Here is a 72,089-nt window from a genome sequence, read left to right on the forward strand (position 1 = left end):
CCATAAGTGATTTCTGCCCGGTTAGACTTACGTCCCTGGATTCTGTTGGTTGAATTACTGCATTCTTCTGGTTAGGTATGGTATGATCCACTGGATGGCTATACCATCAATCCTATAAAACTTCAATTTTTCTAGGTGTATACTAAGATTCACACAATCAAATGCCTTGCATAGGACACTAAAAATACCTACCACTGCTATTTTGTTGTTTAATGCTTTTAATATCTGGTGTGTGAACATGTAAATGGTATTCTCAGTAGAGCAACACTTCTGAAACGCAAACTATGATTTGCTGAGGACATTATTGTTGCCAAGCTGAGATACTATTCTAGAATACATAATCTTCTCAAAAATTTAGTGTGTGGACATTGAGGTGAGAATGTGGGTCTCGCGGGAGGCGTGCGTGATATAGTCCCTGCAGTCGCACTATGCTGTGTGCCCTAGATGGCTCAGATGGATAGAGCGTCTGCCATGTAATTAGGAGATCCCGGGTTCGAGCCCGGTCGGGGCACACATTTTCACCTGTACCCGTTGATATATATCAACCCCCATCAGCAGCGGAGAGTATTAATATATAATTCTAATTTCGTTCTAGACGGCTGCAGGTCACACCCTATCCATATAAGTATACCATTATTTAGAGGTTTCTTATAGTTGTCTCTGTTCCCACTGTTTTATAGACAATATTTTAATTGAACAGTAATGAGTCACTTAAGACTATTTCTGCGCAGTACGTTTTCTTTTTCTATTGAGAGAGTCAAGTGGTACTCCCTGCACCAGTCATAGAACCTCTACAGGTCTTCCTGCACTTCGATACTCTTCTGGTATTACTATCTTCCTATAGACAATAGCTTCGTCTACGAAGAGCATCACGGTACTATCGATGTTGCTCATTAATTCATTTATGTCTGTTGTAAACAATAATGGCCTTGTAACACCCTGTTTGATACTCTCGAAATTACTGTCAGATCGGACGACTTCGTGTCGTTACGAACACCGTATTTACTCAGATCTGCTAGGAAGTCCTGAATCCAGTCGCAGATCTGGCCCGATACGCGGCAGGATCTTGTTTTTCCCACTAAAGACCGTGAAGAACTCCATCGAATGCCTTCCGGAATCCAGGGAAAAGGGCATTACTTTGGGTGCCTTTGTCCGCGGTGCTCTGGATTTCGTGGACAAAGAGAGCCAGCTCTGTTATGCATGATCTCTCCTTACAAAAATCACGTCGATTTACGTAGGAAAGTTTTACGTTAAGGAAAAATATCATATTGCATGACTGTAAGGCATGTTTCATAGTTCTGCTACTCAGCAGTGCAGGACTGCAGTTAACGTGCATCTATCAAACGATCCGTCATGGAAACGGGAAGGACCTGCACTTTCTTCCACTCACTTGCACCCGTCGTTGCGCCAGCGCCCTACCATAAACAGATGCTAGAAAGGGAACCAGTTCTCTAGTAAGGTAAGAATAGTTGCTTCTAAATTCGTCTGTGAGAGGACGACAGAGAAAGTGCGAGCTACGCACTGACATCGTGAATGCAATTCTTCTTCTCACGATCACAGCTCTCCTGCAGGCGTTGTGAGGCAAAGCCAGCGAGGTGTTGCAAGCAGCTACTGAGAAACAATCGCATCCGCTTGTGATTCACACAGGAGACGAAAGATCCGCAACATGCGGCAGCATTAAGTGAGGCTCTGAGTCATACAGTCTGTCGCCCGTCGCAACCACCACAACAAAAACACCGGCCATACACATCGTCTAAAAAAGAAACTACATTATTAATTGGCCAGTGAGGAGGCCACACAACATTTTCTTTTGAAGTTGTGATTGTATAGGTGTAATGGCGTTTGGTTTCAGTGTGGCGGAAAGACCAAAGTGTACACTGCTTACAGTAAATTAATTCATTACTATATGTAATTTTAGATTTCATTTCGTTTTTTGTGTTCACTTGTGTTTAATACATATGATTACCTTTTGAGTAGTCTGCTAAGCAGAAAGCTTTTGTGATACTTCATGAACAGATGCTTTTGAGTTATCCTTTACGGTGCACTACCGTTTCATGGGCTGGTTAATGTCCTTGTGTGTTGTTGTTTCTTGGCAATATATGATATATGGATACATTCGCAGATGAATGTTGTTCACCGTGAATAGTTTCTTGTGGGAGTTTTTCATATGTTCTGCATATGTTATGATTATAGGTGGTGTCCTATATTTGATCCTCTGACACGTCTTGCACATTTGTTTTACGTACATGACATAATTATGCCCCTCAACGGTTTACTCCTCAGAATTTTATACTTTGGCAAGAGACAGATGTACACTCCTGGAAATTGAAATAAGAACACCGTGAATTCATTGTCCCAGGAAGGGGAAACTTTATTGACACATTCCTGGGGTCAGATACATCACATGATCACACTGACAGAACCACAGGCACATAGACACAGGCAACAGAGCATGCACAATGTCGGCACTAGTACAGTGTATATCCACCTTTCGCAGCAATGCAGGCTGCTATTCTCCCATGGAGACGATCGTAGAGATGCTGGATGTAGTCCTGTGGAACGGCTTGCCATGCCATTTCCACCTGGCGCCTCAGTTGGACCAGCGTTCGTGCTGGACGTGCAGACCGCGTGAGACGACGCTTCATCCAGTCCCAAACATGCTCAATGGGGGACAGATCCGGAGATCTTGCTGGCCAGGGTAGTTGACTTACACCTTCTAGAGCACGTTGGGTGGCACGGGATACATGCGGACGTGCATTGTCCTGTTGGAACAGCAAGTTCCCTTGCCGGTCTAGGAATGGTAGAACGATGGGTTCGATGACGGTTTGGATGTACCGTGCACTATTCAGTGTCCCCTCGACGATCACCAGTGGTGTACGGCCAGTGTAGGAGATCGCTCCCCACACCATGATGCCGGGTGTTGGCCCTGTGTGCCTCGGTCGTATGCAGTCCTGATTGTGGCGCTCACCTGCACGGCGCCAAACACGCATACGACCATCATTGGCACCAAGGCAGAAGCGACTCTCATCGCTGAAGACGACACGTCTCCATTCGTCCCTCCATTCACGCCTGTCGCGACACCACTGGAGGCGGGCTGCACGATGTTGGGGCGTGAGCGGAAGACGGCCTAACGGTGTGCGGGACCGTAGCCCAGCTTCATGGAGACGGTTGCGAATGGTCCTCGCCGATACCCCAGGAGCAACAGTGTCCCTAATTTGCTGGGAAGTGGCGGTGCGGTCCCCTACGGCACTGCGTAGGATCCTACGGTCTTGGCGTGCATCCGTGCGTCGCTGCGGTCCGGTCCCAGGTCGACGGGCACGTGCACCTTCCGCCGACCACTGGCGACAACATCGATGTACTGTGGAGACCTCACGCCCCACGTGTTGAGCAATTCGGCGGTACGTCCACCCGGCCTCCCGCATGCCCACTACACGCCCTCGCTCAAAATCCGTCAACTGCACATACGGTTCACGTCCACGCTGTCGCGGCATGCTACCAGTGTTAAAGACTGCGATGGAGCTCCGTATGCCACGGCAAACTGGCTGACACTGACGGCGGCGGTGCACAAATGCTGCGCAGCTAGCGCCATTCGACGGCAAACACCGCGGTTCCTGGTGTGTCCGCTGTGCCGTGCGTGTGATCATTGCTTGTACAGCCCTCTCGCAGTGTCCGGAGCAAGTATGGTGGGTCTGACACACCGGTGTCAATGTGTTCTTTTTTCCATTTCCAGGAGTGTATTTATGTCAGTTTGACAGCTAACAATACTGACATTTAGATTTTGTTGACGTTGTATTTCAGAAAGGGCCACCTTCTCACAAATATGTAGATGTTGTTCATCTTGAGCGTCATATTGAGTTCTATATATTCAGTGTATGGTATTTCATAGCCGACCTTAGTGGCCGAGCGGTTGTAGGCGCTTCAGTCTGGAACCGCGTGACCACTACGGTCGCAGGTTCGAAACCTGCCTCGGGCATGGATATGTGTGACGTCCTTAGGTTAGTTAGGTTTAAGTAGTTCTAAGTTCTAGAGGACTGATGGCCTCAGATGTTAAGTCCCATAGTGCTCAGAGCCATTTGAATCATTTGGTATGTCATAGATGATTCTCTACATTTGGCCTCTTGACACGTTTCTGACCATTCATATGACATAAAATGCCTATATTCAGTTTTCAGTTCAGCATTTGTGTCTTTGATGTGATACTGTCCTTGCACAATGGCTACTTGCGCACAAATGCATGTTTCTTCGCTTTACTTATTTCTGAGGTTGTAGTCTCTTTGATACAGTTATACGAGGGTGAGTCAAATGAAAACCTGAAACATTTTTTAAAATATTATTTATTGTGAAGAAGTGGTACAAAGTTGTATCACTTTTCAATATAATCTCCCCTACGCTCAATGAAAGTCCTCCAGCGCTTACAAAGTGCATAAATTTCTTTACCATAACATTCTTTTGGTAGTCCGCGCAACCACTCATGCACCGCGTGGTGTTCCTCTTCATCAGAACGGAACGTCTTTCCTCCCATTGCGTCTTTGAGTGGTCCAAACATATGGAAATCACTTGGGGCAAGGTCTGGTGAGTATGGTGAATGAGGAAGACACTCAAAATGCAGGTTTGTGATTGTTGTAACTGTTGTACGGGCAGTGTGGGGCCTTTGCATTGTCATGTTGCAAATGGACACTTGCTGACAACAATCCACTTCGCTTTGATTTGATTGCAGGCCGCAGATGATTTTTTAGGAGATCTGTTTATGATGGACTGGTGACAGTGGTCCCTACAGGCATGTAATGCTCCAAAATGACGCCTTTTTCGTCCCAAAAGAGAATTAGCATAACCCTCCCTGCTGCTGGTTCTGTTCAAAACTTCTTTGGTTTTGGTGATGAGGAATGGCGTCATTCCTTGCTCGCTCTCTTCGTTTCAGGTTGGTGGATGTGAACCCAGATTTCCTCCCCAGTAACGATTCTTGCAAGGAAGCCATCACCTTTTCGTTCAAAGCGCCGAAGAAGTTCTTCACAAGCATCAACACGTCGTTCTCTCATTTCAGGAGGCAGCTGCCGCGGCACCAAACTTGCAGACACTTTGTGAAACTGGAGCACATCATGCACAATGTGGTGTGCTGACCCATGATTAATCTGTAAACATGCTGCAATGTCATTCAGTGTCACTCGGCGGTTTTCATTCACTGTGGCTTCAACTGCTGCCTGACCTGGACGAGGAGCATCTTCCTACTCCATTCGTAGACTTGCTGCTGTGACAAACATGCATCACCGCACTGAACCTTCATTCTTCGATGAATTTCAATAGGTTTCACACCTTCATTACGAAAAACCGAATAACAGAACGCTGTTCTTCCCTGGTGCAAGTCGCAAGTGGGACGGCCATCTTTATACTGATACTGCACCGGTATGTGTGAATCTGCACTATGTTGCCACCTACAGACCATTCTGCACGCTGTTTGTAGCACGCTTACCAACTTACAGGATAACGGCGCGAAATTTCGATTTGTTATGACAAATTTAAGGTTTTCATTTGACTCACCCTCGGAATTATTTGTAGTTATTTTGTCGTTCAGTAAGTTATTTCAGGTTAGTGTAGATAATGTGTCGTCCTAGTGGACAATAAAAATCATGCAATATTTAATTAATGCAATTATTAATAAACAGTACATTTGTTCCATGTATGATGTGGAAAATCGTTATGGTATACTTCAGGTGTGTGACAATGCGTCTATCTGCTTGTTTTATCAAATGATTACTGGAAATTCACTGGAAAAGTCTTGTCCTTGACTCTCATTCTGTTTTTAATGTGTATTTACATTCCATGGTTGATAAGTTGATAATGCTATCGTTACTGTTTATGCATACAGGTCTGAAGATGGTGGTCTGCAGCACGCAAAACTAGTAGCCATACAATACATAACATCATAAGGGCGGCTGTAGGTGTTTCATTTTCTTACCAAGGATTTGTCGAAACCATGCCACGCTTACCGAGTTATATTCCAAAGATGGACAAACACTTTATTAAGCAGGTTATAATGTTTTGAGTTAACAGAGTATAGTTTTTGTGAAATACGATGAATCTTAATGAGAATCCCTGGGTAATGTACGACTTTTTTTTAAGTAAGTACCGTTAAACAAAATAAAACAAATACATTTTTCTTAGCAATTTATTTTTTACATGGAACTTTGTACTTTAATCTGTTTTCTACACAGTTCCCACCAATTTTCGGTATGTTTACGCTTGTTTGTATCTGAAATGTCTCCTCCGAATGAGAATCCCGCCCACTGCGAAACACTTGATGTGGTTCGTTTGCCCAGTGCTAAAGGCTGATAGCGGCTGAAATTCATCGTCAGATTAGTGAAGTGTGTGGAGAAAACATTCTGAGCAATGGCTAGAGCCTGCCGTATGAATGTGCATGGTAAGGAACGAAGTGGGCAATCCTCAGTCATTACTGACGATTTGGCGCAGTAAGCTGATGAAAAATTGTCAGAGAGAACAGACGCTTCACGATTTCAACGTTATGTGATGAGTTTCTTCAAGTTCCAAGTGTGTAATTGTTGCCTCATCAGGCGGCAGATTTCTACGAGGATGGTATTCTAAAGCTGGTTGCACGGTACGATAAGTGCTTTAGTATTTGCGGGTATCATCTAGAAAAGTAGATTAATGCACAGATGCTTACGAAAATAAAAAGAAATACAGTATCGTCTGCGGTATGTACACGCTGGTATTACGTGAGGTCTGTAGATTATGAATCTCTAATATATTGCGATTTTTTTGATTTCGTTATTTGTTGGTTACATAACGAAAGCGATGAAGGCTTTATGACACCATTTGTCACTACCTACTACGCCGGTTATCATAATGATGAAGTAAGATGTCGAATTGATTGCAATCCTCTAATACCAGGATTTCAGCCTAAATTTAACAGGCTGGTTAATGTCTTTCAGTGTCAAGGCCCTGTTTATTAATTTAGTTTTGCAATAATTTGATTTCTACTGTCACATTTTGTTTTTTATTAACGTCAATTATATAAAAGCAATAAATTTATTGTTATTTTTTCATAAAATGCAGAATAATAGAGATACTGGCGTTATTGTCTCATCTCACTAAACTGTCTATAACATAACATCGCTATGATTACATTAGCCATTTATTATATTTGGACGCTAGGGCAGTAACGAATGTTTTTAAAAGTTTATTTTTTATATTCTGATATTTCAAAACTCAATAGAAAGGAGTGCGCCACGTTTTTGTTAGCAAAAGCAAACACGTGCCTTATTAATATCATATCAAGTTACGTTTGAAATTTCACAATCACGCTGAATACTTTCAAATTACCGTAGCGACTGTTTCGTTACAGTGTATTTTTCTTCGAACATTCTTTGAGAACATAATATATACTGCCTCAAACTTGCAAGGCAGAGGAAATAGGCTACGGTATTAATTTCTGAGGAAGGACGATTTAATCATACACTTTTGCGGATAGTACTTTCTACGCGTACCAGTGGACGCCCTTATAATTACGATATTTTATAACGTGCGTGTTACATAAAATTCTCAGATTTTCTGTTCTATTCGATAAATGCGTTCAGATAATTACAATAGAGAACAAATGTTGCAGCTGACAATAAAACATGGAATTGAAATTTAATATTAAATGTCAGAAGACATATTAAATTAAATAGAGATGAACTAAAATGTTGCACCAATTTTCTTTGATGAAGCGGAGGTTGAAATTGAGCTGTAAAACTAAACATGCATACACGTTTCGCAGAGCACTGCGTTGAGAAATAATAGTTACAAACGATATCTAGTATTTTTCACGAAGATTTTGCGAGCTTTTAGAGAAAGTATCTATAGCTAAGTCAATCAAACTCAGCCCTTTTATTCTCTCTCTTTGAGAGAGCGTAATGAACAGAACCCTGACTAATTGTTCTCTTCAGCCATCGTTTCAATTTCTTGATGGTGATCGGCCGTACACCCGTCAACTATTTATTCAGTTTTATTTATATTTCTCATAATCTGAGACGAATTTAAAAAGTTCCTTAGCTGCTATACAGTCACTGTTATTTGTATCACAGCATCAGTAGATAATGTTACATATATAAATGACAGCTACACAGAGTGACAGTGTATAATTACGACGATACAATTAGTACTTCTAAATGACAGAACGCAAAAATCAACAGATCTTATGCTAGAAATGACAGTGATTGTATGACGGCCAAGATAGAAAATGGAACTGTCTTTTAATGAATTTGTGGCTGTGATAATCGTAGCGTTATTTCCTGTAAGACTTGATTCAGGCAATATATTCAGAGAGTCTGTTTTAGCCATAAAAAGTGTTACTCTGCAGGAATTAAGTGTATAGGCCAGAAGATATTCAAAAGATGAGGTTTTTTTTTTTTTTTTTTTTTTTTTTTTTTTTTTTTTTTTTTTTTAGAAGAAGTTGTAGGCACATTTGTTCTTGTAGTGCACTGGATGGTGCATCATTTGGAAATTATGCTTTTCTCAGTGGTGAAGCAGCTAGTTATCTGTCGTGCATTGCACTTTGGTGGATCTGAATGAAGTGCAGTATCAATATAAACAATTAGTTTTATTTTAGTCTCGTAGATCTTCTTCTTGCGTTCAAAAGCCTCACACTCCTAATGTCAGCCTTATGGGCGCCTCTATGCACTGAATTCCATATAACTAAGTAAAATTAGAATGCAAGACGAATAATGAAGTAACAAAAGAACGTCTTTGGTGACAGTAGTTTAGCACGAACGTATAGGATGGAGTGTCCATTCCGCATGCGTTATTTCGCTTAAGTCAAACGAGCTCTTACCATCGTAACATTATTCAGCACCATGACGATGGTGACGTACCTGAAACAAGAACAGAAGTTTTGATAAGGATTCGATCCACAGCCTTCATAAAGTTACTGAAATCGTTACGCTTAGGATGCATCAAAAATCTTTATTGTTTATATATCGCGATTGCAATTTCGACATTTTGTCATCATCAGGTGGTGTGAAACAATTGTACCCACCTAACAGCATGACGTTGTCATGTACTGCAACATGACACCGAACTTTATAAAATCAACATCATATGGCGGTATAAAACCGTCCATTCTTCTGAACACAACGCAAGAACACAAACTACCACAAGTTAAAAACTAACAAGCAGTAGACATACGTTGCTGTACATGTCAACATCATGTTGTGAAGTGGATACCATTAATCCCTCACCATCGGATGAAGACAAAATGTTGAAACCTCGATCTTGATAATAGATTTTTGGTGTAGCCTAAGTGGAATAGAAGTGCGTAATCAATACGTAAAAAATGTAACCATATTTCGAGACAAAGACATTAACTAAATTCTAATACTTGTTGATTCACAGCTGTTAAATATTATCTAAATGAGATGACTATGCCACTCTTTTGGTAAGACGAAATAAACTTCCTTAGACATTCGGTGTCAGCCTGAAATCGAAGATCATCAAGTTGCATTAAGTTCGATACACGTAACTAAGCTCTGAAACTTCAATGTTATTCCTAGTAAGAGTGGAAATGTCCAGCTAGACAGTTATTCTATTCAGATAAGTTGTCAGTATCATATCTGAGGACATGGTGTCTCGTGGAATCTTGGAATCGTTACTTCAGTAATTACAATGAAAAAAAAAAAAACTGTATCACTTACGGGACCAAACTGCTGAGGTCATCGGTCTCTAATCCTACACACTACTTAATCTAACTTAAACTAACTTACGATAAGGACAACACACACACACCCATGCCCGAGGGAGGACTCGAACCTCCGACGGGGGGAGCCGCACGGACCGTGACAAGACGCCCATGACCGCTGGGCTACCCCGCGCGGTTTATTTGGGTTACCGGATTCGAACGATAGGGGAGAATCTTGCAGTATCGGCCGGATTACAGTGCTGTGAATTCCCTTTCCGTCCCCAAATGACAGAAACGTACAGCAAGAAGAAGCAATCTTACGTATCGATGTGCACTGGAGTCAAATATCTTGTTATTCTATTCAGTGCTTTGTATACTCTGAGTTCTTGATGGAGTTGCTGTAGCTCTCAGCGCACGGAAGATATTTTGTGGCCTGAGGTACACATTTTTAAAGTAAGCGATAAATTTCGTCGCCATATTTCTGTTATCTGTGTTACGAAGGAATGACTTCTAACGAACGTTTTATGACAACTTTTATAAGAGCACCATATGACTAGGTCCTACTGCGTGTTTGTCGTGCGGTACTGTCCACCCGATTGTCTTTCAGTGTCGGTCAGTAGTAAGTTCAATTTTTAAATTGTTTTCTTCTTCTTGTGAGTTCTTTTCGGATTGAAATGGCGAATACCGAGGAAAATTAAGAGGAAAATGGAATGAAGGGTACGTGAAAATGACTATGAGCAAGGTTATGTCAACAAAATGACAGCGAGGGAGGCAGTTGTAGCATTTTCAACTAGTAGGAAAGAAACAAATCGCCATCGAAGACAAGAGAATGAAAACAGAAAACACGAAGTCTGGTACAGAGCTGAAGAAAGATGAACTTAAGTCGGGTGTTCCAAAATAAAAGAAACGCCAGAAGGGTGGTCGTGGAAAGCCAGTTACAAAGAGATGAAGGAAACTGGAATTTACTGGAAATAATGCGTCAGAAGAAGAGACTGGAAAATGAGTTATGTGTCTGTAGTTATTTGAAGAAGTCTGGGTGCAGTGTACAAGTGTTGAGGCTGGGTATGTGCTCTATGCCTAATTGTTCTCTTATTATTCAATAAGTATCAGTGCGGTGTATCATTAACAACCGACATTATCACAGAAAAGACGTTGGTCAATACTGCAAGACACTGTCTGCAGGCCTTATAATTGTGGCTATTTTACTTCCGATGTAACTAAGCACTACAAATAACACACAAAAAGAATTACACTGTTCTCTTGAGATAAGAGAATACCATATTAATATTGTGATTAACCTCCAGAGATACACGGTAAAGACAAAAAATGTAAGCCGGCCGATACTGCACGACTCTTCGCTAATAGACGTCATTCTGAAATGCACATAAATGGCAAAGGAAGGAAAAGCGCTGTGATAGTAAAAAAACTGATAATGATGTTAGTTTAAAAACGTGCAAACAGCAGCAGTATTAAAATAAAATATCGAGAAGTAGTAGGTAAAAGAGAGTACTGAAATATGCAGATACTGCCCCGTGGCTGGCAACATTACTTTCCTCGTAGACTCATCTGTACAGCTTCCGTAGTGCTCTGTGATTTCTTGCCCTGCTGATAGGCTGCGCTTCACAGCAGTAGGTATTAATTACTTCATGGTATTTTATCTTTTTGCTGCTAGTGTTCGTATCTTATTAATTGCTTTTAGTTTATTGTTATCTGATACCTTTCTTCTCTTTTCTTCACTACGACCACCAGTAGTTTAAAGTGGATAATGGCCTCTGTCACGAACGTAGGCTGTATACGATAATTAATATTATAGGGGACCTCGTAAACTTATGTTACAGATATGCTACATGATAAGAAAGCACACCGGCTTATAGAGAATGCCGAACGACAATTACTGATGATAACGCCTTCTCGACCTGACAATTGTATCAAAAGAAATTGTCAATGCAATACATGAACGGTCGCTAGCGTTCGCAAAACTAACAAACAAAAAGTACTTATCAGATTTTAACAGTCGGGGCATTAATGGCTCGCCGTTGATAAAAACTATCAATTCACCTGCTCCGAATCGCAATTCGACCTACTAGTCTGGCGCAAAATGGCAAAGTATTGTAATTTGGTGATTAAATAATTTCTAACCAAGTCGCAGTAAGAGACATATTGACGTCGAACAGCATGTCAAACTATAATCCGTTCATCATAAGAATAAACCTGGAGTAAACAAACACAAACGCGATGATTGGTCAGATACCGTAGCACACGCACACTGATGTTGTTACGCTCTTGGAAGTAGGTCCTACGTATGTATTACATATCTTATTGCTAAGTTACGTTAAATGAAACTTTAATATATTCAAATGTATTAACAGCCATCAACGTTTTTCTTAATCACACTTTAGCTGTGTAGTTTTTATTTCAAAAATCGGGTACAGTCACAGCCTCTGCAGGGCTGTGTTCTGACTGTCGCGCTGTGAATGCGCAGTATAAAAATGGCTGAGGCTGCTCTCTGTTCCGTAGTGAAACACGCGTGTGGAAAATGGTTAAAAAGTACCGGGAAGTAGTCTGTTCTTAATGTTTATCGTAAATTTACGGAGATAATCGTCTTTGAAATTTTATCAGCGTTATATACAATACAGTTCATATGTACAGTACATTTAACGTGTAGCACAGTCGACAGTGTAATTCAAATGGAAATACGCGTACGTTCGTTCGAACCTCACCACTGTCATTTCCTTTCTCATTCAATTTGAAATACCTACATCTCATAATTATAAAACTCATCATTTTTTATGAATATTCACGTCTTCTAGTTTCTAATTACATATTGGACACAACTCCTGTTTCCATTTCAAATATAAATACTTAGTTATCGATTTTTTTTTTATGAAAGACTGTTCATGAACTTCGTTTAAATTAACAAAACAAAAAAATTTGATTTTTAAGCAAAAATGAATAACCAAATCCTCTTTATTTGGACTCTGTACATCGTTTTATGCCACAGAGGTAGATAAGTATTGTAGAAACATGAAAAACATTTTCACAGCATCGAGCACATCATACAAATGCTGCATTTTTACATGTGATTCTGTACCGTTACAATATGAACCCAACAGAACTGATCTGGAGCTAAGCCGCGGGATTAGGTCCGAGAAGTGACAAGACTTAAGCTGCCAGACGTACTGGAACTAACGCACGCAGCTTTTTCACACGCCTCTGTCGAACACCGGCGGGATACAGAATGGCGCGTCATAACAGAAGAAGAGAAAATGCTGCCCCTGGTTCGCTTCCTGGATTCTGTTGTTGACAGGCTCGTTATGAATGTAGCAGGTGACACTTCCAGAACTGAGATGTATTTCTGGGATTCGGATAAGGAAGAAGCTAAGAGATTACCAGACGACTGAATGTAAGTAATACCTTCAGTGGCTTCACTATTTAACTATACGGTGAAACCCTTCAATACTCTCTTACGTTACACACAGTTTATGGTTAAGTCAGGAATTTTCATCCTTCTTGTTTTTCATTACAATAGTACGTTAGCTAAAAACGATAACATGTTGCGGTTTTCGTCTAGTCGTCTAAGGAACGTGTTGCGGGAGATTTGCACTGTATTATTTCATTTTGCTTAAAAATTATATGACATTCAAACCTGTATTGCTCCTCTGCCCGTCTGTTATTGTGTGAACTGCAGCAGGCCACGTCACTGCAGGTTAGCTGTACCAGCTGACCGGAGAGTGCTGTTCAATTTAAATGCGCCGGTAAAGCTGTTGTACCGTACTATCGTGAAGTCGATGTGCGCGTAAGGCACAGCACAAAACGTACACTTATTGTCGTACTTGACAGTACTCGAGACAGCTTGGCTGCAGTCCCCCGTGAAACGGAAATCCAATGAGGTTCCAGCAAACGCGGAAAAATACATAGTGCAATGTTTGCATTAGGTTTATTCTTATGATGAACGGTTATAGCAGTACTATAGTTTCGTAATATTCTTTCAGAAGACAATTACGTGAAAAAAGAGATATTATGTAAATTACGAGAGAACGTTGAAAGGCATCAGCAGTAGGATTGGTTGGATACAAAGAGGAGACAGTTTAATAGAAGAAAGACACTACACATACACACCCAAATGATTTACGTATGTTTCTTTTACACTATAAATCTGTACAGTTATAAATAACATTAATAACAATCCATCTCATGTATCATCTAATCCGGAATTTACCAATTAGTCTTGTTTTTCTTGTATCTTCTGGAATTTTTGAAGACTGATTTGCAGGCACATTATGTTGCCCAACACGGAGCCACATAACGTCAAGGAAGCAAGTTCCTTTTCCTGCTGCTCTTCGGTGGTCTCATTGTGATTCCTGCTTGAATTCACTTCATTTATTTGATGAATGTTATAGTTGTTGTTCCTGGAGACCTTGCGTAGACGCTTCAGCTCATGGGACAGGTTATTACCGTTTGATATCATTATTGCACGATGCCCCAATGCGCTTGTATGCCGGGTGATGATGGCTGATGGTGGGCAAGTACGTATGGATGTAGATGGTTTTCTATAAATGCTGTGGCCAAGGCATCCTTTTCGTTTGCGGTGGACGAGGACGTCGAGGAAGGAAATTGCATTGTCTATTTCTTCCCCCATGGTGAACTGGATGTTACTGTTAATGCCGTTGACGTGTTCCAAGATGTCGTCAAGTTCCCGCGCTATGAGGCCAAGTGACGAACGTGTCGTCAACGTATCCAAAGACGCAATTAAATTTTAATAGCGCCTGTCTAAGGCTATGTCTTCAAAATTTCGCATAGCTATTTGCAGCAGCTGGAGCTAACGGGCTATCCATTGCAACGCTGTCCGTCTGATAGTAATACTGGCCGTTGTACAGAAAACAAGAAGACTTAAGACAGGTCCTAAATAGCTCGACCACGTTACTTGCAAAGAATTGGGATGCAAGATTCAAGGAGTCTTTGACAGGCACATACAGCTTCCCCAGACGCCAAGAACCGTAATTTATTGATTTCGCTTGACTTCCTACTGCGCTGCCGTGAAGAGAAGACCGTTCCACGATTTGCTGTGATATCCCGTTACATCAACACCGCCGTCTTCAGGAGGATATTTTGTCGTGCCAGCTTCGCTCTACTACGAGAAAGGATACACAGCACCAAGCAACAGCTGGGTGCAATTGGGCGTGCTCTTATGGCCTTGGTTCTGCAACTATCAAGGACACGCATAGTTGGCTGGAACTGGATCGACGCAACTGCGAGTTCCCAACAAACGTCAACACAGAAACGAACTATAGAGAGGCAGAAGAGAAAGTTCAGTCGTCTTTCGCAACAACAGCAAGGTGCGAGCCATAGATCCTCAGACTGTACCGTCATGAATTTGACGGCGGGAGATTTGGACACGGGTGCAGTGTCGGTACTTAAGATAGGACTTAATCTCGCACCTTCGCTGCGGGACATTCCTGCCAGTGAGACAATAAGTGGCTCCAAAGAGGCAGTCCACGAGCTCCCAAAAGAAAAAGCGGATGAAATCCTGCGCGAAACAAGCTGTATTCTCACGAAAGCAAAGTTACCAGCAGCCAGCATGAGCGGGGCTGAGCACAGTGGCCTGCTAGCACTACTCGACGATGAAAACATTGTGGCCCTTCCTGCTAAAAAGGGAAATGCAACCGTAATTATGTAATACATGGATTATGGTACGAAGGTATGTACGTTACTGGGTGAAGATTCTTACCGAAAACTCCCACGCGACCCTGCATCGAAAATAATAAGAAAGACCCCTGAACTTTTCAAGCGATCTTTGTTGGAAGACAGCGTGTTCAAGAATATTATGCCACGGGCACCTAGACCACCTACTGCTTATGCTTTGTCAAATATCTACAAGGATAGGACGACATTCAGCCCTATCGTATCCACTACTGGTTCATCAACATACAAGCTCGCTAAGTACTAGGCCAGTCCTCTCGCTCCATATGTGGGACACGGCGAACATCGTAACTGCCCAGGAGTGGCGGCATAGGTGTCTTGCTCGTAAGTTGAACAGCTTGCAGATGGGCCGATAGTTTCTTCATTCATTGAAGATCCACCCAGCCCTCATCTTTAGTCAGTCTCTGTTATGAGTGGCAGGAGCTCAGCCCGCGAAGTCGAAGTTCCCTCCACAGCCAGATAACTGTGGACTCGTAGCAGTGCATTTCAAGGAGGCGGTGGTTGTAGACATTTCTTTGTATTCACGAGGGCATTCTGCAACTTGTGAGGAAGACCTTTCTTCGGTATCCGTGATGCATACGGAATGGTCAAACTCTGAGTATGAGTGGAAGAAAGGCGACGGTTTTATAGCAATCGGAGACGTGATTACCCCCCACCCCAGACAGGTAACCGAACGTGCTTCCATTTTCTGAGCCTCTCAGTGTTCTTGGTTCGCCTAATGTTTAACTTCAGGACCTCTGGGTGTTCCTTAATGCGAAGTATGAAGCCTGAAAGGCGTTCTTGTGTCATTCCTAGGTAGAACTATTACATATAGCCTCGTTAGAGAAGTACATTGTGTCTGCTTTGCACTGTTGTCTAAGTGCTGCATCATGGGTTCCTGGCTCCCTCTCACATACTATGAAGCAAAAAGCTCCCTGTTTGTTTGTACTTCTGTTCTTCCGAGCCGGCCGATGTGGTCGAGCGGTTCCAGGCGCTACAGTCTGGAACCGCGCAACCGCTACGGTCGCAGGTTCGAATCCTGCCTCGGGCATGGATGTGTGTGATGTCCTTAGGTTAGTTAGGTGTAAGTAGTTCTAAGTTCTAGGGGACTGATGAAGTTAAGTCCCATAGTGCTCAGAACCATTTGAACCATTTTTTTTGTTCTTCCGATGTTGAGATAGGTTAGGCCACTGTTGTGTACTTGGTGGTGGACGTGTTCTACTTAGCGTCATACCAGCCGCTTGTAAAAATTTTTATACCTGCACATAACTACTATTCTGCTGCGCAAAAATACAAACTAAAAAAAAAAAAAAAAAAGATACTGGTAGTGAAATGGCTATAAAACGCGCAAGAATACATCTGAACACTCTTATTTTCCGGCCAATTACGGTAAAGAAATAATTTAGGAAACAGCGGTGATTTATTATTAAAATTTGGCCCCTAATCCGGTTTGTGAAGTGTTAAATTTTCAGACAGAGAAAAAAATTAAAGATATGTGCGATATAATTTTTTTACAGTATGTTCAATTGAGAAAGTCAAAAACGATCTTAGTAAAAATAAATTATAAAGCAATGTAAAACAATTTTCTATATCTACGTTACATCGACGCCTGTGCTGAACGTCTCGTTTCATTGTATATACCAACCAATGTTCACAGTTCCAAAGCTCGTCAATATTAATCAGGTAACCGTTTGTTACCGTAATTCGAGTCGTTGATGGGTGAATCTCCGGAGCCAGAATCCGCCAAATAAATGTCGCACTGTTGTATAGTAATCGCTCATTTCACCGCTGTATTTCTACTGCATAATCGCTTGTCCTGCGATATAACAAACTGTCACGTGATTACGGGTTTAATTTAAATCTGTCTCACGCACAGCGCCTGCGTGCGCGTGACGTGACATGCGAGTACTAAACACGAAATGTAATCCGTTGACAACACATGTCAAAATGGTGCGCGTGCGATAGGAATTTAATCTTTGAGGGCAATTTATCTATGTTCGAGACCAACGGTGGCCATTATTATACAATGACGCCGGTACCCAATACATCAGGTCGCATTTCACGACTAATCGGGGAGGAAAAAAAAATCACCATCATGTAACTGATGTGGGATTTTCTGGTAATATGTTTTTATTCCTCTTAAAGGCTACAGACTCTCGGTAATTTCGTCGAAAGAGAGAACGGCAATCTTTCATTGCTGGGAATAGTATCGACATGTCTTCCCTTGTGCTGGAATCAAATTCACGTAATATATATATATATATATTTTTTGAAGACAGTATTTTCATCTTTGACGGTCGACTCCATTTGTCCTTCAAAAAATGCTCCCACGTTTTGCATTATAAAACGAGGCAAATGTGGCATTATTGGGTGGGGACCTCGAGCAGTACATTCAGTAGCCTAAACTAAATGGTTTTATTTCCTCGTGGTGTGTGGGAATGTTGTGTTAAGTGTGTCTGTTGAGTGTATATGATTGCAAAGGATGTGTGGTGACACGTTAGTGTCGTATGAAGATGAGAGAAGTCTTCTTATTCCTGGAGGGCTGCCCTCTCGTTCCCCAGTGGCCATCTTCTGTCTTCACTCTTCTCAACGTTCATATTCCTTGCTTCCATAGCCTCCTCCATATCATCTTGCAGTTGCGACGAGAGCGACTGCTTTTCTTCCGCTGGAATGGTATCCACCTTAGTATCCTATCTGGCATCCTGTCTTCATTCAGCCTGTTCACATGGCCAAACCACATCAACTGTTTTTGTTGGACGTCGCCATAGATTTCCCTATCCATTTCATTCTCTTCCGGATTACATCATTTTTATCGCATTCATAAAGATGCAGCGTTAGCTTCGTCTTAAGATAAGTAATCCGTCTCATTGACAAGCGATTTATTCTTATTCTTCTTCTTATTTTTTTTGGTAACGTTCTACGCTCCTTACAAAACTACAATCTGGACTATAGTCTTATTCTACTCTTCTTTGATCCGTTGTTATATTTTTGTTTCCCACAACAGAGTTCATTGCCACTGTTACAACGTGTCCCTTATTAATCGTACTGGTGATGCGAAGGCCATTTGTGCCCCGTTTATTGAATAGTACCCCATGGTATCTTGCCTTTTACACAGCTACAATTACGTATCCACATACATGCAAACTGTTTACTTTTCCTGTTCCAGGGACCAATTACTCGTACTTCATTATACCTTTGAGTTTTCTTGTAATATAGCTCCAGTCATTTTCACCTTCTGCTAATACTGTCGTATTATGTCCAAAATGTCTTTCTGTCGTCTGTTGCCACTTCCACAACGTGATATTTTCTATGTCAAGTCTGTAGAGTTGCTCCTAGGTACTGCTTAGAGAGGGTCGGTGGCAGTCCACATCCATAGCGTATCGAATTTTTCTCTCCAACTATTCCTAATCCTTACTCTCAGTGTGTTATTTTCATATAAGCAGTGTTTAGTCTGAAGCTCGTGTTCTCGCGGTAGCGTTCTTGCTTCCCGATCCCCGAGCACGGGGTCCCGGGTTCGATTTCCGGCGCGGTCAGGGATTTTCACCTGCCCCGAGATGACTGGGTGTTGTAGTGTCGTCTTCGTCATCGTCATTCATCCCTATTACGGTCGGAGGAAGGTAACGGCAAACCACCTCCATTAGAACCTTGCCTAGTTCGGCGGTGCGGAGCTCCCGCATCGTTCCCCTACGCTCCGTCAAGAATTATGGGACTTCACTTCCAAACAGTGTTTAGCGGTCTCCGATCCTACTCTACCTGTACCAACTTTTCCCACAGTTTGTTGATGAGTGCATTACTATACGAGAGAAGTGACAGATTGATATCTGGTCCCGGGTCGGCACGCAGCATATTCCTCCGAACAGCATCGCCGAGCTTAACGTCCACATCCGACGGAAGGATCGTCATACATAAAAAATGTCACATGTCCTCACTCTATGAGATACTGGGGGCATGGGGGGGGGGGGGGACTGGAATTAAACCGAGGACATTGGTACAAAGTTTTAAAACTCTGTTACGTTATCACCTCTCATACCCTAGCGGTGAATGTTTCCTACACCAACATGGTTCGAATCGACTACCAACACAGACATGCTCCTGTGATCTTGGCGGCCGGAGTGGGGTATGTATTGGTTAGTACGGACTGGACTGGACTGTTTTAATCCGTCATTCCGGATTGGTATGAGAGACAAACTCCTAATATTTACTCTATCTGATCACAAGTATCCGGGGTACCCTATGCAATGCGGAATTGACTACTATGTGTCACGTGAGACGGACCCGCCAGAGTAAAGGCAGGCGGGAAGTATTTCGTTCCAGTAACAGCAGAATACGTCGATAAGGAGAGCTCAATGACTTCGAACGTAGACTGGTCATTCGATCTTATCGGAGGAATCAATCCATCAGCGTCATTTCAGCACCTCTAAAGATGTCCTAGTCGACTATTGACATGCGAAAGGACAACTACAGCTAAATCAAGACCAGGAAGACCTCTCGTACTGACAGAAAATGACTGTAGATGTTAATCTCTCATGAAAAAAGCTGTTTACTATACACAATGGGTGCAGAAACTTTACAGCTCTACTGCGTTATATTGCCATGTTTAAAAAGTCAGAAATTGTTGCTCCAAGTTCGATATAAACCACTTGGTTTTTGGAACACGACAAGAAGTTAAATCGTTTTTCTGGTGCTGCATTACCTTCGCATTTTACATCCACGGCAACGACTACTGTTCAATTCAAACTCATGACATTCCAATCTGTATATTTTGACTGCAAACATTCCAAAACTATGTTTAAGTTCACCTGATATTCAGTCATAGTTATTGCTTGAACGGTACTACACTGTCACTATTCCAAAAAGGGTGTGTGACACGTGAGAAAATCCAATACAATACACCAAACGGGTTTTGCTGTATACACGGGAGAACAAGCTACAAGTATCACAATAGTCAGCAATTGGCCAAAAAACATAACTAAGCTGTTAAATCCACAGTGCCACAGATATATATGCGATGTTCTATATTCGATGTTCTATACACAAGGCATACTGGTACATTTTTTAGAGCACTAAATGGCACATCTTTTCTACGTGAAAGCAACCGTGGCTCGCCCTCCAGAACCGTATCCTGCCCAAGCTTTCTAAGCTGCCAGAACATGGACCCGATCTCGTTTCTGGTTGGCTAGTAACAGCACGTGTCTGACTGATGAATCAGGATTCTACCTGTTCTCATAAGATCAGTTTCTTAATGTGCTCAGCCAAGCAGAGGCCTTGTTACGCAGACTTATCTAACTCCGAAATGGAATAGAAGAAAAAATAAAATAATATCCAGATATCCCTATCTGCTATTTTCTGAAGTGAAAGGGTCAAAATCCTTATCAGAGTTGATTGTCTTACAATCAGAGTTTGCACCATTCCAGACAGCAGGGCTGGATTTATTCCCACGTTTTCACATAAATAGATAACAATAATAAACTAACATTCACATACCCTAACCATGCATCCTCTCACGCATTCTGATGTCTTAAATATTACATAGCAGTAACAAAAATCACAACAGTAAATATATCTGTGTTGTAAAGCCACTTTATTGCTTTTGTGTTTGAAATACTTGTGGGTTATTAACAGAAATATTTCATAAGTAAATTACTTTGAAGGATAGCAATAAAAGCTGTAATGCGTCAAAATTTCATTATAACTCCAAAACTTAAAAATTTCATGTTTTAGGCAAATTTCCATATCTGAAAACTGTTGAACTGCCAGTGCTCAGAGTTTGTATTCCGAAAGTCCTAAATTTCATCTTCATCTGACGATTAGAAAAGGACATATAAAAAATCAAAGGTCGATGTTTTTCTAGCATTTACCGCTGTAAAGGGTCTAGCTGTCTAGAACAGGCCAAGTGATAAATGTTTCCGGCCATGGAAACCTCACTCCACAGCGCCTCTACACACAACGTTGACAGATAGGCGGCCAAAATGCTGCGTCTTGGGTACTGTTTCCAGTATTGCAATGCCACACTATGAATTCTCCTCCCATACAGCGCTGTTTTGTTTCATAATCGTTTTATCGATTTTTGGACATCTAGCCCCATCATCAAATTCGCCTGAAAACTGAAGGGCTTCACAGCTAACAGACTTATCTGTTGGTGCACCTGTGGAGAGATGGTGGAGTGTTGACGGTGTCGGGTGCTGCAGAGGTTTGCAGTTTGTCTGATGGGATATGTGAAAGGTGGCAAGATGTATAGACCCAGCGAAAATAACTTCGATCACATGCACTTGACTTTCCAGGCAAATCTGATGGTGCATTATGGCGTACCGAAATCGATAATCTAAAACAAAATAATAAAATTATTCATTTCGGCCACAAAAGTCAGTTACGACAGACAACTTTGGAATTGTTAGACGACGAACACAGCGGCGCCTCTTCCACGAATATGAGCCTCCGACAGTGTCTTTCCAGAAGGTACCGAAACGAGTAAGTACATACGGTGCCTGATGCATACCTTGAAGGTAATATGATGACACTGTCTTTAACTTATGATAGTGTTCCTCAAGTCACTTATAAGTGACATTACGTTACAAGTGTCACCGTACTGTGCATTAAGGAACCTTCACAGTCCATGAGGAACGACGAGGACGTGTGCGATACAAGATGGCACAACAACATTGCGGCACGTGGGTTGACTACAAGGTGTATTGTAAAACCGGTTATGTGTAGTAGGTGGCGTCCTTCTACCAGTGGCACATATAACTGGTCTTATGGCCTCGCACGGAAAAACCGGATGTACTACAGCTGCGGGCCCTGCGACATACGGTTGACCAATCCTCGTGTTGAACAATCGTCATCTGGAGGTCAGTGATGGTCTGTGGTGGTGATTTTAGTGTTCCACTCCTCCTGCTTAGATAGTCCTATGTATATTCGATCGAATTTAATTCCTGGAGGTAACTTCACGCTTTAATTGCGTAATGTTCTCTTCTACATGTGCTCGTCCATCTATACGGTCATATCAAATGCGGTCGCAGTCTGATTAAGGCACTGGACTCGCATTTGAGAGGACTATGAATTCAAATCCCAGTGGCTAACCAGATATTCCTAAATCAATGATGGCGAATGAAAGGATGATTCCTATACAAATAAAGCCGATTTCTTCCCGTACCCTAAACTTATCTAAGTTTAGGTTATCGAGGTTTCATTCCGAGCTTCCCTTCCGCATATGGCATCGGTAAAAGGAAATAAAAGTGTTATGCACACAAACGTACAGAACACATAAAACATGGAAAATTACGTCTACATAAAGTAACACATATAGTGCAATGGATATGCCTTACGTAAGAATTTAAAAGATGTAATAAGTTGTACTAGTTCTGAGACAGTATATATAAATACACACACAGTCACGCATGATGTATTTCATTTAGTAATATAAGAAGACAAAATTTTGTACGCTACTTCAGGTGGCACAGGCTCGATGTTTCTGTCGAGGCCCTTCTACCTGGAATAGCAACAACACGAACCATAATTTCTGTGTTATATTTTATCTTAACGGCAAAAGAAAATTCGCAGATCGTCCATTTCCTATATTTCTATTATCTTCTTCTAAATTATTAAAATTTATTGTTTTAACACTCCGTTTCCTACAACTAATTTAACTTTCTTTGCAACTCATTGTTATTACCCTAGTTTTACTGCTCAAAACGAATTTTGCAAGTAATGTGGAACAATGTGCTGTTATATGTAAAATTGTTTAATGTACGACCTGCTTTTTAAAATATCGGACAGCAGGTCTTTAAATAGGCAGGAAATGAAATATAGAAGTTTTATATTTCATCTCTTCTGATCTCGACACGTTAAACCTTAATCTTACTTTCTTCCTTCTGAGGGATTGGACAGATTGTTCCATCAGAACCTAGGTCCGTACGCACCGCAAAAAAAGGCTTACTAACCGTTGCAGTACGTCGTTCCTCGCAATGGAAGGAAGAAACGTTCGTATGCTGTAACTGGGTGGTAGACCCTAAGGAGTTGCTTAATTATTTTATACGAAAGGGCTTTGTTTCTCCACCGACGTTGGCCCTTTTCCACTCGATGTATGAGAGTTGTATCTTCAATATATCTCTTGGGTGCACGTAACTGTAATGGGTGTCTATATAGCGTGTTAAAAAACTTAGGATCTTTTAGATGAGGGTTAGTTTGGCTTTAGGAAACGTAAAGGCACCAGAGCAGCAGTTGTAACGTTGGGCTTTATAACAGAGTTAAAGGAAAGAACAATCAAGATATGTTCACAGGAACTGTCGACCTAGAAAAAGGATTCGACAATGTAAAATGCGACAAAATGTTCAAAATTCTCGGGGAAATATGTATACGTTCTAGAGAACACCTGGTAGTATACAATATGTGCCCGCCCAGTTGGCAGTGCGGTCTAACGCACGGGTTTCCGAGCGGGAAGGAGCACCTGGTCCACGGCACGAATCCGCCCGGCGGATTTGTGTCGAAGTCCAGTGAACCGGCCAGTCTGTGGATTGTTTTTAGGCGGTTTTCCATCAGCCTCGGCGAATGCGGGCTGGTTCCCGTTATTCCGCCTCAGCTACACTATGTCGGCGATTGCTGCGGAAAAAAGTTCTCCACGTACGCGTACACCACCATTACTCTACCACGCAAACATAGGGGTTACACTCGTCTGGTGTGAGACGTTCCTTGGGGGGTCCACCGGGGGCCGAACCGCACAATAACCCTGGGTTCAGTGTGGGGCGTGGGACGGGTGAAGTGGACTGCGGTAGTCGACGTGGGGTTGTGGACTACTGCAGTTGCGGCGGGGACGGAGCCTCTCCGTCGTTTCGAAGTCCCCGGTTAACATGTAGTACAATACAGTACAATACATACAATACAATATGTACAAAAACCAAGAGAGAAAAATTACATTGGAAGACCAAGAAGGAGGTATTCGTATTAGAAAGTTTATAAGACGGAAATTTAGCTTTTCACCCTTACTGTTCGATCTACCCATCGAAGGAACAATGACAGGAGTAATAGGTAGGTTCGCCGGCCGAAGTGACCGAGCGGTTCTAGGCGCTACAGTCTGGCACCGCGCGACAGCTACGGTCGCAGGTTCGAATCCTGCCTCGGGCATGGATGTGTGTGATGTCCTTAGGTTAGTTAGGTTTAAGTAGTTCTAAGTTCTAGGGGACTGATTACCTCAGATGTTGAGTCCCATAGTGCGCAGAGCCATTTAAACCATTTGAACTCTTCCGTGAGTACTCCACTATTCCACTGTTCCTGGGTCAATCCACCGGAGGTCAAACTGTACATTTGTATGAGCAGAGACCCTTCTTTTGCCACGCTGATCCTCCGGTACACGATTTGAGTTATTAGATGACGTCGTGGCATCAGTTATCATGAGCAGCGGCTCTGTTTTGTTGAATGTCTTCGGAAACATTACAGTCCTGCTGCTGGATTGGGCGAAGGAATTTATCATGTGAGCATAGGGGGTGTACCTTGATCTACTGGTAAAATGCCCCGCAGATACGAAGCGGAAGATCATCTATGAAAAAACACCGGTAGCGACCGCAATTATCTCCGCATTATCCTGAAGCTGTCAAAGGAAACGAAGGAAAACATAGATTAGTAATGCCGGATGGCGACTTTAATTATACTTCTCTCGGGTACGCCATCTTGTCCGGTCTCAATAAAGCGACAATATCTTTATTGTTAGACTGCAATATCTGTGAGAACATCACAAACAGATAGGGCGAACTAAATAATTTTTAAAACTATACTAGTGAACAGTCACTGTAAGTAGTGTCTTCACTAATATTCACTGCAACAGCGGAAATTTGAAATATTTATCGTGGAGCAAATTACTTAACTGTGTTACTGTTTACCCATTAGCGTGGCTCACACGCAAATTGGAAATCGTTCAAAAGACATAACGTACGTTGTTCCTGCACAGTCTTCCGCTGGCAGCGGACTGGCCACAGGAATTTATACCCACGGCGCCGTACAGATAACTGATAGCGTGTCAGCTCGAGTGTACTTAATTAACGAAACGCGTGGCGTGGCGTCATTCCGTTGCCAGAGCTGTCTCGTAACGCAACGGAGCGACTGGAAAAACGTATCGCATAAAGCTCCATTACGCTCTGCCCATTCCGTATGCTGTGTGCTCCAACTGAAATGTACGTACGTAATTCTGTTTGCACAGCTGTGCAAATTACTTGTGATTATGTTATCCTGTCCACCGAGGCCCCATGATGCCATTTTTAAAACAGTTATGGTCGAAAGAATGTGTGTTCAGTTAATTCACAGTAAAATGGTTTTCAAGCGACAATATTACTCTTACAAAAAAAAAAAAAATACTCCGAGTTAGCTGAAATTATGGCAAATGTCGCACGCGACAAGTATACCCTATTAGGGTACTTTTGTCTTTGTGTGTACGAAACATTATTCGCTTAAGGCTGCGTTTATACTGGCAATAGTAACGGTCACCAGACGTCGTCGCCATAGATCGCTCGATGAGGTTCGTCAAATCGCATCTGATCTCCATCGTCAACTTTTGGCGGGATCAAGGAAGTTTGAATCTGTTCTGTCACGGAGATGAGAATTATTAAAAGCTATATTTTTCTCGAAACGAATGGTGCGAGTACGGTACAAACTTCCCTCAGCTGCTAGAATAACCAGACAATATTTAAGGGTATATGAGATGAAGAGAGAAACGTTCGGTCAAATACTAGAGATGATTCGTGGCGACGCTGTTTGGCAAAATTACAAAATAATAATCTGCACAGCTTCAAATAAATTCAGCAAAACAGATTCATATCAATTAATTTTAAATGACGGACTTTCTGCATAAGTGTGAAAAACAAATATAAATATCAGAATAAGATTCTCTGAACATCTAAAGCACTGCACAGTGAAAACACATACATCACGTTTGTAAACCTCCTCATATGACAGAGTCACAACCCTATTAACATAGAAATACCAGTTAGCAGTAACAATAATTCGTAGTCCTCAACAGAAACTTTAAGCCTGAAAATTAACATAAGCCATCTTTCTCAGCTGAACATACAATGTATTGAGATTACAATCTACGCCTAAGATCTCCGATTTCTATTTTGCCTGCGTTGGAGATCACATGCAGTATGAAGTTTAAGCATGAGGCTGAAATCACTAGACTGCTAAAAGACGTATATGATGTAACATAAGGGAAAGTTCATTTTACTGTTATTAAATTTTTAAATTGTTCGAGATTTGTAGTTCCCGAAAAACAAGGGATTTCAGATGATAGTTTCCGAGACACTTCCCTGTTATATACTTCAAGAAATAAAAGAAAAAAAGAAAATAAAAACGACGCACCACGAAGGAATTATCCGTATGGAACGGAAACTGGTAGATGTGATGTACACGTAGAGACAGACGAGTCGTTGCAGGATTTATTGAAGAGAACGAGCTTCACTCATTGAGCAATAATGCGTTGGTCCACTTCTATCCCTTGAGCCAGCAGCTATTCAGCTTGACATTGAATGACGGAGTTGTTGAATGTCCTCCTGAGGGATATTATGACAAATTTTGTCAAACTGGCACGTTAGATCGTCAAAATACCGAGATGTTTAGAAGGTCCTGGCCATAATGCTCCAACGGTCTCAACTGGGGACAGATCCGGCGACGTTGGTGGCCAAGGTAAGGTTTGGCAATCACGAAGACAAGCAGTAGAAACGCTCGGCGTGTTCGGGCTGGCATTATTTTGCTGAAATGCAAGCCCACGATGGCTTGCTACGAATGGCAACGAAACAGGGCATAGGTTATCGTCGACATATCGCTGTGCTGCAATGATACCGTGGATTACAACCAAGGGGACCTTCGGGCCGTATGGCGGGCGACAGTCAAGTTGGTATGCCACCGATGTCTAGGACGTCGCCTCGCGGGGTAGCCGCGCTGCCTATTGCGTCTTGTCACGGTTCGCGCGGTCCCCCAGTCGGAGGTTCGAGTCCTCTCTCGGGCAGGGTGTGTGTGTTGTCCTTAGCGTTAGTTTAAGTTGGATTAAGTAGTGTGTAAGCCTAGGGACCGAGGACCTCAGCAGTATGGTCCCATAAGACCTTACCACAATTTTTTTTTCTAGAACGTCTGCAGAGAGGTCTTCTGCTTGGAATTTCATTGACTGGAGTAGGACTGTCTTCGGTGATGAGTTCCGTTTCAAAACAAGCCCCGACGACCAGCGAAGACGCGTCTGGAAGTGCTCCAGACAGAGGTGGGATAAAAACCTGACTGTCGCCCACTATACTGTCTGACAACAAGGAGTGATGGTCTTGGGTTCCATTTTCATAACAGGATCCCTTTTGTAGTAACATGCAATACCTAAAAAGCATAGTGGTACGTCGACTACATTCTACGCCATATTTTGTTACCCTTCATGCAACAAGGAGTGATGGTCTTGGGTTCCATTTTCATAACAGGATCCCTTTTGTAGTAACATGCAATACCTAAAAAGCATAGTGGTACGTCGACTACATTCTACGCCATATTTTGTTACCCTTCATGCAACAAGGAGTGATGGTCTTGGGTTCCATTTTCATAACAGGATCCCTTTTGTAGTAACATGCAATACCTAAAAAGCATAGTGGTACGTCGACTACATTCTACGCCATATTTTGTTACCCTTCATGCAAGCCATCCTGTGCTGGCAAGATAATGCCTGCCCGCACACGTCGACAATTTGTACTGCTTATCTTCGTGCTTACCAAACCCTAACTTTGCCAGCGAGTTCAACGAATCTCTCCCCAGCCGAGAATGTTTGCAGCATTGCGGCAAGCGCTCTCCAACTGGCTCGGAATTTCGACGATATAGCGTGCCAGTTGGACAGAAATTGAGACGATCTTCCTCAGGATGACATCCAACAACTCTATCAAACTATGTCAAGCCGTACAACCGCTCGCATAAGAGCCAGAGGTAGATCAACGCGTTATTGATTTACTCAATGTGTGAAGTTCTTTCTCTTGAATAAATCATCCAATGAAACTTCCTGGCAGATTAAAACTGTGTGCCGAACCGAGACTCGAACTCGGGACCTTTGCCTTTCGCGGGCAAGTGCTTTACCAACTGAGCTACCCAAGCACGACTCACGCCGGATCCTCACAGCTTTACTTCTGCCAGTACTTCGTCTCCTACCTTCCAAACTTTACAGAAGCTCTCCTGCGAACCTTGCAGAACTCCGCAATATGCTTTCTTTCAGGAGTGCTAGTTCTGCAAGGTTCGCAGGAGAGCTTCTGTAAAGTTTGGAAGGTAGGAGACGAGGTACTGGCAGAAGTAAAGCTGTGAGGACGGGGCGTTAGTCGTGCTTGGGTAGCTCAGTTGGTAGAGCACTTGCCTGCGAAAGGGAAAGGTCCCGAGTTCGAGCCTCGGTCCGGCACACAGTTTTAATCTGCCAGGAAGTTTCATATCAGCGCACAATCCGCTGCAGAGTGAAAATCTCATTCTGAAATCATCCAATGTTTCTGAAACTGTAGTCACTCGTTTGGCCGGTCGGAGTGGCCGAGCGATTCTAGGCGCTTCAGTCTGGAACTGTGCGACCGCTACGATAGCAGGTTCGAATCCTGCCTCGGGCATGGATGTGTGTGATGTCCTTAGGTTAGTTAGGTTTAAGTAGTTCTAAGTTCTAGGGGACTGATGACCTCAGAAGTTAAGTCCCGTAGCGCTCAGAGCCATTTTTTTCACTTGTTTGACTGTGGACGTACTTTTACCAATTTCCGTACCATTCGGATAACTCCTTCGAAGAGAGTCTTTTTTGGTTGTGTGTCTGAGAGTGTATGTCTCTTCCTCACGATATGATAAAATCCTCTGTTTTTGTGTCAAACTTAAAAATTCCTCACAATCAATTATTTATGTGAGCAAAGGTCGCCAGATTCAACCAAGCAAACAAACTGATTTAAATTCCGCAGATTGTCGTGCGAAGTCTGTACAGATCCGTTGCACCGAGACCGCGCACGTGCTGACTGCTGATTTAAAACATCGGCCATGTTCGTCCTACGTCGGTCGTCGGCAGAATGCTCCGATATCTGTGCCACAGTGACACAACTGTGGCTGACAAATTTCTCACGAGCTTTATTGACAAAAGCGCTAATGTACCTGTCTACTCTTGAAAATTTGGTGGCAGCATTATTTCAGCAATACTCTTGAGCCGTACGAAACTAAAAATCTAGAGGACATATGATCAAAGAAAGGAAGAAATTCTATTTATATGCTGAGTATGTGGATTTTTACATCTTGTTTCCTGAAAGCTATATTTTTTTTTCTCAAGTAGCTCAATTTCTGCTGCAATTTGTCTCCCATAACAATTGTGTTAGTATCCAATCCGCAAATTCACAAGAAGGACAACTAATCCCAGCTCCCTTGCCAATTAGTATTTCACTTCTAGTTGAAACATTTGTCATTCTCTTTCTTTGCCTATCATGTGAATCGGTTTTCATCCGTTTAGTCATTAGACATTGTATGAATGGTGCACATTACCTTTCATGATAATCTTCGCCTACAATTATGAGAAAGCAAAAATATACTTTTTCATGTCTTTTCGTTATAGAAGGAGAACTAGGTGATTACTCCTAGCGCCACTTGTTTAGTTATTTACCCGTATATTAGATAGAAAAAAAAGGAACCTGTGCATAGTGCAAAAACAAATTAAGTTCATTCAGATGTTTTCAACTGTATATATATAGGGATTAATGTCATATATGCCTTCAATCTGAAAATTGCGTGGACTGTATGCTGAACATTTATGGACTTAAGTGTTGTACATTGCAGTTTTGAGATGAATGACGAACCAGCCGTGTAAACCAATGTGGTGTTATGCATTTTAAATATATGCGCCAGTTAGTTTTGAAGATGATACATCTGATATTCATCTTGAAGTAACTTGGTTTCGTAATCTTAGCATCTATTCAAAGACAAAATATTGTATTGGGGTTGCACAACTAAGAGCTAAAGTGCAACATGCAAAAAATGTGAGCTTGATGTCGAGATTTTAAACTCCGAAATGAATCTGATGCCATACATATTGAGGACGTTTACGGTATTTAACATTCTTGCCGGCCGGCGTGGCCGAGCGGTTCTAGGCGCTTCAGTCTGGAACCGCGCGACCGCAACGGTCGCAGGTTCGAATCCTGCCTCGGGCATGGATGTGTGTGATGTCCTTAGGTTAGTTAGGTTTAAGTAGTTCTAAGTTCTAGGGGACTGATGACCTCAGATGTTAAGTCCCATAGTGCTCAGAGCCATTTCAACTATTTTTTTTAACATTCTTATCCGACAAGATTGTTCAGTACGCAACAAAAGTAAAGAATCATATTTTCTAAACTTTGTAATTGCTTCCCATTGCGACGCATCTTTTAAGTTATGAATTTGGATCTGAGGTGCGTGAAGCCTTCCTCTGTGATGATGCAAAAGCCTCGTTACCTCGGGCGCGGCGATGTTTCAAACAGAAGCTCACGGGAGCTATAAGGTAGGTTAATGATGTCACATTGGCGCCAAACCTCACCACAATTGTGCCGAAAGTCACCGTGGACCTATCACGCGACAGGAAGATCACCACAGCCTCTCTTATCCACATTTCCCCTGTTCTTTTGACGTCTCTGTGATGGAGGTCAGAACCGCGACCCCCAGCATTGAAATCGTCCGGTTTTATTAAGGGGGCGGAGGAAAACATTTCAAACACGCCACCGCACAGAATCTACGTGGAAAGACCTTAGGGGGTGGGATAGGAAGCGTCAATGAAACCACACCTTCCCCTGGTGCGTTGATTCCCACACATTTCGAGGTCGAGAACGACAGTTAGTAGTGGGATGAGCAAAGGAAGACGTTTTTGACAACCTTTTACACAGCTGATACACTCGGACGTTTCAATCCTTCTCTAAGGGCATTGTGGACCTGCACCCCATTGAACGTGATCGTATCCCTTTGGAGTACAGCCCTGCGGCAATTTTACTTCGTGTACACGTTGCAACCATTAGGTACCGTTCAAAACCATTCAACGACATTTAAACGTGATCGAAGCAGCAAAAGATACTTGTGCTTTTTCAGCCTTCCTGTTCCACCTCTCTTGTGGCGTGACCACTCGGGAGTGCAAATTTAACATGTGCGTAAATAAATCGGTAAAATGGCCCTCTAAGACTCCCAATCCCAGTTCGTTAACACTTTAGGAACAACCCAAGAAACTTTGTAGAAAACGTTACAATTTTACCTGTCAGAAACTTCGACACCACTTCAACCTGGCGGCAGCTCTAGCGCCTGAAGGTGGGCAAACCCCACCGAGGGGATGTCGAAGGGGTTACCTGATCTTCAGGTGTTATATTAGCTGCCAAGCTGATTTAGTGTCTAAATTTCTAAAGGGACATTTCTAAGGTGCTCAAAAATGGTGCGTGGGTGGAACCGAGGGTGTTACTGAACTAGACAGTCTTAGAGGAACCCTTTGCCGTTTTATTCAGGCACATATCGTGGTTCTGACCTCTATCGCAAGGACATCAAAAGAAGAGGTGAAATGAGGTAAGAGAGGCTGCAACGATCTTCTCATATTGTGACACGTAGACGGTGTCGTTCGGCAGAATTGCGGTGAAATTTGGTGGCAATGCAGTATGACATTATTAATCCTCCTTGCATCTCACACGAGCTTCCGATCTGTGACCTTTTTGTCTGTGCCGACATCTTGCTGTCTGAAGCGTCGCCGTACCCGACGGTGACGTCGCAGGGCGGCCCGTTTTTGCACCATTACAGAGGAAGGTTGTAGGCACCTATGACCCACATATGGAACTTACGGGTTTGCTTAGCATTGGGACGAGGCAATACGGAGTTTCGAAAAAGTGATCCTTTAAATCTGTCGCTCAGTGTATCTGTTCTGCGATTTTCAAACATAAAAAAATATCTGTTCATGCCTGCTATGGTTGCGTAATGATAATGCTTTTCTGGAGACAACATGGCAAATCTCTGATTTAATACATTTTTACCACCGGATAAAACAAACGAGTAATCTCAATGACCACCTCCGATATCACTAAGCTGAAGGTGCACCATCTAAAAAGCTCAGATGATATAATGGTATATCAAATTCCGAACCATTACTTAGCCCCTGCTGTTTGTGTCTCTACGGTGACGTCTGCTACGTGTACTATTTTTTTTATTATGTCCCATATGTCTTATTCTGAAATATAGTGAACGATTCTATTTAGTTGGATACATTACAGAATTTTTGCACATCTCAGTCTGTTCCAAATTTCAGTGTTCAGTTCGAATTAAATCAGGTTATGCAGATAGAATAAATGAGGAAAAGAGATGCCAAAAGTAGTCGATTAGTTTTGTTGTTTGGGCTACAAATTGACTGGCGCTGACCGAAGTATAGCGGATATAAAATGCAGACTGGCTATAGTAACAAAAACGTTTTTGAAAAAGAGAAACTTGTTATCGTATGTAAATGTAAGGACATTCATTTTCACAAAAACGGAACACCTTCAAACACTAGAGATAGGACGTTCACGTTCAAAGGGCAAGTACACTAGTATGTTTGGCAGAAATGATTAGTATTCGAGCCATGTCGGTCGGCGTGTTCAAGATCAATATCAACATCGTGCGCAACGTCACCTACCGGTAAAATGTGCCCTGCGGCTCTCGTTGTCGCTATAAACCGAACGTAATGGGTCAGTGTACTTGAATCGACGTGCAAAATGCCTCGCAGACGTATGCGCGAACCAAATCAGTGAGTTTGAAAGAGGGCGCATTATTGGCTGTTCAAATGGTTCAAATGGCACTGAGCACTATGGGACTTAACATCTGAGGTCATCAGTCTCCTAGAACTTAGAACTACGTAAACATAACTAACCTAAGGTCATCACACACAACCATGCCCGAGGCAGCATTCGAACCTGCGACCGTAGCGGTCGCGAGGTTCCGGACTGAAGCGCCTAGAACCGTTCGTCCACAGCGGCTGGCGCATTATTAGCTTGAGAAAATGCGATGCATCCATCCGGAAAATTGCTGGTCGTGTTGCTCGAAGTGTTTCAGCAATACAATGCGTGTGTGCAGAGCGGTTCGCGGAAGGTCGTAGAACTCGAGGAGATGAGTCAGGTCGCACCACCCAGATTCCAAATCCTCCCCCGTCCAAGAAGATCGACAGCTCATGCAAATGCACTGCAGGACAGATCCGCGTACTCCTCGGCCCTGGCGCAACAGTGGAACAGTGTGACACATCATACACCATCAGGGGTGAAAGTCAGTTGCCATTTATTACGCATGGATTACGTGTGCGTCGTCTGTCTACCTTCGACGAATGTGCACAAACGTGCTAGATGGCAATGGTGTGTGGAACGACGTCACTTAGGTCAGGAATTGCATCAGGTAGTGTTTTCGAACGCATCCAGGTTCTGTTTGCTTGAAAATGATGGCCGCATTTTGGTTCGCCGCAGAAATGGGGAGCGGCACCACAGTGGCTCCATTCGCACAGAATATATAGCGCCAACTCAAGGTCAGATGGTGTGGTGTGCTGTTGGGTACAACCACAAATCACAGTTGGTCCGTCTCCAGAGCAATGAGACTAATGAATGATACCGTGCGACCTCTAGCCATATCCGTTGTGCACAACAACCCAAACGCCATTTTTCAGCGAGACAACGAGCGACCACATGTTACTACAAACACGTGCCTTCAGGGTGTTACAGGATGTGAGTCTTTTGCCCTGGTCAACGATACCACCAGACTCGTCACCAATCTAAAATGTGTGGGATGAGATGAAACGTCGCGTGCAGTGCAGTGAACCAATGCCAAACAGCACAGATGAACGTTTGAACCAGGTGAATACAGCGTGGATGGCTACATCACAGGACGCCATTCACGACTTATAGGCGTCTATGCCATGACGCATGAACAAGTTGTCAGGGCCCACGGCGATTACTGTACCTGCTAGGCAATAGGACACGTGCTGAACCGAGGTGACTGAAATGCTGATCATTTCTGCAGAACACACCAATGTACATGTCATGTGAATATGAACGTCCTATCTCTAATTGTTCAAGGTGTTCTGTTTTTTTCTCTGATCATGATTGTATTAGAAACTCCTTTCTGTAGATAGTTGTGTGTAGTCTTGCACGTAAGTGAAACTTGGACGGTAAGCAGGTTGCACAAGAAGAGAAATGTAGTGATACAGAATAATGTTGAAAATTAGGTTGGTAGTTCGAATAGCTAATGAATAACCGAATCGAACTGGCAGAAAGGAAATTTTGCTACTGCTTTATTAAAAAAAAAGGGATCGGTAGATAGGACACGTCCTAAGACATCAAGGAACCGTCAGTTTGGTGATGAAGGGAAGTGTGAGGGATAAAAACTGTAGAGGGAGAACGATGGTTCGATGCAGTAATCAGGTTCAAACGGATGTAGGTTGCTCTGGATAGGTTAACGTCTAGAGTTGCATCGAAACAGTCTTCGGATTGAGGGCGATAACAACAACAACAGCAACAACAACTTATTTTATATTAATATTGTAACAGAACCGAGCGAGGTGACGTAGTGGCAAGACACTGGACTTAACGTAACACTCTTTTCTTTGCACTTAGCATACCGTACGTTTCAACTAGATTGCGATCTGAATCTGTGTTTGACCTACGTATGGCGTAGAATTTGCGGATTCTTTAAAAATTTGCCTCCAAGTACGAGTAGTCCCTTTAGCCTAACTCTTCTCATATTCTGCAATAAATCAGTTACTTATCTCCACCATATAATAGTGTGCCAGCCACACAAGACTAATAATTTTTCATTTTATTGAAATTTGTTGTCGGACCTGTTCCACAAGTTTTACGTACACTGTGAGTGAAGAACTATGACAAAATCAGTACAATCTTGGAGTTTTCGATGTCTGTATGATGCGAAAACATCTTCCTGATATCTGTCATTGAACATTTCTGTAAACTATTTCCATTTTGAAGTCGGTGGAGGGATAGTTCCTGGAAAAATGCCACGATTGTGTTGGTCTGTTACCTTTTTCAGCCGGCCGGTGTGACCGAGCGGTTATAGGGGCTGCAGTCTGGAACCGCGCGACCGCTACGGTCGCAGGTTCGAATCCTGCCTCGGGCATGGATGTGTGTGATGTCCTTAGGTTAGTTAGGTTTAAGTAGTTCTAAGTTCTAGGCGACTAATGACCTCAGATGTTAAGTCCCATAGTGCTCGGAGCCATTTGAACCATTTTTTTACCTTTTTCAGAACTGCGGTGTTACAGCCTTCCTCACGGTAACGCTATGAACCAATCGATTTGCAGAAATGTCCATCACGCTGCGATGAGAAGAACTGTCAATCACGTCAGAGTCACACTGGCAACAATGTGTCCCTGGAAAGTAACGCGTGTAAAGCGCAGCGTCAGAGGAGTGTGCCGCCATTTTCACGTGTCTCGGGTAGGAGAAACAGGGCCGGCAGCTTTAATCGCGGCAGTGGGGCCCTTTATCCTTCTTTTTCTCTTCCACGGGCGTTTAGCGAGGTGGCCGTCACAACGGCGTGCTTGCTAAATGGGTGTCGGTCAGGCGGAGCACTTGGCCTTAATGAGGATTAAGGGCCCGCACAGGGCTGCAGGGCTGCAGGGCTGGAGGGCCGCTCGGTATTTGGGGGGAGAGCGCTGCTCGCGCGACTGCCGTTCCCTCTCGTAATGCGGTGCTAAGGGCCGCGTAATACCTCCGTTTGGTTACCCAAAGAGACAGCTATTAACTAGTCTATTGTGGGTTTTATCTGTATTGTTGTTGTTATGGCCTTGAGTCAGAATACTTGTTTGATGCGCCTCTTCCTCTCCGAATGGCTCATTGAAGCAACTCCATATGAACCTGCATACTGTACTCAATACTTGGTCTCCCTCTAAAATTTTTATGGCCCTAATCTCCCCCCCCCCCACCCTCCGACTCCTCCTACCCACCATCACCACACAAACACCTCCTTCCCTCATTAAATCGACGATTCCTAGATGCCTCAGGGTAAACAAGCTCAACTGTTCCCTTATTTTAGTCAAATTATGCCACAAAATCTTTTTCTCCCCAGTTCTGTTCAGTACCTTATCATTAGTTGCTCTTCTGTCTTCATGTAAGAACTATTTATCTGTCACAAACGACTTCTACACAAGGCTACATACCAGACAAATATCTTCAGAAAAACTTCCTAATGCTTAAATTTACATTACATGTTAAGAAATTCCTCTTTGTCAGGAATGATTTTTGTTTCATAAAAAGTCTGCATTTCACACTCTCCTACCTCGTCCATCGTCAGTTAGTTTCCTGTGCTAACAACAAAAATCATCTACTACTTTTAGTACCTCATTTGCTAGTCCAACTCCTTCGGCGTAACCTGATTTAATTCGACTGCATGTCATTACCCTTGTTTGTGTTTGTTGATGTTTATGCTATAGCCTCTTTTCAAGTCACTACCCATTCCCTTTACCTCCTCTTCGAAGTCTTTTCCTGTCCCTGACAGAATTACAATGTCATCAGCAAACCTCAACGTTTTTATATCTTCTTCGTGAAGTTTATTTCACTCTCCAAATTTCTTCCTATTTTTCTTTATTACTTGCAGAGTGTATAGACTGTTTGTGCGATGTTAAGATAAATTGAATCGGTCATTTCTAAATGGCCATTTCTCATATTATTTAGTAAATGTGGTTTGTGCCACTCTGGGAGTAGATTCATAACATTATGCTAAAGAGGTTTCTCTTTGGCAGTTGATATTGACAAAGAAAGCCAAGAATGTCTTCACTCGTTTTTCAAAGGCTCATCCTCCCAGAAAATAATTTATTTAACAGGGATCCGTCAATGTAAACTAACTGTCTACAGTTTGCGGCTGAATCTCTTCAAGAAAGGATATATACGGCAGACAATACTTCGCTTTCCAAATATTAAGAGACTTAAATCGATCTGACAAAAATGTAGGACAAAACAACAAATAATCATTATGACCATTTAACTGAGTATGCTATGGCAGATTTAATTAAGTTACAAGAAATAGGAAATGTTGTTGAAAACCAGAAATGCATGAAATGCCCACGACTTGAAAGATTAATATAGAGCGGATTATACATTATGGATTATTACTTAAATTTAGGATTTTACGTCTGCTCAGCACCGTTGCCTAAACATTACAGTTCTAGCAAACTGACTTACACCGAACGTGTTCTCACAGTAAAAAAGGGGATCAAATCAAAATTTCAAATCATAGTGGAGTTAGTAAGCACAAATTATGTCAAATCATGCCTGCAAAATATATGCATACTGCAACATTGTGAGCTTGTCAGGCCTATGAGGATAGTAGCACTATTTCTGAGGAGTTGGCGCTCGGGAAATGTTTATTGCATTACAGGGGGGAAAGCGGAAATGACAGTGATATTGAGTGAAGAAAGATAGTGCAGTTTCAGTAGCGGGCTGGATGGACAAACAGGTATGGATGAACGTAGTATATCAGAGTGTCTTTTAATAGAGAGGTTCTCAAAATTATTTGTGTTGCCAATTGATGAAAGCCACCAGAGCTAGACTGCTGTAATAATGATGTGAGCGTCGCTCGTACTCCCATAAAACAAGCTTCAGCATAGTTAAAATTCACGTATTTTCCATCTTGTTTCCACAATTAATCACAGTTTTCTAATTGTCTCAACTCATTGTTGCTCAATTAATTTTGTTAGCATGCAATAAAAATGTATTTATTGAAAGTTCGTTTCCAAGTCAGTGATTTTTTCAATTATCGCCTTTGTCTGACTCACTCACATAGATTACTGACCCTTTGCGTTAATTGGTGACGACAGCGTCTTGCTACATAGTGGAGCCGTAGAAAAGACATTCAGAAAGATCAGTGCTTAAAAAACTTCATTCCACTTTTATTGCTGAGTAATTGATTAACACGAAGACTCAAACATAGCATAATTTTTACACCTCGTTAGATCTTACGATAAGTAATACAAAATTTGCAAGCAGAAGTTCTGCCACAGTGCGCGACTCAAATTCAAAGCTAAATACCCAGTGCTGCTATAATTCTGTACAATTGTAAGAGACATATCAGTGGCTAAACATCGCTTTTTAGGACGAACAATGTGAAAACAGAAACTCGTAGTGTAACCATGCATTCAGTGGCCGTTCTATTCATATATACCATTAGTATAAAATCCGCAAATACAGCTGCATAACGCTTCATGCAGTAGCTGTTAATGGAACAGGTTTCGTTGAAACCAAGTACACTTGAGTGACACTGAAATGGTAAACTGTAAGTGCTAACAGCCGGCCGGGATGGCCGAGCGGTTCTAGGCGCTACAGTATGGTACCGCGCGACTGCTGCGGTCGCAGGTTCGAATCCTGCCTTGGGTATGGATGTTTGTGATGTCCGTAGGTTAGTTAGGTTTAAGTAGTTCTAAGTTCCAGGGGACTGATGACCTCAGAAGTTAAGTCCCATAGTGCTCAGACCCATTTGAACCATTTTTAACTGCTAACAAAAATGCTCAGCGACTCACTGACATGTAAACATGAAGAGGAGTTTGAGAAGTATAAACAAAGTTTGAGTTCTTAAGTACCTAGATATTCTCAAAATTACACTTTCACTATACACCGTTCTCAGAAGAAGTTCCGAGACCGATTTTATTTCTGGTGTGTGAGCGATGTCAGCACAGTAACTACCGTCGCAGCCGGCCGCGGTGGCCGTGCGGTTCTGGCGCTGCAGTCCGGATCCGCGGGGCTGCTACGGTCACAGGTTCGAATCCTGCCTCGGGCATGGGTGTGTGTGATGTCCTTAGGTTAGTTAGGTTTAAGTAGTTCTAAGTTCTAGGGGACTTATGACCTAAGATGTTGAGTCCCATAGTGCTCAGAGCCATTTGAACCTTTTTTTTGAACTACCGTCGCACCTTGAACTAAGAACTGCGAACAACATATATGCGTTGGCCCAGTCTGTTGTGAGCAGGCTGAGTTAGGTAATGAACGTGGGGTCGCAGTACGTCAGTGTTGTCAGCGCTGCTGTGTCACAAATCGCAAGGGAGCAACTTCTCTAAATCAAGAGTTCAAGACATTCTCCAGAGTGATTTGTGCAACGTGTGTAAACCTGTCGCGACTCGACCGAAATGCAAAATGCGGACATTTCTTTTATGGAAAAAATCATCACGGATTACGAGACTTGGTGTTATCACTACGAAGCTACCAGTAATCGTGGAACTGCGCACGAAGAGTTAACGCTTTGACGACGTGGTCGATATTTGGGCCAATGTGAGGCACGAGTTGAACAACATCCAAAGAAGGTGTTTTCCTGACAATTTCACGTGCTTGTGTGAGCTTTCCGTTTGTTTTACACAAGTGGGGGGGGGGGGGGGGAGACTATGTAGAACAGCTAAAACATTAAAATCACCATCTCAACCCTTCTTTATTTTTTTGTACTAACCCAGTCTCAAAATTTTTTGAACTGCAAGGGCACGTGTGTAATATCAGGTAGTTAATAAACCTAGAGTATCTTACAACAGTCACTACAGTTCGACGCATGATCTTAAGTTCTGGCAAGTAAAGCTGTTGTCTCTCGTATACCTGTCTGAATACGCCATGCTCATGTTAGTCTCCCACTCAAAATCGAATTAGCCTCATAGTTTCTTGCAGACCGGGAAGGACAACGTAAGACGCCACAGCTAATGCTAGACGTCCATTATGGCCAGCTTTTGTTTACAGCGGTAGTGCGGACGCCCTTTCCCTACTCAACGTTTTTCTTTATTGTTATTTTATTTTTTACCCTTCTCATCGCTAACTGTCAGCGGTAAAATTACACACCCCCTTCGCCAAGGTATAGTAAAGATTAATTGATTTCTAGTAATATGGGTTGCCAGAATTTATAATTTTTTTTAATGACGTGATGTTCGCTTTTATCTGGAACTGTTTTATTTCGCTACTGCAGTTTCGCCTTTAGTGGCGTTTTCAAACCTCTACAGCGACATAATACAACGTACTAAGAAAAACAAGAGAATAACAGTATGTGCAAGAAGTTTGCAACTTTTGAATGTTAATGAATTGCATATATGTTCTATTTACTGTTTTTATTATGTGTGATTTTTAGCAGTACATTGTATTATATCTTTATGGATTCTTCAATTTAGCACGAAAGTCGAAATAGCAACAATTAAATAAAACAGCTACAACTAAAAGCTGACTAGTGTCATTTAAAAAGAATTTAAAGGAGTTCTTAAAATGTTAAAAATCTGTAATCTTTATTTTAAAATACAAATAGTTCATTTTTATTTTCTGGGAAGACAAAAATCGGTTCTTATAATGATCAATCGATCAGAAGTCAATAATTAATTACATCATTACCAAGCAACGGCCAAAAATGGTAGTTCAATACTGTAGATTGATGCGGGGAGCCAACTGTGGTTCTGAACACTACTTAGTTTTAGCAACGTTGACATACCCATTTAGGAGAAAACCATCAACAACTGGATAAGTGGCAGGCCACAGCAATCATGAGAAATTAGAGCAGGCGAGGTATAAGCTCTTTCTCCTGAAGTAGTTCAGCATCAAGGATTTATTTCAGCGTAGATTAGAAAATGAACTAAAAGCGATTCCAGAAGATGACAGTGTTGAAGTAAAATACACTCCTGGAAATGGAAAAAAGAACACATTGACACCGGTGTGTCAGACCCACCATACTTGCTCCGGACACTGCGAGAGGGCTGTACAAGCAATGATCACACGCACGGCACAGCGGACACACCAGGACCCGCGGTGTTGACCGTCGAATGGCGCTAGCTGCGCAGCATTTGTGCACCGCCGCCGTCAGTGTCAGCCAGTTTGCCGTGGCATACGGAGCTCCATCGCAGTCTTTAACACTGGTAGCATGCCGCGACAGCGTGGACGTGAACCGTATGTGCAGTTGACGGCTTTGAGCGAGGGCGTATAGTGGGCATGCGGGAGGCCGGGTGGACGTACCGCCGAATTGCTCAACACGTGGGGCGTGAGGTCTCCACAGTACATCGATGTTGTCGCCAGTGGTCGGCGGAAGGTGCACGTGCCCGTCGACCTGGGACCGGACCGCAGCGACGCACGGATGCACGCCAAAACCGTAGGATCCTACGCAGTGCCGTAGGGGACCGCACCGCCACTTCCCAGCAAATTAGGGACACTGTTGCTCCTGGGGTATCGGCGAGGACCATTCGCAACCGTCTCCATGAAGCTGGGCTACGGTCCCGCACACCGTTAGGCCGTCTTCCGCTCACGCCCCAACATCGTACAGCCCGCCTCCAGTGGTGTCGCGACAGGCGTGAATGGAGGGACGAATGGAGACGTGTCGTCTTCAGCGATGAGAGTCGCTTCTGCCTTGGTGCCAATGATGGTCGTATGCGTGTTTGGCGCCGTGCAGGTGAGCGCCACAATCAGGACTGCATACGACCGAGGCACATAGGGCCAACACCCGGCATCATGGTGTGGGGAGCGATCTCCTACACTGGCCGTACACCACTGGTGATCGTCGAGGGGACACTGAATAGTGCACGGTACATCCAAACCGTCATCGAACCCATCGTGCTACCATTCCTAGACCGGCAAGGGAACTTGCTGTTCCAACAGGACAATGCACGTCCGCATGTATCCCGTGCCACCCAACGTGCTCTAGAAGGTGTAAGTCAACTACCCTGGCCAGCAAGATCTCCGGATCTGTCCCCCATTGAGCATGTTTGGGACTGGATGAAGCGTCGTCTCACGCGGTCTGCACGTCCAGCACGAACGCTGGTCCAACTGAGGCGCCAGGTGGAAATGGCATGGCAAGCCGTTCCACAGGACAACATCCAGCATCTCTACGATCGTCTCCATGGGAGAATAGCAGCCTGCATTGCTGCGAAAGGTGGATATACACTGTACTAGTGCCGACGTTGTGCATGCTCTGTTGCCTGTGTCTATGTGCCTGTGGTTCTGTCAGTGTGATCATGTGATGTATCTGACCCGAGGAATGTGTCAATAAAGTTTCCCCTTCCTGGGACAATGAATTCACGGTGTTCTTATTTCAATTTCCAGGAGTGTATGAAAATATTAAAAAAGCACTTACAAAAATTTCTCTAGAGGTAGTAGGGACTGAGAGTAAGAGGTGAGATAAACAGGATCCTCCATGGATGTCAGATGACGTGATGATGTTGATTAGGGAAAAGAAAACTCTCTACAAAAAATGGGTATCAACAAAATCACTACAGGACAGGCAAAACTACCAGACAACAAATTACGAATTAAGAAACAGAATTACATTAGAAAAGAAAAACATATGGGAACAGAAATGTATTGAAATTGAGAGTCCAATAGGTGGATCAGAAAAAACAGAAGAGTGGAGGACAATTACCAATATGAAGAAAACACAAGTGAACAAATCAGTAGACAACCTAATTCCCATAAAGGAATGGAAAAAGCATTATGCAGACCTTTTAACTGAACATAGGCCATATTACACCCAAGGGAATGAAGAGAAAATGGAAGTAACTAATCGAAATATAAAAATTACAATAGAGGAAGTGAATTGTTCATTAATTAAACTGAAGAATGGCCGATCACCTGGTCCAGGAAACATTCTTGTTGAATTATTGAAGGGTGGAGGAAGATATTTGAAGAGACGAATAACCTGCCTGATGAACAACTGTTGTACAAGGACTGAAATTCCCTCAGAATGGAAAAAGTCATATATGATTTCTATTTTCAAGAAAGGAAATAGAAAAGACACAAACTGCTATAGAAGCATTAGTGTCAACTGTACTGCCGCTTGTTTTTCAAGATAATGTTTGAAAAAATTAGACAAAATGTTGGCCACCATATTGGGGAAGACCAGAGCGAGTTTAAGCACAACAGATCATGTACAGATAACGTATTTATTTTACAACAACTAATGGAGAAATTTATAGCAGTAGGGAAGGAGCTACATATTGCCTTTATAGATTTAGCAAAAACTTACGATACGGTCCCTAGATCTAGCTGTGGGAAGCTATGAAAGATGTAGGTATGCATGAGCACCTTTTACATTGAAACGTACAGGGGTAATGTGGTACAGATTAAAGGAGGTTCAAAGTTATCATAACCTATTAATGTCACTAAAGGTTTGCGACGAGGTTGCAGTATGTCAGACATCTTGTTCAATTTATATGTAGGAGTTGCTCTCCGAAATTGGAAGAACAGCTGCAGGGGAGTGGAAACCACTGTCAACGATGTACAGATATTTTCATTAAGTTTTGCTGACGATCAAGCTCTTATAGCACAAGATGATGAAGAGCTTCATGATACGACGATTATATCAGGAATACAACAGATGGCGACTGCAAATGAGTCTAACAAAAACAGAGTATCTGGTGGTGAATAGTGATGCTAAATTTGAAGTACACACAATGACAAAGCAATTATGAGACAGATAGAGACATATAAATATCTCGGGGCACATATTGATAAAAATGGATTGGGCCATACAGAAGTAAAATATAGAATAGAGCAAAGCAGAAAAGTATTAGGGTGTATGAATTCTTTCTGGTGGGATAAGAATATTTCCAACAAGTAATAAGAAAAGAGTAGGTAAGATAATGGTTGAATCAATGCTATGCTATGGATCAGAACTGTGGATATTAAATGTGGATCTCAAAAGAAGACTAGTAGCTGTGGAAATGGATTATTTGCGAAGGAGTGCCAGAATATGAAGAATCTAAAGGAAACCTAATGTTGAATTAAGAGCTAGAATGAAGGCAAATGATACAGTGATAGATAGAATTTAATGAAAATCATTAAAATGGTACGGGAATATGATGAGAATGCCGGATCATCGGTGGCCAAAGAAGGTTTAGGAATGGAAACCACCAGGCAGACGTAAGCGCGGAAGACCACGACTTTCTTGGACCGACCACATAAATGTAATAATGGAAGAGCGCAACATCGACAAGGAAGATGCGCTGGATAAAGAGGCTTGGCGGAGGATAATAAGAATACAACAAGATGTTGTTATTAATTAACCTTTGTATTGATTAATTCTGTAATAATGCTAATAATAATTATAATAATGATTTATGAAAGTATGTATGCTAAAACAGCTATATGAAGGTGAGTTCTATGTGTGTGGAAATACTGTAGTGTGTGCTTTAACGAATCCGTCACGGGTAAACTACTGAATCGATTGGGATGATATTCTCCAGGAACATAACTGATATGTTTGTGCCAAACCCAGGTTTATTGCCATTTTTAAACTTTCCTCTCTTTCGACATAGGAGTCGTATAGATGACTTCACTATAAATAAATCCGAACTTTTTCGATGTTTAACAGTTAAACGGCTAATTTGCTCTCTTTTTTGACAGCGTAATAAAGATTCCTGAGACTTGCTACCATATGTCTTTTGTCTGCATCTTGAGTTGGTTAGTAGCAACCTCGAAAAAATGTTTTCTGGCCTATGTTTTCGAGATTATTACACATTAGGCATCTTAACGGCTTAATCACTTAATCTTTTGGGACTTAATATCATATAAATAATTTATTACAATGCTGCTGGCGCCCGCTAGAAGTATCAGGACGACGACAGGAAGAATTACAATTGAACGCGGTGAGACGCTGAATAGTGTGCAGTTACTTCCCAGTCCGGGAAAAGAATGGGTAAACAGCTAACAAAAAATTTAAACTGAAGTTTCACAAAAAATTGAGTTTTTGTGGGTGATTGCGGCAACCAATTTTTATGAGAACTAACAGACAGTAAGTGTGGATACGAAAGAAAATGTAGTTGATTTTGAGGGTTGGATATAATGTGAACGTGTGCTTGATGAAATGGAGAGAATGGTATGTATTTTGTGTGAGGATTTGCACTGAGGAGAGGATTTATAGCTGCGAAGAGGAACCTGAACTAGGCTTTTAGGTGTGAATCAGATGTAAACCTGGGATGAGTAGAGATTTCTGGATAACCTTCTTGATCATGTAGGGGAAGGTGATTATCGGGAGAGAATGAGAAGACGGCGTAGATGTAACGCTGTATGGCGCTTCGAGGGGGGGGGGGCGCAGTGTGGAGCGGTGAAAGGAGGGGGAGGGAGATTGAGATTGCGCTGCTGTAATGCTGTAAGTGCGGCAGAATACTGGAACTGGAGACAAGGGAAGGGGAGCGCTAGCAGGATGGTTGGTGTAAAGTAAGATTTTCATTACTGTTAAGTTTGGGAAAAGCTGTCCGGGTATCTGCACGCGTTAGCACGCCGCTTTTGGCATTAGCGGAGGCGCGAAGTCCCCTGACTGAATTCGCTTGTCAGATTAATGACGAGAGCCGATGGGTCAACCAGTCTCGATGTGGCTTTTAGGCGGTTTCCCAAATCAGGCTAGGGAATACCGGGCTGTTACATACGTGCCGCCTCAGTTACACGAATCGCAAGCATTTCGAAATCGTTCGCACACTTTCACGTGGGATAACAGGAGCTGTCACAAATTCCGCTATTGCCAATAGTGGGTCCTGTGAAAACACGGGATACAAAAGGGAAAAATAAGAAAGTTCCGTTCGGGAAAGGACAGGATAGGGCTATGTTACGACAGAGAATTTATTTCGTGCTTTAATAATATGAAAACGTGTTGCGTTAACCCGAAATTTTCGGATATAAAAAGACAGTTTTATTCATTTTATTTTTCATATCCTAATGCTGAACTCTTTTTCGGTCTCGTAGCCAAAAAATGCCACCTCTTTTTTTTTTAAAAAAAATTGTAACGGTCACTGTACTTTTTCTGCTGTCCTGTGAACCCAGGTAGCTGGCTGCTACACGCGTCAGCTTCACCTATCTTCGGCAATGGGGTACATTGCTCGTTACATGTGCATCGAGTTGCGGAACCCATTATCTAGCTAACCGCAAAGTTATTTCCGTCGTCAACAGGTCATTACGCCCATCTTTCAACAGGTGATTTTGCAGACACGTTCAGTCGCTTGTCATCCATGCGCTGTAGAGCACTATTTCGCTAGAAAATTTAATTGTTGTTTATGTTATGTACTCTTCACTTTATTACTTGCTCTGCGTTAAAGTTTACATGGCTGTTGCTCCTCATGGTAATGCCAGCAAACGCGACTTTAAAGCACCCCAGAAGATAAAATAACGTTGCAGTGCACTCTCGGTCTGGTTTCTGCTTTCCGGTTTCAGCTATGCCTCGCAACCCGTTTTACACGCTAACACGCTTGCATTTGCAGCTGAAAATTACGATCATGTTTTGTCATAGCCACTATGTGCGAAGGGAAACGAGTTTTGAATGTATCTGGTTGCGAGAAGCTCGGGATATTTGTGGTTAATGAATCATGTCAATGGTCGTCTGATAGGAATTTGCTGTAATTTTGTTCAGACTTGTGATGTCATCTCCATTACGACTACACCTATTGAATAAATATGACCATTTTAAGGTTTAACGAGGTAAGTAATCCAAGCAGGCTCCATTTCCAGGAGAAGGTGTGTACGTACATATTAAAAAAAATGGTTTAAATGGCTCTGAGTACTATGGGACTTAACTTCTGAGGTCATCAGTCCCCTAGAACTTAGAAGTACTTAAACCTAACTAACCTAAGGACATCACACACATCCATTCCCGAGGCAGGATTCGAACCTGCGACCGTAGTGGTCGCGCGGTTCCAGACTGTAGCAAGTAGAACCGCTCGGCCACCCGGCCGGCGTATTTTAAAAAGTGAGTTACAAATACCGTCTCGCGCCACGACCATTTGTTATCTCAAGTCAACCATTTTTCTCAGTATATACTAACTGTAAAGGGATGAATGAGGTATGATTATAAAGGTTTTTTTAACTGGCTTCTGAAGACGCATACCGATTTTGAGCTAAAACTTACCATTTGCGGAAAATTTTAACACAGAAGAGACTTTTAACTATCGTAGCCAAAAGGGTATTACGGATGCCCTAGTTTCATACATATATTTTACAAAATTAACTCATTAATCACGAATAACAGACTCTCTTTTCCCATCATCTTATTACGAATACCACTTTATTTGTTTTAAAGTATTTATTAACTGGATGAATTGTATTCATATCATAGATAAGAAACGTGACCTCAGCGATAGTCCATTATCTGTACCCGTCGTACAAGCTGATTTTTCTATACGAATCTGCTTTCCGAAACGACAAATATCCTGTAGAATTCCTACATTAATTAGATCCTTAAGGAATGCCCGCAAATGAACTTATACTAAAGAAAAACGCTTTTGTCATGTTGATAAGAAACATGAACATTAAAAAGGGCTTAGTCAATGGATCACATATGGTTGTAACAAAATTCAATGAATTTACAGTTAATTTTCGGCTTATTGAAACCGGGAAAACTGTTGTAATACCTCGAATAAACTTAACACCATTTGATATAGCATGCCTTTTCAATTGACAAGAGGGCCGTTATCTATTACAATTTGATTTGCGATCATTATAAACAAGTAGCAGGGTCAAATGCTTCAAAGAGCAGCATTGCATTCCGCAGATCCCGTCTTTACTCGCGAACAATCGTATGTAGCCTCTGCTAGGATATCTAAATAAACTAATATTTTTATATCCTTTAATGCAAATTAAAAACAAAAAGTACACGAAGATTACATTATTACGTCAAATACCGTTTACATAGGGATACTGTAATGCTATGGAGACGGTTTTGTTCACAGTTATGTAGATGGAAATGTATATGCAAGACTTTATCGTAAGTTCATGATTATTATTTCAAGTCGTTCGCTTAATTTCTCAAATTTCTCTACATTCCCAAAACTACCCCTATTCCGAAGACTATGCTTATTCCTAATACTGTCATTGTTTAACACTGCAGAAGTGCGACAGTTTTTCAGGGCTCCCCTAGTGTGCAGAAACACTGGCACATCGTCAGAAGAGAGTATATGTTTCCTTCAGAAACTGTTTGCTGCTGTACGGGTAGAAGGTACCTCACAGTGTGGGAGAGAAATGGCGCGGCAGCTGAAATCTTGCTTCAAAGCTGAAGTACGCGAAACAGGCAAAATGTCTAAATTTGCACTCAGATTCACCGAGAAATTCTAGCGGTATACGCGCCAAATGAAAGATCGTGTCAAGGTGTAGTGAAATGGTGCCAACAATTTGACCAGGTCAGCACACACGTTGTGATGCTGATCAGGAAGTCCAGAACTTACGGCATGTAACGTCCATCATTTCGGCAAGCTGAAAGAACAGCTGGGCAGAAAGAGATTTGCAGCGATGAGGACACAATGATGCTCGAACGGCCCCGTGAGCATGGAGCGGCTTTCTACCGTTGAGGAACAGAACGATTGGTAGTACGTTCCGACTGCTATTTGCAGAGACTTAGTGACTATGTTGCGAAAAGTATCATGAATTTATGCCACTTGAAGATAGTCCAGCAGTCAATAAGAGTCACTAGGCCTGCCTTAAAATAGTTCAAAAGGCTCTGAGCACTATGGAACTTAACATCTGAGGCCGTAAGTCCCCTAGAACTTAGAACTACTTAAACCTAACTAACCTAAGGACATCGCACACATCCATGCCCGAGGCAGGATTCGAACCTGCAACCGTAGTGGTCGCGCGGTTCCAGACTGCAGCGCCTAGAACCGCTCGGCCACAACGGCCACCACTAGGTCTGCCTTAATAATGTGTAATTTACTTTTTGAAGACCCTTCGTATTAGTATATCAGAAAGAGTATTCGTGTTTAATTTGTCATTTTTTTTACAATTTTCATCGAATATTTTTATAGTTTGTTGGTGCAGATTCCGTGTTTGCCCTTTGCCCGGCTTCGATATTTTCCCTGTTTATGGTAAAAGTTTTCTATGATTGTGTACTACAAGAGAGTCAAACAAAGCAAGAAAGGAAGGGGTAATAATTCCCGGGATTATTGTCATGTTCACTTCGACCAACAGTTGCGTCGTACGTTTCGAAAGGTATTACTAGACGACGGCATTGCTTGGTTGGTTGTTCGCCTGGAGTTAATATCGGCTTTCTGCAGCCAATCAATTATTTTAAGTACTTCCTAAGACATGGTCATGATACTGACTGGTCCCTTTTGCCGTTAAATGATAACAAGGCCCTTAGAGTGGTAGTCAAGTCATCTACATATACACGGATACTCTGCAAATCACACTTAAATACCTGGCAGAGGGTTCATCAAACCATCTTCACAATAAATCTCTATTATTCCACTCTCGAACAGGGCGCCGAAGAAACGAATACATATATCTTTCAGTTAGAGCTCTGATTTCCCTTATTTTGTTATGATGATTGTTTTTTTAACTATTTCTAACAGCAACAAATACGCCGCCGACAATTATATTTAGCCTCTCCTTTATCAACACCGTTGGGCCCCTCGTAAAAATTTCGGGTGAACATATCTGCGGCTTTAGCCAGCTTTCAGAGCCTGCAACGATTCGCACACTAGTGCTTTCTATTAGCGCTTAGACCTCTGCTACATTCCCAACAGAGCTACGACCATTTACAACTGTTTTGCCGATTGTTCCTAGATACACGTTCTTCCTGTGTTCAACCTGCACCCTTTGAGACTAAAATTCTTTTCATGTTTGCCTGAGACCGTCTAACGTAAAAAACCTCCCGGTCCACACCACACAGCTCCTGCTCCCTGTCCAGCCGCCTCCTGCGTGTAATGGACTCCTGATCTATTCATGGGAACCCGAAACCCTGCCACATGGCTCATGTCAAGGAATATGCAACCTACACGATCGCGGATCCGTCTTAGCCTCTGATACAGACACTCCACACTGCTCTGTACGGGAGGTCCGCTAACGGTCCGTCGACTATGCCGCAAATGGGTAACTCAGCTTTCATCTCGGAAGCGAGATTGGCAGCCTTTACCACTGATCTTTTTCATTAAGTTAATCTAGAAGAAGATATTAGCGACCATAATGTCGTTGTGGCTTCTGTGTCAATGGAAGCTGCAAAAAATTCAAAGAAAAAGCGTAGAGTTTTCTTGCTTAGGAAAGCAAATAAAAGTGTCATTAATGAATTTATTCATAGTCAACTACAAGCATTCACCGCGGGGCACAAAGATATTAAGCATCTTTGGACGGAATTTAAAGGTAGAGAAATGTGTGCCTAGCAAAAATATATGGGAGGGTAAAGATTCACCCTGGTTCAACAAACATATTAGGAAGTTGCTGAGAAGGCAGAGAATTTTGCGCAGTAGTCACTGCCCCGCTGACAAACAGAAATTATGCGAAATGAAGGCAGTTGTCAAAAGGTCAATGAGACATTTTTTAACGAATTTGAAAGCAATATTTTATCTGCAGATTCTAAAAATAACCCCAGAAAATTTTGGTCGTATGTAAAATCTATGAACGCTACAAATAATTGAACACCTTCTCTTGCTGACAGTACAGGTAAGGTAACGGGTGATGATAAACAGAAGGCCGAAATTCTAAACCTAGCTTTCAAAAACTCGTTTATGATAGGGGACTGTAGCACCATTCCCCCTTTCAATTATCGAACAAACGCAAGGATGGCTGACATAGTGTTTAGTATATCTGGTATTGTGAAACAGTTAAGATCCTTAGACACCAGGAAGGCATCTGGCCCAGACGGTATCCCCGTAAGATTTTACGTTGACTGTGCTACAAATATAGCACCATTCTTATCCATCATCTAACAGAGATTATCGGAACAGCGGAAAGTTCCACGGGACTGGAGAAAGACCCAGGTCATAGCAATCTATAAAATGAGTAGAAAATCAGATACACATAATTACCGGTCAATTTCACTGAGCTCGATTTGTTGTAGAATCATGGAACATAGTTTGCGTTCAGACAATGACCTTTCTAGACTCTGAAAAGCCCATCTGCAGAAACCAGCACGGTTTCAGGAAACAGCGGTCATGCGAGAGACAGCTGGCCCTCTTTGTGCGTGGTATACAACAGGCTCTAGATACCAGCTCCCAGGTGGATGCCATATTCCTCGACTTTCGAAAGGCGTTCGACTCAGGTCCGCACTGCCTCTTGCTCCAAAAAGTGCGCGCTTACGGTCTATCCGATTACATGTACGGTTGGACAGAAAGTTTTCTAATAGACAAAGAACAGTATGTCGTCCTGAATGGGGAGACTTCAACAGAAACAAGCATAACATCAGGTGTGCCCCAGGGCAGCGTAATGGGTCCTCTGCGTTTTACGATTTACGTAAACGATCTGAGAAAATAAATGCATGGTTATCTTGCAATGTTAGTAAGTGCAACCTACTGCGTATAACAAAGCGAAAATCCCCGTTAATGTACGAGTACGAAATAAATGCCCAGTCTTTGGAAGCAGTAACATCCGTCAAGTATCTGGGTGTGACTGTTCGAAATGATATCAAATGGAACGATCAGATTACAAAAGCAACGTGCAAGGCGAACTCTAGATTGCCGTTTATTAATAGAATCCTGAAGCGCTGCAATCCGTCAACAAAGGAAATACATTACTGGCCATTAAAATTGCTACACCACGAAGATGACGTACTACAGATGCGAAATTTAACCGACAGGAAGAAGATGCTATGATATGCAAATGATTAGCTGTTCAGAGCATTCACAGAAGGTTGGCGCCGGTGGCGATACCTACAACGTGCTGACATGAGGAAAGTTTCCAATCGATTTCTCATTCACAAACAGCAGTTGACCGGCGTTGCCTGGTGAAACGTTGTTGTGATGCCTCGTTTAAGGAGCAGAAATGCGTACCATCACGTTTCCGACTTTGATAAAGGTCTGATTGTAGCCTATCGCGATTGCGGTTTACCGTATCGCGATATTTCTGCTCCCGTTGGTCGAGATCCAATGACTGTTAGCAGAATATGGAATCGGTGGGTTCAGGAGGGTAATACGGAACGCCGTGCTGGATCCCAACGGCCTCGTATCACTAGCAGTCGAGATGACAATCATCATATCCGCATGGCTGTAACGGATCGTGCAGCCACGTCTCGATCCCTGAGTCAACAGATGGGGACGTTTGCAAGACAACAACCATGTGCACGAACAGCTCGATGACGTTTGCAGCAGCATGGACCATCAGCTCAGAGACCATGGCAGCGGTTACCCTTGGCGCTGCATCACAGACAGGAGCGCCTGCGATGGTGTACTCAACGACGAACCTGGATGCACGAATGGCAAAAAGTCATTTTTTCGGATGAATCCAGATTCTGTTTACAGCATCATGATGGTCGCATGCGTGTTTGGCGACATCGCGGTGAACGCACATTGGGAGCGTGTCTTCGTCATCGCAATACTGGCGTATCACCCGGCGTGATGGTATGGGGTGCCATTGGTTACACGTCTCGGTCACCACTTGTTCGCATTGGCGGCTTTTTGAATAGTGGACGTTACATTTCAGATGTGTTACGACCCGTGACTCTATCCTTCATTCGATCCCTGCGAAACCCTACATTTCAGCAGGATAATGCACACCCTGGCCAGCACATTCTCCAGATCTCTCACCAACTGAAAACTTGCTGTCAATGGTGGCCGAGCAACTGGCTCGTCATAATCCTCTTGGTGAACTGTGGTATCGTGTTGAAGCTGCATGGGTAGCTGTACCTGTACACGCTATCCAAGCTCTGTTTGACTCAATGCCCAGGCGTATCAAGGCCGTTATTGCGGCCAGAGGTGGTTGTTCTGGGTACTGATTTCTAGGGATCTATGCACCCAAATTGCGTGAAAATGTAATCACATGTGTCCGCAGCTCGTGGTCGTGCAGTAGCGTTCTCGCTTCCCACGCCCGGGATCCCGGGTGCGATTCCCGGCGGGGTCAGGGATTTTCTCTGCCTCGTGCTGACTGGGTGTTGTGTGATGTCCTTAGGTTAGTTAGGTTTAAGTAGTTCTAAGTTCTAGGGGACTGATGACCATATATGTTAAGTCCCATAGTGCTCAGAGCCATTTGAACCATTTTTTGTAATCACATGTCGGTTCTAGTATAATATATTTGTCCAATGAATACGCGTTAATCATCTGCAATTCTTCTTGGTGTAGCAATTTTAATGGCCAGTAGTGTAGCTTACAATACGTTAGTTCGTCCAGTCTTAGAGTACTGTTCGTCTGTATGGGACCCTTACCAGTTGGGTCTGATTCAAGAGACTGAGAAGGTCCAAAGAAGAGTGGCAAGATTCTTGACTGGTACATTTACTCATCGCGAGAGCGTTACAAATCTCATAGAAAGTTTGAAGTGGTACACACTTGCAGATAGACGACGCGAAAACGGAAGGGGCTGGTCACTAAATTCCAAAATCCGATCTTCGCCGAGGATGTAGACGCATATATTATTACCACCAACTTTCAAATAGCGCATTGATCACCATTCAAAGGTAAGGAAAATTAGAGCTCGTACTGAGGCATTCAGACAGTCGTTTTTTCCTCGCGCGATAGGCTAGTGGAACAGTGGGGTGGGGAAATATGACTTTGGCGCGAGCAGTGTCCTCGCCACACACCGCTTGGTGGCTAGCGGAATATGTATGCAGATATATATGTAGATGTTCTGACAGCCGCTCGAAACCAGAGAGAATCTCTTCCGATACAAAGCGACACGCAGCATTGGTAGGATCTGATGCACTGTTTTTTAGTCAATATGCCTACAGTACATAATTATCCAACGGACGTCTAGCGTGAGCCACCACCTGTAGTTGGCTGCACCCTGTGTTCTTCGTGGCATCCGGAAGGACCTTTCCACATCTGGAATGACTTCACGGGTATGCACACAGAATGCACAGTCGGTTTTTTCCCCTCATTAGCAGCCGTGTCCCTAAGAGGCCCGGTAACGGGCCAAACATTGGAGCTTCTAACTACCGATAATCCCGACTTCTGTGACTGCCCAGATCTTACAGGCTGAGAGGTTTCCACTGAAACAGGACAGGCGACTGCATCTGGCTGAGGGACGGAGTCAGACATAGACAACACCTGGAACCTGGTTGTCAAACCAACCGTGGAGGCCTTACATACGTAACCTCAGTATATCTTTCGCAGGCTGCCACGACTCGACGCGACATCCCACTTGGCCATGGTTTATGGTTCAGCTTCAACGCAATCAGTAACTGGCTGGCCACGGTGTGAACCCATCGGCAGACTCGTGGGTGGCGCTAGACGTCCGTTGGATAATTATGTACTGTAGGCATATTGACTAAAAAACAGTGCATCAGATCCTACCATTATGCTGACGTAAACGATCATATCGCATGAAATTATTGCTAATTTTTTCGTCTTTTAATATTCATCAAGTAAATGGCATGTTATGAAAAGAAAAAAAAAACAGATGAATGTTATTGGCAGTACTGTTTGCAACGATACAGCCGTTATTGCTTGTTTACATGTTACATTCGGTTTCTCTAATGTATGAATGATATTCGACATATGTTGTATAACATTTTCTTACATTTTTGTGTAAGGAAACAGGAGGGCGTGCTGAAAAGTAAAGACGCCGAATTTCTTATGTGAAAACTCTTAAAGCTTTTTAAATAATACAAACGTTATTAACATTCTAAATCTTTATGCTTCATTGCTATATATCTTCAGCCCCCTGCCGCTGGAAGGATCCGAATTGAAAGGTGGAACATGATGGTGTGCAACCCCTAATTATCTAGATGTTTTAGAAACAGCATGCTGCAATCGAGTTTCGAATTTGAAGGATTCAGCCACATATGGAGAACCCTCTCCTTCAGCACGACAATGCCAGACTACACACGAGCACTGCGACATCTGCAGCAATTCGGCGCTTCGGGTTCACTGCCATCAATCATCCTCCGTACAGTTCCGATTTGGCTCCGTCCGATTTTCATCTTTTTCCAGAACTTAAAGAACACCTTCGAGGACTTCACTTTGATTTAGGTGAAGCTGTGTAAGCGGAGGTAAGGTTGTGGCTCTGTCAACAAAGGCAAATATTCTACAGCGACAATATCAACGAAGTGGTCTCCCGTTGGGAGAAATGTTTTCGTCGCCAGATGTTGAGAAATTTATATGCAGACACGAAGAATCTGGAAGCAGAATGTTAATAACGTTTGCATTATTTAAAAAAATTGATTTTCACATTAAAACTGGGAGGCACTCCTTTTCAGCACGCCCTCGTTCTTACCAAATACTATGTTTGCGATGAATGTAGTTAATGCACTCGTTGTCGCTTGTATGTAGATTGAAGTAAAAGCATCGTCTGGAGTTCTGTCGTGAAAGGGGTGGCGGAATTGTGGCTCAGTCCTTCAGCCTAGAGAGTCTCATTTAAGGTCTAAGGATGAGTTGGTCATTCTACACTCGGTGCTCATCTGCAGCTCTGTGTGTCGACCATTACCATCAGTCTCATGGAAACAAGATCCACATTTACCGGGACCCTTAAGCCACAGTGGTCACGGAATCTCTAGCAGATGAATGATACCTCTAAATCTACATCTACATCTACGTACATACTCGGCAATCCACCATACGATGCATGGTGGAGGGTACCTCGTACCACAACTAGCATCTTCTCTCCCTGTTCCATTCCCAAACAGAACGAGGGAAAAATGACTGCCTATATGCCTCTGTAAGAGCCCTAATCTCTCTTATCCTATCTTTGTGGTCTTTCCGCGAAATATAAGTTGGCGGCAGTAAAATTGTACTGCAGTCAGCCTCAAATGCTGGTTCTCTAAATTTCCTCAGTAGCGATTCACGAAAAGAACGCCTCCTTTCCTCTAGAGACTCCCACCCGAGTTCCTGAAGCATTTCCGTAACACTCGCGTGATGATCAAACCTACCAGTAACAAATCGAGCAGCCCGCCTCTGAAATGCTTCTATGTCCTCCCTCAATCCGACCTGATAGGGATCCCAAACGCTCGAGCAGTACTCAAGAATAGGTCGTATTAGTGTTTTATAAGCGGTCTCCTCTACAGATGAACCACATCTTCCCAAAATTCTACCAATGAACCGAAGACGACTATCCGCCTTCCGCACAACTGCCATTACATGCTATTACCACTTCATATCGCTCTGCAATGTTACGCCCAAATATTTAATCGACGTGAGTGTGTCAAGCGCTACACTACTAATGGAGTATTCAAACATTACGGGAGTCTTTTTCCTATTTATCTGCATTAATTTACATTTATCTATATTTAGGGTTAGCTGCCATTCTTTACACCAATCACAAATTCTGTCCAAGTCATCTTGTATCCTCCTACAGTCACTCAACGACGACACCTTCCCGTACACCACAGCATCATCAGCAAACAGCGACACATTGCTATCCACCCTATCCAAAAGATCATTTATGTAGATAGAAAACAACAACGGACCTACCACACTTCCCTGGGGCACTCCAGATGATACCCTCACTTCCGATGAATACTCACCATCGAGGACAACGTACTGGGTTCTATTACTTAGGAAGTCTTCGAGCCACTCACATACTTGGGAACCAGGCCCATATGCTCGTACCTTAGTTAGGAGTCATTAGTGGGGCACCGAGTCAAACGCTTTCCGGAAGTCAAGGAATATGGCTTCCGTCCGATACCCTTCATCCATGGTTAGCAAGATATCATGTGAAAAAAGGACGAGTTGAATTTCGCAGGAGCGATGCTTTCTAAAGCTGTGCTGATGCATGGACAGCAACTTCTCTGTCTCAAGGAAATTCATTATATTCAAACGCCAACAATGGAGTCTCTGTTTCCACAACATTATCGAGATTTTAATGTGGTCCAGGAATGCAGCAGATGAGCGTTCGGTGAGTATCACTTTCCAGGTTAAATCACGATCCATTCATAATTGGTACACTACCTCCTGTGATCCTGGGTTGACTAATGACGGGGAAGACATCACAATGTCTGACCCACGCGGTGCACTTATGTAAGGGTAATCTATCTTACGCGTTGCCCAGCATGGAGAGGAACTTCTGAAAACCATATGCAGCCTGGCGGGCGATGAGTGGGTAGAGCCTGCGGTGAGATGTATAGTCAGAGCTGGTACTATGCCGAGTGAACATCTTGGGACATAGCATTCAAGGAAACTATGTGACGCTGGGGTGTAACAAGTAAAAAAATCTAAGTAGCAAAATTTGGCAGTACTGCAATTGAATGGCATTAATTGCTACTTCCTGGAATACTTCTCTGTGAGGTGAATTTTCAGCTGTCTTCTCAGATGAAACTGATTATCGCTGGCTTGTAATTCTTCACTGATTACACCGCACGTGGGACTCGTGCAGAGTGAGCTGTCGGGATCATTATATGCAAGACTCTGCCCACGCGGTACTTTGTAGCCATACAAAAAGATGTCGTACTAGCGCACCATCTATGTCACATCGTTCTTCGTTGCATATGTCGCGAACTCTCTTTTGTGTTCCTGGTTAGAAATCTGCTGGTAGAAGAAATTGTGTTGTCAGTTTTTAGGCGGCAAGAGGAAGAGATGTGGTGGCCCAAATTCATACTCTCGAGACTACTATGTATGTCAAATGTTCCTGTGTTGTTTCACCTCAGTTTGCTTTGCACGCTGTCCCCCCGACGAAACTTGTTTTACGGGCCTCAACGACGAGCCTATTTGTTCGTACCGGTGGCGTCTATGCTATCGGCGTGTCTTACTTTGTAGTGCCTCCGCCTTCGAGAACTCAACATCATTTTAGCAGTGCGTCTCCAGTAGGGCTAGGGGCAGCACATGACAAAACTATCGGTTAGTATTTCATATGTTAGACTTTTAGGCAATATGTCAAAAATTTTATATTTATTTTTTAGTCTTTCGTTCACAAGGGTGGTAAATTTTAGTGTAGCAGTGTAAGAGAATGGATGAACATAGCTTTCAGAAGTGAATGGAATGGCGGACTGCCAGTTCTGCGCCTACATCTACATATGTACTCCGCAACCCAACATACGGTGCATGACAGAGGGTACCTTGTATCGCTGCTAGTCATTCCCTCTCCTCTTCCACTCACAGATGGAGAGAACGAGAAGTGACTGACTATGTGATTCCGTATGCACCCTGATTTCTGTCTTCGTGGTCCTTACGCGACTCGTATGTTGACGGAGGAAATATCGTTCTGCAGTCTGTCACAAATGCCGGCTCTCTATACTTTCTCAGTGATGTTTCCCAAAAGAACGTCTTATTCACTCCCATTTCATTTCACAGAGCGTTTTTGTAATACTCGCACCCTGATCGAAGCTACCGCTAACAAATCTAGCAGCACGCGTCTGAATTGCTTCGACGTGTTACTTTAATCTGACCCGATGAATATCCCAAACACTCGAGCAGTATTCAAGAATGGGTCAGACAAGTGTTCTGCACGCGATCTACTTTGTATATATACTACAATTTCCTACAAGCAACCCTACAAACTGCAGTCAACCGTTTCACTTCATTACAACCGACTTCATGTGCTCGTTCCATTTCATGTCGATTTCCAAGTATACGCCTAGATATTTAATTGAAATGAATGTGTTAAGCAGCAGACCACTAATGCTGTATTCAAACACCATCGGATTGTTTTTCCTACGCATCCGTATTTTCTTTAATTTTTTCACCTTTAGAGCAAACCGCCATTCATTACATCAATTAGACGTTCTGTCCAAGTCACATTGGATCAGAGACGAAAATTTCCGTGCACTATAGCGTCAGATCCTTAATATATTTGGGGAATCAGAAGGCAGTAATATCGCCTAAACAAGATATAAAAGGACAGTGCACTGGCGGAGCTGTTATTTGTACTTAGGTGATTCATATGAAAAGGTTTACGACGTGGTAATGGCCGCACGATGGGAATTTAATAGACTTTGAACGGGGAATGGTAGTTGGAACTAGACGCGTGGGACATTCCATTTCGGAAATCGTTAGGGAATTCAGAGATCCACTGTGTAAAGAGTGTGCTGGAAATAGCAGATTTCAGGTATTGACTCTCACCACGGACAACGCAGTGGTCGACAGGCCCTCACTTAACGACCGAGACCAGCGGCGTTTCTCAGAGGTTTGAGGGCTAACAGACAAGCAACTCTGGGTGAAATAACCGCGGAAATCAGTGGCCTATGGCAGCAGACGAAACGACGCGAGTGCCTTTGCTAACATCGTGACATCGCATGCAGCGGCTCGCCTGGATTGTGACCATATCGGTTGGACCCTAGACGACAGGTGAACCGTGGCCAGGTCACACGAGTCCCGATTTCAGGTGGTAAGAGCTGACAGAAAGATACTAGTGTGGCGCAGACCCCACGAAGCCGTGGACCTAAGTTATTAACAAGGCACTGTGCAACCCTGGTGGGGATTCATAATGGTGTGGCTGTGTTCACATGGAATGGATTGAGTCCTGTAGATGTTCGACTACTTGGAGACCATTTGAAGCGATTTATGGACATCACGTACCCAAACGACGATGGAATTTTTATAGATGACAATGCGCCACAATTGCTTGTGACTGGTTTGGAGAACATTGTGGACAACTCAAGCGAATGGTTTTGACATCTAGATCGCCAGATATGAACCCAATCGTAAGTTTATGGGACGCAATCGAGAAGTCAGTTCATGAGTCCATGAAGAAAATTCCTCGACAGCAACACTTTCGACACTACAGAGGCAGTATGGCTCATAACTGTTGCAGAGGGGACTTCCAGCGACTTGTGGAGTCTATGCCATGTCGAATTTATGCGCCACGCCGTGCAAAACGAGGTCCGATACCCAATAGTAGGAAATATTCCATAACTTTTGTTACCTGTGAGTCTTCAGTTTCTCCAGGCGTATTTTATGACGAAATAAATCTCTGGTGAACAGCCTGGGATGAGTATGCATAGGACACAATATTTCGGCAATCGACCACGTTGCCATCATCAGGTGCGCCGATGTACATCAGCCCACCTGATGATGGGAACGTGGTCGATTGCCGAAATATTGTGTTCTATGCACACTCATACCAGGCTGTTCACCCGCTGTACATCAGCGCACCTGATGATGGCAACGTGGTCGATTGCCGAAATATTGTGTTCTATGCACACTCATACCAGACTGTTCACCCGAGATTTATTTCGTCAGTTTTGTTACCTCATTGTACCGTGGTCAATTACTTATAGTCTTCGAGCCACTCACATATCTGAGAAACTAGTCAGTATCCTCGGACTTGTAGTTAACAGCTTGTAGTGTCGCACTTTCTGAGATATATTCCGAAAAACTAGGAATATGGGATTCTGCCTGTGGCCCATCATCCACTGTTCCCAAGGTATCGTGCGAGAGAAGAGCAAGCTGAGTCTCGTGCGTAAGGTGCTTCCTGTCTCAAGGAAATTCATTACATTTGAACTCATAATATGCTCAAGAATTCCGCAGCTAATGATGGTGCGCGAGCCGCTGTTTCATCCAGTCAGCAGCGGCAGCAGCGCGTCGTGGCACGGTGGTCCCGGCGCCGAGGCTGACGACTGTATGGCTTTTAGGGCGCTGTAAAGATGTAAATACGTAATGAGGGCGCGGCCGGCTCATTACTCCCGCCCCCGCTGCCTCCCCTCCCCCCGCCTCCCGCCAGTGACGCGCCTCGCCTCCCGGCAGCGTCCTCCTCGAGAGGGTACTTGTTTTGCATATGAATAACGCCCCCGCGCGCATAAAAGGACGCTGGCGCGCTCGCCTCATTGTCTGGCCGCTCGGCGTCGCCCCTGCGCATTTTATTCTTCCCGACGTCAAATCCGGCAGAATATTTCCTTCGCTCTTTCGGTCAGAGATCGGACACCAGCGAGTCCATGCCTCTCCTCGGACATTCCAGCACAGCCCAGAGGCCCTGCTCTGTGCGGGACCCCGTGCAAAATGGCGGAAACGGTGCCGGCATTGTGTGTGTGTCTCCCGGCTGCCTGCTTGTGCCCCTGAAACCTGAAGAAGACGCGACGGCGATGTTGGTCCCGCGTAACTGCGTCATTACGTTTACCACGTTTTCACTGCGCAGCTCGCGGAGCGTTAGCAGTTACTTAGCTACCCGCCATCCAGGGGTACACAGTTACTATCTGTCAATCGCATACAGAATCTATGTTTTCATTACGTACAATGCGAGTTCTCTCCGGATAACTGGCAGCTTGTGATATGACCATCGCCTCTGAGCACAGGATTAACACTTTGTTGTTTTTTAACTTTTTACGGGACATCAGGATCGTTTTTGACTGTTAAAACTGCAGTAGTGGATTTCTAGAACAAGTGGTTATACGGACAAAACTATGTGATGCTCCGTAAAAAATAAAAAAAAAAAAAAGGATACACAACAGTGGATCGAGCTACGAAAATTTAGTCTCTTTCTGACTTTTAGGTTCTTCCTCATTTAAGTGAATTTATTACGGTTACACACGCCTTTTGGTTTGAAAAATAATTTCTGTTCTTGTACAGGTCGGCCGGCCGGAGTGGCCGACGGTTCTAGGAGCTACATTCTGGAACCGCGCGACCTCTACGATCGCAGGTTCGAATTCTGCCTCGGGCATGGATGTGTGTGATGTCCTTAAGTTGGTTGGGTTTAAGTAGTTCTAAGTTCTAGGGGACTGATGACCACAACAGTTAAGTCCCATAGTGCTCAGAGCCATTTTTCTTGTACAGGTCGATTTAACGCCCAGTGGACAGAATTATACCTGAAACTTCCTGACAGATTAAAACTGTGTGCTGGAACGAGACTCGAACTGGGGACCTTTGCCTTCAGCGGGAAAACGCTCTACCATCTGAGCTACCCAAGCACGACTGACACCCCGTCCTCACAGCTTTACTTCTGCCAGTACCTCGTCTCCTACCTTCCCAACTTCACAGAAGCTCTTCTGCGAACCTGTAAAGACGGGTCGTGAGTCGTGCTTGGGTAGCGCAGATGGTACAGCACTTGCCCGCGATAGGCAAAGGTCCCGAGGTCGAGTCTTTGTCCGGCACACAGTTTTCATCTGTCAGGAATCTCATATCAGCGCACACTCCGCTGCAGAGTGAAAATCTCATTCTTAGAATTATGCCTATCCATTCCAGTGGTATTATTACGATTCGTTCGCCACTCCCAAAACCGTCTTAAGGCTATTGCAACTTTCGAGCTCACCGTTCGCCCCGGAGGAGGAAGGAAGGATGATTAGGGTTTAACGAACCGTCGACATCGAGGTCTTTCCAGATGGCCGTGTGAGGAATCTGCATCTACTGTACGTACCGTAGTCAACAGCGTTTTCAAACTGTTTGTGAGTTATGTAAATAAGGAGGGACTGGGGAACCAGCCTTATTATAACCTCGGTGGACAGAATTGTTCAATAACAACGAAAACAACTACACTCCCGGAAATTGAAATAAGAACACCGTGAATTCATTGTCCCAGGAAGGGGAAACTTTATTGACACATTCCTGGGGTCAGATACATCACATGATCACACTGACAGAACCACAGGCACATAGACACAGGCAACAGAGCATGCACGATGTTGGCACTAGTACAGTGTATATCCACCTTTCGCAGCAATGCAGGCTGCTATTCTCCCATGGAGACGATCGTAGAGATGCTGGATGTAGTCCTGTGGAACGGCTTGCCATGCCATTTCCACCTGGCGCCTCAGTTGGACCAGCGTTCGTGCTGGACGTGCAGACCGCGTGAGACGACGCTTCATCCAGTCCCAAACATGCTCAATGGGGGACAGATCCGGAGATCTTGCTGGCCAGGGTAGTTGACTTACACCTTCTAGAGCACGTTGGGTGGCACGGGATACATGCGGACGTGCATTATCCTGTTGGAACAGCAAGTTCCCTTGCCGGTCTAGGAATGGTAGAACGATGGGTTCGATGACGGTTTGGATGTACCGTGCACTATTCAGTGTCCCCTCGACGATCACCAGTGGTGTACGGCCAGTGTAGGAGATCGCTCCCCACACCATGATGCCGGGTGTTGGCCCTGTGTGCCTCGGTCGTATGCAGTCCTGATTGTGGCGCTCACCTGCACGGCGCCAAACACGCATACGACCATCATTGGCACCAAGGCAGAAGCGACTCTCATCGCTGAAGACGACACGTCTCCATTCGTCCCTCCATTCACGCCTGTCGCGACACCACTGGAGGCGGGCTGCACGATGTTGGGGCGTGAGCGGAAGACGGCCTAACGGTGTGCGGGACCGTAGCCCAGCATCATGGAGACGGTTGCGAATGGTCCTCGCCGATACCCCAGGAGCAACAGTGTCCCTAATTTGCTGGGAAGTGGCGGTGCGGTCCCCTACGGCACTGCGTAGGATCCTACGGTCTTGGCGTGCATCCGTGCGTCGCTGCGGTCCGGTCCCAGGTCGACGGGCACGTGCACCTTCCGCCGACCACTGGCGACAACATCGATGTACTGTGGAGACCTCACGCCCCACGTGTTGAGCAATTCGGCGGTGCGTCCACCCGGCCTCCCGCATGCCCACTATACGCCCTCGCTCAAAGTCCGTCAACTGCACATACGGTTCACGTCCACGCTGTCGCGGCATGCTACCAGTGTTAAAGACTGCGATGGAGCTCCGTATGCCACGGCAAACTGGCTGACACTGACGGCGGCGGTGCACAAATGCTGCGCAGCTAGCGCCATTCGACGGCCAACACCGCGGTTCCTGGTGTGTCCGCTGTGCCGTGCGTGTGATCATTGCTTGTACAGCGCTCTCGCAGTGTCCGGAGCAAGTATGGTGGGTCTGACACACCGGTGTCAATGTGTTCTTTTTTCCATTTCCAGGAGTGTATTTGTGCTATATATGTGTCATAATAAACGAATTATGATAAAAAATGCACAAGCCATTTTTGTATGTTTCGTAGCGTTTCATACATCGTGTAGTAAGACTTTAAGGAACACAGATAAATTAAATGCTGTATTCTCAATAATTACAGGTATACTGAATTATTTAAAAATACCAATGCGGTTGCAGAAGACGACTGCGTGAAAACGACAATGCAAATAGAAAAATGACGAACATCAGTGGACACACCATTCGTCCAACTTTCGAATAGTATTACGAGCTGTGGCATAGTTCCACTAGCGTCCGTCGCCGGAACATATAGACAAGTCATCCGTTCTGAGATGTCGTACGAAATTAGTTCGTGCACGCAGATAAGCAACACAATGAACAGATTTCCAAAGCGGACAATTCGTGTCAGCGATTTCGATGAGCCGTATGCGCATACTGACGTTTGTCGTATCACATACTGTGCCCATATTGAGTACCTGTAAGGTGAGTTAAAAACTTGGATAGATGCTCTATCCACTGATATGTGTCTGTTTCCCATGTTTCTTGAAATTTCTGCACAGTTGTCTTCTCCAACGTTGGAGATACTTATTAGTAATGCCGACTTTTGTGAGATATAAAAATACTCACGGATTTTGATACTTCCGCTCTGCATAGTTTTCAGTCTTTGTGGAACTCCAGAAAACAGCTCCTTTTTTCCTCAATGCACAAATGAACGTTACACTTCCCTCTGTCAGTTGACGGATTTCACTCGCAACTGAACATTTTTCATTTGCCTCTCTCCTCACACAGAATTGGCCAAGCTACAGAACTGTCGTGGCGAATAACATGTCTCTCAAGCTGCAAACAAACTCTCATATTGGTATCTTTTGAAAACTGCTATCGTAGAAACAGTTCTAAATAAAGATACGACACGAACACCGAGACAAATGTTAAAATCGTTATAATCTTCGGAGCAATTTGATGTAGCGCACCCCTATTTGTCGCCAAATCAATTTCTTAATCAATATCACTATAGGAGTAGCTCTACTAGTTTTCTTGCGAGTGCCTTAAGTTTACACATTGTGATGTCTCAAATTTTTGGAATAATGTCTTCTATAACAACTTTTTCTAGAAATATGCGACAAAATTACTTCTATCAAATAATATTTTAGAACTGTTTGTATCCTTTATAAGATCCGTAATAACATATATCTACAGCTCAAAAAATTGTGTCCGTGCTACACAGGACTCTCAAGACGCAGATGCTCAAGTGAGTCAATGAACTTGTACATCACTGCCTCACTTCGTATACTTGTAATGTGATGTATTGCAATTCTGTTCTATATGGCAACTGCTAGATAATGCTTCTAGCTATTTCCCAACTATAATGTTTTGGCAGCGGTACAGTTTCGCTGAGCTCGACCGTAGAGACTTAAAAAATCTAAGGTATTTCAGTAAGATGTTTGAAATACTGAAAAGATATCGAAAAAGACCTAAGCGAAAATTTCTAAACTGAAAAGTTTGGAAATATAAGCACATGTTACATAAAGTTGACAGTTGAGGCTGCGGTTTATGAGCGGTATTGTTCTACGATTTATCCAAAAGAGCAATAAGGAAGTGTAACTTCAGAAAAGGGATAACAGTATTTCCAAAAATCAATGATGACATTATGCTGATAAGAGATTTCACGTGCCGTCATCGGTGAAAAAGAGCACAAACATTGGGTTGGTTGGGTAAGGGATTGTGTCCATTCCAAAGAAACTTTCTCAGTATTTTCCTTGTGTAATTTTGGGAATCCACGGAAAATGGTTGGATCGGGAACTGAACGCTGGTCGTCACAGATGTGCCTCCAGCGTCATAACCGCTGTAGTCTCTCTTGCAAAGTCATGCCACTGTTGAGAAAGAGTTGACTCGAATGAACAGGCTAGTTAGCATAGAGTTTGGTTTAAGGATAAATAAAAAGTAATGAAGATGAGAGTAACGACAGACAACAATAATGCTGATGTTATATTCATAGAACCTTTTTAATAATTGTTCTACCTAAGAAGCACAGTTACTGAAGTTGGAGGAACAAAACAAGGTTTCAGAAGCATTCACACAATCGCAGTCTTTTCTCAGCATAAAATCACTGGTATCAAATAATGAGAAGAAAATGAGGAAAATATAGTCAAACCAAGCCATCTGGTGCACGACAGTTTTTGGAAGTGAACTACGGACTATGGAGAAAACCGATTAAGAAGAAACTGGAAGCATTTGAAATGAGGTACAATTCAGTGGCGTTAAAGTTAAATGGATAGCTCAAGTGCTAACTGGAGAGGCACTAGAAACCAGAGACAAGACTCCGAAAGGCAATGGGACAGGATTCTGCTAATCTTTTGTGGAGCATGTGTTGTTGATTATAGTTAAAAAAATGTATCTGTGTGTAAGGTCCGGACTCAAATTTACTTACCTAAGTTTCAGTGCTTGTGAGACAGCAGTTACGCTACCCAAATATGTCTCAAGTACTGACTCAAAGTCTCAGGTTTCACCTTATTCCTCCCAAACTTAGCAGAAATTATCCCACATTTCTCCGAGTGTAGCATCTCAGGAAGAACGGATATAGCGAGCAATTATGTCTTCCGGTTTGTTGCTGAGACGCGAAATACTGTTGTTCTACACTTTTATGCAGTATACTCGTATGCTGTTTTATTCGCTTATTTTGAAAGCAAGGTAAAGCTTCGACCTTGTTCGAGAGACGAGGAAGGTCGGGTGGACGGAATCGTTTATTGGAAGGGGCGGCGCACTGCTCGCCAACCAAAGTTGTCTGGGTTCAAGTCCACGTGAGACAAATGATTTAATTTTCTGGGCGACTTAACTTGGAAATAGAAGGAGCAAAGGAGTGAAAAAACTGTATTGGCAGTCATATATTAGAATGCATAAATCAGATTATGGGGATGAGGGAGATGTTAGACGAAGCAGATAAGTAGAGCTTAAAGATTAAAAGACGATAGGGGAAGGTGCAGAAACGCGCTGAATCAGTCGACGTTTATTTGGAAAAGAATTAATGTAAAAACTGCGCAGTGCATTCTTCGCGCTTTATAAGCAGATCCTAATCAAACTACATCTCTATGGAGTATCGTCTAAGCTGTACGACCGAATTCGTTTTTACCTTTCAGAATGGGCACAGTTTGTAGAACTGGTGGAAAATCACTTAGTGAAACCAGAGTTATATCTACGACTCCCCAATGAAGCTCTGCCGCTCCTAACCAGTATAAATGATTTAGAAGGCAATCTGATCAGATGGTATCGTCGTTTATCCTCTACTAAAGTCATCGAAAAATCAGAACTAATTAAAAATGATTGATTTACAAGACTTTAGTGTTGCGTGAAAAGGGAAACTGTCAGTGAACAAACAGATGTGTGGTATCCTCCATAAGATTACTAAAATAAGTCCGTTAAATTTCAGTTATATGGTAAACTACACAAATTTAAAGTTTTACAATTCAACCAAATACCTAGGGATTTCAATTTATATTGGAACCATCACGCAGAAAATGATGTGGGGAGGCGGACCAGAGACGGTATTGTGTTAGCAGAACATTTAGAAGGTGTAGCAAACTTACTAAAGGGACTGCCTACACGACGCTTGTTCGCCGTTTTCTGGAGTGTACATGCGTTATATGGGATATTTTCCAGAGCCGATTCACTAGTCAGAAAAAGGTAACTCGTTTTATATCATCACGAAATAGTGGAGAGTATGTCATAGATGTGGTAAGATAGTTGGGTGGTAAGTATTAAAACAGAGACCTATATCACGATATTTCGGTCCCCAATCATCTTCTCCGGATGCCAGAACTTTTTATCCATTCTCATCTACTATCACTGTGATAAAACGAATGAAATCAAAGCTCGCATGGGAAGTTTCCCAGAACGCTATGCGACAGAGGAACGATAGGGAAATAATGTGATACTGGTTCTGTGCACACTCTGACAAACAGTTCAGCGTGAAATTGGGAGTAATCACGTAATATAGATGTGGAAAGGTCTTTGCACCTTCGTAGTGGGATTGTGGTACACTGGTCGAGATGTAACTGTAAAATGTGGAGCAAAGAGACAACAAGGAGACGAATTTCTCTACTGTTAGTGCAATGACTCTCAAACGACAGTTTCGAAAAAGTCATTATCATTGTTTAGAAATTCTAAACCTGAGAGTTCAAAATGGTTCAAATGGCTCTGAGCACTATGGGACTTAACTTCTGAGGTCATCAGTCCCCTAGACTTAGTGCTACTTAAACCTAAGGACATCACACACATCCATGCCCGAGGCAGGACTCGAACCTGCGACCGTAGCAGCAGCGCGGTTCCGGACTGGAGCGCCTAGAACCGCTCGGCCACCGCGGCCGGCTAAACCTGAGAGTTTTCCGTGACATATGACACAAGCGTGGAGAAGCCTTAGCAGCTGCGCTATACTTCCAAACGAAGAGAGAGTGTTTAATTACACGATAATCATATTCCGAATGATCTATTAGTACCGCACACTGAATTACGATTCCAAAGAGAGTAATCACGGGCTGATTGTATGGTTAGCAGACAAGTAGATAAACTTAACTGATAAATATATACATAATATCATTTTTTTCTCAGCCTACTGGACTCAGCGACGCGTTGCCTATGTAGAGAACCATTGGTGACTGAGGGTGGATCACTCTTAATATCAGCCTACCGGTTAAACTATTAAAGTCATAAGATGGAGCCAACCTGTAAGATTTGGAGGCTTTGCATTCAAATTTGTGCCGCACACACGCTGTCGCGGAAAGACACGCTTTTGGCGGTTCTCCTGGCGCCACTACAGCAGGTTAGCAACCATAACGCCAGGAGGAAGTATCGCCCCTCCGGCCAAAAGCCGGGACTGTTTTCACTGCTCCCCCCCCCCCTCCTCCTCCTCCTGGTTTGGTTGGCTATAGTGTCTACATTTGATTGGAGCAGGCACATCACTGTGCCGCCTCTGCGTCCATAAAACCACGGAGAGATGCTCTCCGGCCCCCATTCTGCTGCGGATATGAGACGATACCTCTTCGTTACGACGGCAGTGCGGAAGTTACGCCATCTTTATTTGACATTAACTGACTTCCAAGATCGTAGAACCAGTCTTGCATAAATTCGGATCACTAACAGTGTGGACGTATCGCGATAGTATGTTCGTAGCTACTTCTCCCGCTGTTATTACGCGAGTACGCAACTTGCGCTGCGAGTTGTCCCTACCAAATGTTCACCGATGCTCACATGGCAAGAACCGTTACGCCGCTGCCCTTTCTGTCCGTATCTTGTGCTTCTCATGGCCAACCGTCATCTATCTTGTGGGTTACTTGCAATCGTTCATGTCGCTTCACTGAGTATAGCTATTAAGAAACTGGACGATCTATTACTCTTTGCTTTATAGTGTTTCTTGTATTATTAGTTATTTTGCAACAGAAGAACGGCATACCGACGAGCAATCCTTTACTATGGGTAAATATCGCTCCATAGTGTAACGAGGCTATTTCGCATTTAATCTGTTCCTGATGATTAATACAAAAATGTGTGTAAATTTGTAAGGGACCAAACTGCTGAGGTCATCGGTCGCCAGACTTACGCACCATTTTAACTAACAATACATACACCCATACCCGAGGGAGGGATTGCGCATTCCGTGACACGGCGCGGCTAACCGCGCGGCCACTCCGCGCTGCATGATTAACTCAGATTGCTCTGCAAAACTGAAGGACGGGACAGATAAAGTACCATATTAAGTATTCGGTAGAAGTGAATAAAAGTGCGGGATCATGTTGTCAGAGATCTCTCAGTTGTGCACAGAAAGGTCGACATCACATGGCATGACTATAGCGATAAAAGGGACTCGCCCCACAACACGAGGCAGCTGAAGGAACAGGGAAAAGACTGCGTGTTAATCAGCGAAGAGCTGCGGCACACTGTAGTGATGTTCTTCATTACAACGTGGCCAAGAGACAACATCTGGAAGACTCCTCGAGGAGAAGAAACAGCGGAAAACTGGAAGAAGAATAAAGTGCGTAGAGTGTAATTAAGGAGTTTGGTATTTTTTACAGCAGTGTTTTACGCGCTTGGGGGTCGATCCGAACCACAGGCACTGTTTTCCGAAGGGCAAGAGGTGATCGTGCCCTCTCAACTACACTATCAGATGACCGTTGCGTTGTGTAACAGGTAAGAAGGGACTTACGTCAAACAGCGGGTGCAAGTGAAACTACTACCTTTTGTTCCGGTGACACTCGCACATCGGCGTCACCGTCTGCGATGGTGGCATGACCGTAGGGTCTGGACCAAGGACCGTGCTATTCTCCAATGAGAAGAAGGTCTGAGTAGTGATTCTGAACGTACCCTCATATGCCGACAGGTGGGAACACGTAATACACCCAGAACATGATAATTGTGTTACAGTGCGTGAGGCATAATGTTGCATGGCCGTACTCACCTCCAGATCTTTGAACATGGTATATCCCCCGGTCGACGTTATTGTGGCACCGCGCTCTTTCCCGACGTGTGTCTTCTTAGGGGTGCATTCGCCCTTGACTTCGTTTTTGTGGATAACAAAGCACGACTGCTTCGAACAGCGCAAGTGGATGAGCTCTTGGAGCGAACTGACTAGCGTGCCCTTTCAACCGACTTGGATCCCACTGATCATGTATGGAATGCAGTCGCCGGCCGCTGGTGGCCGTGCGGTTCTAGGCGCTTCAGTCTGGAACCGCGTGACCACTACGGTCGCAGGTTCGAATCCTGCCTCGGGCATGGATGTGTGTGATGTCCTTAGGTTAGTTAGGTTTAAGTAGTTCTAAGTTCTAGGGGCTGATGACCACAGATGTTAAGTCCCATAGTGCTCATAGCCATTTTGAATGCGGTCGAGAAACTTACTGGAGCGCGTCCACCAACGACCCTGTAGTAGTTGTCAAATGCCGTGGTTGGGGGATGAAACGCCCTGCCACAACTCCTTACCAACCTTATAGACAGCATGGGAGCATGTAGCAAAGTGCAGCCGTTGTCCGTGGTGATCACACACCCTATTAAGAAACATATCCCGCCTTCTGAAATGGCTATCGGGTAGAGGAAGGACTAGTTTGTGGACCCGGAATAGCAGATTGAACGTAAGTTGCATAATATTGCATTTATATGTAGTCAAAACTTCAAACGCGTTTTTCTCGAAATGTCTTTCTTTTATCGCGCGGTATGGTAACTTCAAATCTACTGAACCGATTGGCATGTTTCTTTGTTTCGGACGAAGCTAACTAAATTGTCTAGGAGTTGTACCACTTTTATTCCGATCCATCAAATATAAATTTTTTACTTTGTCGGCGAAGTCGAAAAATCTATGAAAAAGCCCTATTTTTTTCAAATGGCCGCCATTTTGTTTCCTACATACCAAATAACTTAAGCAAGGTACAACTCCTAAGGAATCTTATATACTTCGCTACCGTCAACTCAATTTTAATTTTAGACGAGCCGGCTGACCTGTGACATACCGCGCGTCAGATCTACATCGAAATTTTGTTTCGTTCCGACGACATTTCCGCCTTTGCTCTTCGAAATTTCCGACCACAAAAATTCCAGTTTGTAGAGGAAATATCAATAAACATTTTGACAAAATTTGACATTGATATCTATAACACATCCCGAGAAAAAAATTCTCAAAGAACATGCTTTTTTCGCGCCAAAGATAGTAAACCTCTCCTTACGCTTTGCACATCACTGTGCTTTGATCCCAAGACTGCATGACTGTTACTGGTTTGTTGGTTTCTCCATTTCCTTTATAACATCAAGCTAACAACATAAATATCTGTAGCCTCCAAGGGCAGCGGACAGAAGCTTTGCAGATAGGAATTCTTCTACCTGCTACTAGAAAAACTGTAACGCTGAGAACAGCTCGTTTACGCTGCAAAGTGTTGTAGCAAACGGACGAGAAAGAATGTTTTGGAGCCAGAGACAGCGGGCGAGCGAGAGAGAGAGAGAGAGAGAGAGAGAGAGAGAGAGAGTGAGAGCGTGTGTGTGTGTGTGTGTGTGTGTGTGTGTGTGTGTGTATGAGAGACAGAGAGAGAGAGAGTAAGAGAGAAAGAAAGATCAATGGGCTGTTTTTTTTTTTTTATGCATCAGTGTACACACAGTCTACCGCACCGTCTGCGTAGTAGTACTGGAGTCAATATTGGCGTGTGTTTGGACGTGTCCATATAAC

Source organism: Schistocerca nitens, chromosome 1, assembly GCF_023898315.1.
Source record: "Schistocerca nitens isolate TAMUIC-IGC-003100 chromosome 1, iqSchNite1.1, whole genome shotgun sequence".
Lineage (NCBI taxonomy): Eukaryota > Metazoa > Arthropoda > Insecta > Orthoptera > Acrididae > Schistocerca > Schistocerca nitens.